The following is a 71554-nucleotide window of genomic DNA, read 5'->3' on the forward strand; positions in this document are numbered from 1 at the left end:
GTGTACATAATATAGAAAGTGAAAACATACTTCAACTTGCACACTGCCTGAACTTTACAGCTCGTATTTGAAAATATGTTGTAGATTTACGTTTCAAGTGTAGCTAATTGTATTAATTTATCATAATTTTAGTCTTGATTGTAATACTAACATTTGTTGGTGTCATCCACACTCTTCTTATCTTGTTTCTGTCATAATGTGCTTACATTTAATAGTAGTGTTCTTGTCCAACCCTCATCTCTTCAGCAGAGATTTGTTGTCACGGTCATTGCTTGTGGCTTCAGAATTTATTGAACATTTAAAATACTTTTAAATGCCCGCCCCACTTTTAATGGCCCCCCCACCTATCCCCAATTAAAGTTAAAGGGGTCACATAGTCCTTGTGAAACATGTTGCACGGCTGCCATGCAACAGGGCAAACTGTCCTTTGCCATGTTTCTGTAAATAAACTTGAGACAAAGGCTTTTATTGGCACATTTTCTTTATGGAATCTACCATAATTCATTTAGACACATTTACACACTGTTTTTCAGTCATGGTTCATATTTCTATGAGAAGGATTCTGATTTTGCTTTAATCTTGACACCAAACACCACAGATGGGCAGAAAAACACTGGATGTCCTGACTGGACCGTCGATGTTGTGCCTGTTGTAGGTGGAACTGCATGTGCTGTAGCTCAGTGTTCTTTTTGTAGCTCATATTCTGGTTTTGGTCAAACACACTCTGACTATTGCAGTAGTTTTTGGGCTGCAGTGAATGACCCACTTAGCTCTGTTTTGGCCCCTGGTTCTGGTCCTGCTCCTCTGGGACAGGAGACCAGCTGAGCCCTGCCAAACACCACCACCTCAGCCACTAATGCTGCCGCAGCTGCCCTGGGACATTCCTGAAGGCAACACAACACAAAGAAGGCCTTTGTCCTGAGACTCGGCCCATCTGAGCGGTAACACTGCTGCTCCTGGCCTTCAACAGCACTTTAAGTTCACACTGATGTCCAAATAAGATAAGAACTAGCTGAACTTGAGTTATGTTATGGCAATGCAAGAAGCAATAATTAAGGGGCAGTAATCTCCTCTAAGACAACGCAATCCATCACATTTTAATCAAATCAATTTTAAATGATCAGCTTTAGACTTTTAAAACAACAGGTCTAGACACATTTCTGTCAGTAAAAGCATGAGGTTTGAAGTGAAGCCTTTGGGGAATAAACTGGATTATGTTATATATTATGTTAACGTTTAAATGAAATATTTTCAACTGTGGTTCATTTTACGTCTCAACTGCTTGAATCCATCTTATAAAGAGCTTCCACAGTCACAAGCAGTGACCAAATGAGCTGCTGAGATAAATCAGACGACAAGAAAACCCTACCTTAAATTGCAAAAGAAAATGATAATCAAAGTGTCTATATTAGTCAGGAAAGACAATCCATCTCTGAACAGAAATGGGAGTCTATGGTACAATTTATCACCAATTTCCACCTCCATCCTCAGGCCTAAACCAAAGCAATGGAAACAATAGAATTAATCAGATTATAGTGATTACCTCTATTGGAGGAGTAGGATGACCCTTTACGTGCATGAACCATTATTCTAAATATGACTCAGGTTCACACCTAAGAGTAGTTCAATAGACTTAAAGAGCCTGTACCTCAGTTTTTTGCATGTAATACAATAAAATCTGTTTTGCCCAGTTCAGATATTTTGTAAAAGGTGTAAATGAGACCACAGCGATTTCTCTAAATATCTAAATATCCAGTGTTTTATTCTCTGCAAAGCAGGATGTGCACCGTTAGTATGCTAGTGTTTGGTAAAAAATATAATAATAAAAAAAAATTATCGCGTTGATCAATGTTTGTATCTTTACAACACTACTTTTAGCTTATCGTGGTGAATATTTAGGAAGGCATCAGGAATGTGAGCGATGCATGTTTGTGGACTGTTTCAAATGAACTAGTTCTGTTTTTCACTTTAAGATCAGGGGCAGATGCTCCTGGCTGTAAACGTGTGTTAGTTTGCATAGTTAGCTCCTCCCACCACTTCTCCACCAGAGGAACTAAAGAAGCCACTTGGATGAAAGTCTCACTCTTTAAATCTTTGTCTAATTGACAGTATTTATGTTTCTTTAGCTGTGAACCTGGATGACACAGGAACATTAGTGGTGACAATAGCAACAGACTGTTTTCAAAATGCAGCTGTTGATCAAAAGCCAGCAGACATAAATCACACTTCTGTACAATACAACAACATTAAACATGTTATTACAGTTAGACGAGCGCGCACAGGATGTTTGAGTGGAATATAGTCATGATGTGGTGTGTTTGTAGCGGCTGTGGCTTAAAGGGACGTCTGCTGCATCACATTATCACACATCACGCTTCCAATGAGAGCTCAGAGTTTGTTTACAGCCATAGCATTTGTGAAATAACGATGTACATTTGAAACACAATGTCACACGTGAGTGCGGATGATGCAGATGATATCAAATATAAGATGTGTCATTACAGATGTATTATGTTTACATAATTGTCTCGTATGTTTCTGCTTTCCAAATCAAGTTCTGGATTTTTACTTCCATTTGAGAAGTCACAGTTTCCTTGTCACGTCTAGATCAAGTGTTGTGTAACTGTATAATTAGTGTAGAAAATACAGTATGTCAAATCCAGGGGTGACTTAAACTTATTTATAATACACGCTGCTGGGATTGAATATATTTATTTTGGTAATTGTGCTATTTTGAGTAGATATTTAAACCTTTACTCGTACTTGTACTTGTAATTGAGTATAATTCTAACCATGCAATAGTAATTAGTTACATTTAAAATCATAAGACTTACAGAGTGCAGCCCAAGGCCCAACTTTCCCATTTGTCTCTTTATACCTTCTGCACTGCATCGCCTGCTCTGATTGGACAGAACTCAGAGACTGGATTGTAGTTTAAAACAACTTCATTCCGCTTTAAATTATTTAATAATATTTTTTTTTAAATGCTGCTGAAATAGTGAGACAGAAACCTCTAGTTATTTTTGTACCTTTGTGGTTGACCCGACATTCACAGGCAGAACATATTGTTAGAATATCATAATCAAAAAATGCAACCAAAAAAAGTGATTGTCAATATCAATATCACCCCTAAAATGAGTAAATGTTTCAGCAATGTAACTGTACCTTTACTTGAGCATAAATTAGAATGTCTTGACATACATTTATTGTCAATTATAGATGGTCAATTCTTGCATTATTCCACGATATTTTCAGAAATGTGCTAAAATGTCTTTGTTGAGGTTCAATTAGTGCACAAAACGTGAATGGACCCCAAAGATTAACCACAAAAGTACTTTATTACACAAACACTTACATTATTAAAGACAATTATGAATATTTCCCAAACAACAATTGCTTTATTACACATTTGTCACTATCAGCGCTCTTTACGCCACTGGTCAAATCTGATACTTGTTGATTGAATGTCCATAAAGAAGTGCTTCATGCTTCAAACTGCCATCTTTCTACATCCACTTCTTCCCGCGGATGTTATATATTTGTAACTGGGTTCACGGAGATGCGTATGTTCCCGTGTTTGAAGTGGACGATGAAGTCACAATCAGCTGAGGAAGTGTACAGCTGGACGCTGTGTCCCGTTGCCGTTGGCGTCTCTCTCTCTCTCTGTGTGTGTGTGTGTGTGTGTGTGAGGACCAGGACTGGGCAGTGACTCATATCGTCAGCTCTGCCCTACATCTCACATCTGAGCACAGTAACACGCCCACGTACTGTACAAGCGGACGGAAGATCGTGCTCATGTTCCAAACGGTGTGGGCTGGTAACGCGAGACATTACATTTGTCTTGTAGTTGAGAACGATATTGAAAACTTCTCCCAGTTTAAGCCGTCCAACTTCATTTGAATGTATTTGTTTTTAGTACGCTTCTAAAACCAATCCGTCCTCACTCGTCCTTTGTTTATGAAGATGTGGTGTTGTGGCTACAATACTCGTGAGAAAAAATGTAGTTCTGCTTTTAAATTACTTTCAAATACTACATTTAGCTGCATTAGTGTTGTCACAATACTAAAATATCAAACTTGATTTCGATACTTAAGTATAACCTGGATTCTCTATGATATTAATAATCAATTGCAATGCAGATTTGAATTTATAATAATGGTTCCTTTTATGTTCCCATGTGGTTTTATCGGAAAAAGATCAAGATCATTGAAAAACTGTTCAGGAAAGGTCCAATTTTGTCCTGTTGATGATATTTATTTAGTGTCAATACTTGACTAAATGAGTATCTAGTTGTGATATCAGCAGTATCAATTAGTGTCTGAGTTTTGATTGTTAAAGCTTTTGAAGACAGTGAGGAGAAGACTCTAAGCACCAGAAGAGTTGGTCTGAGGAGTTAAAGACGTGTTTGTTCCCTTTTTGAACGAACCTGGGGGTTTAAAGTTCAATTTACCAGGAACATCTTGTTTTTAATAAACGGTGTCCAGATGACTACATTTAAATATTGTTCTACAATGGAACACTCTTGGACGAATTAGGGATCACACCGACTAAAACAAGTCTAAAACTCACTAATAAGGACAAGAAAATGTTCACTCCACTCGACAAAACCTGGTTGAAACTCTTTTTTTTTTTTTTTACATTTTCTGGCCCAAAGGTGATATTGAACTGGGCCGAACAAGAGTAAAATGGAGAGAAAAGATACACATTTGATAAATGACCAGGAATCAAACCCACAACACCGAGGGGGCAACATCCAAACATGTGCAACACCTCAAACCACTGCACCACCAACAAGCGTCTCTCTCTGCAAACAACAGAAACTGCACTGCTCACAAACATGTTCTGAAATGCAATTGTTTGTGTATTGAATGAGCAGATTACATTTGGAACTATGTTTAAGATGTACAATCTGAACTTATAATACTTATTGCAAGATTATACCAAAGTCTGAAGTTATTTATGTAACATAATGTTCTCTGCTAATTGCTGATATTAATAATAATATTGTGGCAGACTTCTTGGCATGTTGGTATGTTGATTTACTATAAATACATGAATTAATTAAATACTCAATAACGGCTGACACTGGATTATGGCTGAATCTGTTGAGCTGAAAAAGTGAGTCATTAATTAATCAATTGTGTTTTGATATTAACAGAATTGGGAATATGAAGTTCCAATGTATTTTGTTACTCAACACAAGTAAAACATACATTTAATACACTTTTAAGACCCTTTTTTAGTATAGTATTATGAGCTTCTTGCCAATACCCAGGCTTAATTTGACCAGTTTTGGACTAAACCAGGTCTAACTTTTACCCATGGACATTATTTTTTGTCTGTGGAATAACATTGGCTTTTATAAATTAAACTAAATTAGAACAAAACCCTCTAAAGTACCACCAGAAGGGCCACATCCCACACTATAGGAAACACTTCATACACAGGGCAGGGTGCTCTGTTGGCAGGAGCAGGCAGGGTTTGCCTGACGAGCTGTGATTAAGTTCGAATGGAGGAGCAGAGGAAAGTAGGTCATTGGGCCAACGGGTCAGAGAAGCACAGTGACATCACACTTATACAAGCGCCGCATTACTCAACCTGCTGCGCGTGTGCGTGTGTGTGAATATTTTCAATGGATTAACTGGTTTAGTGTAGTGCAAGCCAAGTACCACGCACATATTTGTTCAGCACTATTAAACTAAAATTAGCAGAACTAAAGTAAGGACAAAGCAGAGAAACAAGAGCCGAAACCATAGTGGAAGATGAGACTGATCCAGGAGGAAAGTAGGGCCACAAGGGAAACTAAACCAGATCTAAAAGAAGATGAAACCACAGGGTGAAGCCGTGTCTAAAGTAAAGCTGCAAACAGGGAAATAGTTCTTATGGCAAAGCACTGAAAGTTAATGGCCTATTGACAAAATGTATTCCCTTGAATCCTTTTCTAAGTCTGACCAAAGCTTTTCTTTACATATTTTTGTACAGTTTCTGCAGTACAAGTACACATGTTTTTTTTATTACAGCATGTTATCATTAAGTATTTTTTAGGAACCATTGTAATGATGCCATGGCAGTAAATTAACTAAACTAAACCAGATCTAAGGCAAGATTAACACGATTCTTGCCAGAACTAAATCATGTCTAAACCTGTATTTTCATGTCATCTTTATGGACAAAAAAACACTGATCCACGTCTGCATTCATTTTGACTTTAGCCCCGCACACTCCCGGACAGACCGAGAGCAGTCAAGTCACATGCCGCTCGTCAATAATATCGTCCCACTTATAGTTCAAAGTGACATCCTGTCTCACCTTTGTCACTTGTCAAAAATAACAGTTGGCTTCAGTTTCCTTTACAAAGTACATGATTACCGTTTACGTTTGTAGATTGTCAACTATTTTTGGCCTTGAAAAAAGTAAAAAAAAAACATATACAAATAAATATTGACTTTTTGAACATTTGACTTGACAGAAACAAAATTTTCGTTTAATACTCTTGGAACCAGACATATTGTTTGCTACTTAATTAAAACTATTTATTATATTATTGCTTCATGACAAATCAAAATGGAACAAAGTCACACAGAAATCTTTCAAATGAGATTATAAAGGGACATTTCTGCACATTTTGAGTCACAGATTTAACATGTATGTGCTACGTAAACCTAAGGTAAACTAAAACATTTAAAGACACGTTTAGCACATTTCTATCTTGATTATCGGGGGACAATAAATGAACAGGTAAATATTCTCTTTTTGTTATTGCCTTTATGTTAAGAAGAACGTGTCAAAACTGGTCTTGACATAATGACTTCACAAATAAACCAGAACAAACCTCGTCTAAATAGAAGTAAAGCAGGTTTAAACCCGGAATAAAAGAAGAAAACCGGTCTGGACCAGGTCTTGCGTTGCTGTTATGTAGATAATGTTGTTATCTTCTAATTTCTCTTTGAAGTTAACTGACTGCCTCTGACTCGTGACCCAAATTCAGAAGCCCAAACGAGCTGTAATTAGCTCGGACTAAAAACGATCATGTCACTCTTCATATTCATGGTAATATGGTGAAGAATAAGAACTCAAACAGCAGCTTGCGTGCACTGAGTCAGTCGGACCAAGTGTGGCAGGGTTTAGTCCACCATCTGGAGCACAGTCACGGGCCTGAAACCTCCTGCAGAACTCCCATCATGCACCAGGAGCGTGATATTTTGTTTGTAGGATTAAGAAAGCCCACTGATGCTGGAGTCAATCGAACATGTGGAATCAAACATTAAATTGCTTTAATTTGCACTGCACATTTATTGGATTGAGGAAATGATTTGGAAATATATATATATTAATAGTTCCATTAACTTTTATAGTAATTCTTTGGCTCGCAAGTTACACAAATGAGCAGGTGTGGGACAGGTGTGAGATGAGATTTCATATGATTTAAACATATGATAAATACATTGTGCAGTTCAGTTAAAATGTTGGCCCTTTAAAAATATTTTAGCTGTTGTTTTTTGTCATTTTTTTTAACTAGGGCTTCACAAGACTCACAAATATGTAACCCTCTTTTGTCTGGGCAAAATGGAAACACATGGAAACTGATATCACAACATAACTTTCCTTGTGTGTGTGTAGTATGCACCATTGTCTAAACAAAACTACCAAAACTGTTGAACATATTACATACATACTACATATTCTTTAAATATTGTCCAGCCCCACAACCAAGCATCTTGTAGTATTGTTATTGTGTGTGAATAGAGGAAGTGTCACTATGTAGGAGGTGAACAACTGCTGCAGACACATTTTTACTGGTTTGTTCTTGTTCGTATCTCATGACTTTCTCACATTATTGTCTATCTTTGTGTCTTCTTTAGTTGCTCTGTGCCTGACCTACAAACAAAGTCGCTGTTTCTTCTTGGAGCTTTTGTAAAAGCCTTTAGCCTCTGATCAGAGACACATTTGGTGAGTCGGATCCAAAAGACGCAGCAGATTTCTCCTCCTCGCACTGGACTGGCTGTAGCAGGTCAGCGAGGTACGACAGTTGCACTATTTTAGCAGTACATTTTTGTGTCTTGTTACTTCTCACTGTAGTTATCATTTTTTTTAGGTGTCACAAATGTCTACCTCAAGATTAAAAGACCTCTCTCCAATTCTACGAGGGTGAAAAGGTTACAAAATGACCTCCAGCATTGACCAGTAAGTACCGCCGCTGTGCATCAAACATAATGCTTCACACGATGCAAAGCCTATTCACATGTCTCATTCCCATAGAGATGACAGTATCTTCGACTTAATGGAAGATGAAAAGGACAAAGCAAAACGGTATGTTTTCTGCACTTAAACTTGATACTTAATACTTCAAAAGTATCAAAAATCTGATACTGAAACCTTTTTTAAATTATCTGAAGCTTTTTAATCAGACAACACAAAGAAAGTACTCTTATTTTGTGTTCTGTGGTCTAAAAAAGAAACCTTTTTATCATAATTTTGTGGTATCAAAATTCGTATCGAAAATCAAGTCTATTTAAAAATAATAATAATTTAAAATCGAGTTTGAAGTTTTAACTAATCTGGCATTGATATTTTACCTTTTGCAGTTTAAAATACTATATTGACTGCTGTTTGACTCAACAGTGTTTCAAGGAATAAGTCGGAAAAGAAACGTCGAGACCAGTTCAATGACCTCATCAAGGAGCTGGGCAACATGCTGCCGGGGAACACCCGAAAGATGGACAAGTCCACCATTTTACAGAAGAGCATCGACTTTCTGCACAAACACAAAGGTTGGATCAGAGCTAGCGTCTGTCATAAATACATTATATTCAAATAGTCTCATCACCGGTAGTGTCCTTTTTTAGAGATTGCAGCACAGTCCGAGTCTACAGAGATCAGACAGGACTGGAAGCCTCTGTTTCTTAGTAATGAAGAGTTCACTCAGCTAATGTTGGAGGTGCGACCTTCACTCAAATCAAATGTTTGAAATATTAGGTTTGTTTTTTTGCAATAATAAAACACATATTTTTTGTTCAGGCATTAGATGGCTTTTTCCTGGTGATTATGACAGATGGGAATATTATCTATGTCTCTGAAAGTGTGACATCTCTACTGGAGCACTTACCTGTAAGTCAGCCGCTTACAACGTCATTACAACGTCATTACAATATTATTACAACGTCATTACTCACCATCATAAACACATCTGTCCACTGCTGTTTCAGTCTGACCTTGTGGATCAGAACCTGCTGAACTTCCTGCCCGCTGGCGAGCATTCAGAAGTGTACAAGACTCTGTCTTCTCACATCATGGAGGGAGAGATGCTGACGCCAGAGTACATGAAATGTAGGTGTGGCTTTTATGTGTTTGAAGACAATTTCATAATAACATTGTAACACATTCTACATCTGTTTTACAGCAAAGAATCAGCTAGAGTTTTGTTGCCACATGCTCAGAGGGACAATCGACCCCAAAGAGGCCCCAGTGTATGAATATGTCAAGTTCATTGGAAACTTTAAGTCCCTAAATAATGGTGAGCATCATCCTCATTGATTAATTGTTTTGTTTTTGTGATATATATACATTATATATCCACTTTATTTCCCTCAGTGCCTAACCGTAACCGCAACAGTTTTGATGGGATGCTCCAGCGATCGCTCCACTCGGCCTTTGAAGACAGGGTCTGTTTTGTTGCCACTGTGAGGCTGGCCAAACCACAGTTTATCAAGGTAATTCACTTCTCATTTATGTTACCCAGGGCAGTCCATTTCTGCTACAAATATGTTAATAATGTTGTCGGCTTCAGGAAATGTGCACAGTAGAAGAACCCAATGAGGAGTTTACCTCCAGACACAGTTTGGAGTGGAAGTTTCTCTTTTTAGACCACAGGTTAGTCAGAGTTTTCTCATGTATACTTATATTGCAGTTGTGTATTTAATATTGCAGTTAAAGACTGACATTTGTGTCTCGTTTGTCCAGAGCACCTCCCATCATTGGTTATCTGCCTTTTGAGGTACTTGGCACGTCAGGGTACGACTACTATCACGTAGACGATCTGGAGACACTGGCCAAGTGCCATGAACACTGTAAGTTCAGTTTAGTAGTATATATTGTATTAACTTATGTTTTGGTCTCATCTATGAATGTAAACTCTGTTTGTGACAGTAATGCAGTATGGGAAGGGAAAGTCCTGTTACTACAGGTTTCTAACCAAAGGCCAACAGTGGATTTGGCTCCAGACGCACTATTATATCACGTACCATCAGTGGAACTCCAGACCAGAGTTTATCGTCTGCACACACACGGTTGTGAGGTATGAATACAGCGGACACGCTTCATACTCAGGTTTCAAATCTCCAGCTCATTCAATTTCAATGTTTGTGTTTACAGTTACTCTGAAGTCCGAGCAGAGCAGCGCCGGGAGCTGGGAATAGAGGAACCTCCACCTGAGATCACTGCAGACAAGGTAACAACATTATACACTATCTATCTATCTATCTATCTATCTATCTATCTATCTATCTATCTATCTATATATATATATATATATATATATATATATATATATATATATATATATATATATATATATATATATTATATATTATATTATATTATATTAGTCCATAACTTGGTCTAATCAGAGTACTGTATTCTGAAAACGTAGAAGGTTGAGTTGCTTCAACAATTTGCTGTATGTCTTCCTGTCTCATTGCCATTTCATGCTTAATCTGTCTTGCCTAATAAAGCTTACAAAAATGCGCAGACTTCTGCAGGGATCAGTGTAAATATTTCATGGATGAAACAATAGTAAATTGACAAAGGAAACATTGCCCATCACAGTTTGTGGCATATGAGGCTGAACATAAAATTAGCATGAACTATGACTGAGGTCTGTATTTGGTATTGTTTAGAATAGGTTTATTTTCTCACTCTTATCCTCCTCTGCTGCAGTCCCAGGACTCCGGCTCGGAGTCTCAAATCAACACGACCAGTCTGAAAGACGTTCTGGAGCGGTTCGACCACAGCCGGACGCCCTCCATCTCGTCCCGGAGCTCCAGGAAGTCCTCGCACACGGCTCTCTCAGAACCCACCTGTGAGCACATTCACTCTGCTGCTGATCCTGGCATTTCAGTGTTATTTTGGACTCCAAACTCAAAAGATAAAAAGGATATGTTCTTAGCTTCTATTATTATATTAAGTCTTTGTGATTTGCTAATTAAAAACAGGACTAATATTTACTTTTGTTGCCCTTCTTTGTTACCTCCTGTGCTATTTCAACATGTTTTGGATGATGTTTCTTTGCCTCTGCTCAGCCTCTCAGATGAAGGTGCAGGGTGAGCGCGGCACACCGGCTCGCCAGTCCGTCTCGGCCGTGGAGATGACATCACAGCGCAGATCGTCTATCAGCAGCCAGGTCAGGCTCAGAGCAAAGGGATAACATTTCAGAATCAGACTGTTCAGGGTCAGTGGGGATTAAACCAGGGATAAAGCCTTTAAATGCTCTTCTTTTTCTGGCCTCCGTCCCCATTTTGTGCCCGCTGTCCGGTTCTCCCATCAGCAGTCCATGAGCTCACAGAACACAGGACAGAACATGGCGACGGCGATGATCTCACAGCAGCCCCCACAGCCTCAGCCACTACAGCTGCAGACCAGTGTGCAGGTAAGAGCCCCCACTTTCATTCTTTATCTTTAAATTGATATTGATTTTCTTTATTACTGGCTTTTACGTAGATCAGGCAAAAAATAGTTTTCTAAATTTTGCCTGGTTTTCAAAATACCAACTATGAACCACATTAGAGCAGTGTCTGTCAACCTTTTTGAGTTATGGCTCACAACCAACTAACATCACCAAAAGAAACTAAATTAAAAATGGTTTTAAATCAAATGTGGTAAATTATGTCCACTGTCTGCTTCTGGTTGTTTTTGGTACCGTTTTGGGATCAGATGTTTGCTCAGGGCTTTCCAAAATGCTACATTATTCTATTAAACTAGATGAGAATCCATTTAATCAAATAGGACATTTTCATAGACATCAATACATTAAGGGGCACTAGTGTTCTCCTGCACACTGGCTGAAAATCAAGAGGAAAGAGGAGAAATGTATTTGACAACAGGCATATTGCGATGGCGAGACAACTAGGTCAGATTAACCCATCCATGAAAGGAAAGATAAAGTAATAGTAATATGCGTTGTTAATCTGTGTATCTGCTGTTGGGAATCAGCATTCATATCGATCATACATACAAATACGACTCATGTTTGAATGTTTCACTAGAACTGCGTTTGCTTCGTCCGCAGTCAATGGTGCAGTTCTCAAACCAGTTGGACGCCATGCATCACCTGAAGGACCAGCTGGAGCAGAGGACGCGAATGATCGAGGTGAACATTCAGAGGCAGCAGGACGAGTTGAGACAAATCCAAGACGAGCTCCATCGAGTCCAGGGACAGAATCTGCAGGTCCGTGTCACGACATACAAACCAAGAGACGATTAACAATGTACTTAACGCTCCGTCATCATCTGGAACTGTTCTGTGTGTGCTATTTGTCACAGATGTTCATCCAGAAGGGAAGTGGAGGCCTCAGCTCTGTTCCGCTGTCCCAGAATGCCTTGCAGCAGGGAGGGGCTCTGAACATGCAGGTTCCTGTCTCCTCTGGCACGCTCCAGAACAACATACAGCAGCAGTTCTCAGTCCAGCCCCAAATGCAGCAACAAGCTTTATCACAGGTGTCAACAAACTTCATGTACCTACAAGTGCCGGTGTGTGGTGTTGTCCGTAACCAACAATTATTACACTTTATTATCTCAATGGATTGTATGTGTTTACTTGTGTATATGAATGTGTTTTTTTGTGCACCATCAGCTACTTTGAATAATATGTAAATTGTGTTCCAGCCTCAGCGCTCGTCCCTGCCGATGCCTCCTCAACAGAACTCTCTCTCCGCTCCACTCTACAACACGATGATGATTCCTCAGCAGAGTCCGGCTAACATGGTCCAGATCTCCACCAGCATGGGTCAGAACACGGGACAAACGGCTTCAGCTGTTACAACGTTCGCACAGGACCGGGCCACTCAAATGAGGTTCATACTTCAATTTACCGTTAAAGAACACATATTACGACTATTATGAGTCTTTTTTTTCCTGCTTAGTAAAACACACTGTTCAAAATGTTTCAGTTTGTGTCATAAACGGTTCTTTTGTGCAGTTTTTAAGTCCATAAATCATTGCCAGATTTGTGCAAAGCATCGATGCCGTCAAATCGAGTTCATTACAACAGCATTGCACGTCAGGGCAAGCTAGCTTTTGCTTATTCCCTCTGCCAGTAGATGGAGCGCAAACATCAATTCTTATGAGGGAACGCTTCATAGATAAAATGAATGGATGCTTTCATCACATACATTTTCTAAAGCTCTAATAGCATGTTTAAAGGCCAAAAACAATACCTAATATGTGTCCTTTAAATGCAATATGCTGCATCAGTGTGGAGACTGTATGGAGTATGGTTGGAGTTTAAGGCCGGCTGCACGCTAAAGGCTAAAACCCCTTAATTTTCTGGTCCATCTGTTTCATCAGATTTCCAGCGGCTCCACAGCTGCTGACAAAGCTGGTGGCGGGGCAGATGGCGTGCGGAGCAGTGATGGTGCCCACTACAATGTTCATGGGGCAGATGATGACGGCCTTCTCCCCTCAGCAGGGACAAGCCCAAACCATCAGCATCTCACAGCAGCCGGAGCAGGTTCAGCAGTCGCAAGTACAACCCATTCAACCGGGACAGGGCGCACTGGGGCCGCAGCAGGCGCAGTTCCTCCAGGTAAGAAAGTCTCAGGAAAAACACTATGTACGAGGTTGGAAATCACCAAACAATACTTTTCTTCCAGGCTCCTCGACTTCTTCATGGAAACCAGTCGACTCAATTGATCCTTCAGGCTTTCCCTCTGCAGCAGCAAAGCACTTTCAGCAGCTCGGGCCAACAGCAGCACCAACAGAAGCAGATACAGACTCAAAAACAGCAGGGCCCTCACCGAACTGACAACCGCTCGGACCGGGCCACCGCACAGCCTCAGTAGCACTCACCAGAAACCGATCCTGGAAGAAATGCCATGGACGTCCTCGTGGCTCGTGCTCTTAAGTCTGATTGGAGGTAGACTGAGGCCCACACAGTAGATTTATCCAGACTATAAGCTGTGGAGCTTGTATTAAAGACAGCGGTTCATTTCAAATATTTTTTACTGTTGTTGTTTTTCATGAGAAAATATTGGAACTATAAATATTTTTTAGAATGTGGTGTAAATGTATTGTACAATTCTTGCTGTGTATCATATAGTCTGTAAATATGTTGAAAAGAAACTAATATTTTATATATGATGCATGTAATGTCCTTTAGTCCTTTATCTTTATTCAAGTTTTTTCTAATGTTCTGTAAATGTTCCTTAAGCTCATTGGCTCATATTAAGATTTCCTTTCACCAGAGGATGAGGTGGTTCGTTGTGTCTGCGTAGCAGGCAGCAGTTTGTTTATTCCTTGGCCCATTTTTTAAAACATATTTTTATGACCTTAAACATAGTCTATTTTTGAACTCTATTATGCACTTAAATTTGCACAATTAAAAGCGTTAGAGATGAGAGTTAAACTAGAGCAGCAGAATTTAAACTGACACATAGTGTAAGCATACAGTAATATTCAGTGCTTATGTTATTGCAATTAACTAAAGAACAATTCACATAAAACATAACATATGTTTACACAGAAAATCTGGCCTAAAATAATTGTGTTTTATATTTACATTTGTACTATATCACCAGTCAACCAATCGACATTCACTGACTTCCTTCATCTAAATTCCCAGTAACCCAACAGTTTATGTTTTACAATTTCCAAGTAAGCTAAAATAGTATAAGCTATTTTGGACTCAGAATGCCTTATGGAGACCACCCAAAGACGAGTGAGAGGAGCCGTTGATTTTGTTTAGTATTGTTAATGTTTCTGCTCTGATGAAGGCCCCTGGACACAAAGAGGCTTCATTCATTTCAATCATTTTCTATCCAAGTGACTGGAGCCTATCCCAGTGACTTTGGGCCTTAGGCGGGGTCCTCCCTGGACAGGGGCCAGCTCTCGCAGGGTTAACAGAGACATAGACGAACATTCACTCACAAAGGGAAAATTGGCAACTCTAATTTTTCCTAACACATGCATGTCTTTGGACGGTGGGAGATCCCGGAGAGAACCCATGGTACCCATGGTAACATGGGGAGGATATGCAGACTCCACCCAGAGAGATCATGTGATGTTGGTCTGGCCTGGGAATCAAACTCACGATCTTCATAAAAAGAGGGCTTGTCCAAACTAAACCCCTCATTCTGTGGCCACTATTTATCTCATGGTTTATCGCTCTCTCCACTGTCAATCTTTCCTGTATACTTGAGTAATTACTTTAGCTATATTCAAAAGATTATTTTACCTTCTCCTGTCTGGGATACAAACCAAGGACAATATTGGTGGCAGTCTTTATCTACAAGTTCTAATGTGAAATCCTTTCCTGTTCTCCATCTCTAATACATTCAAATCAGTTCCAACTCGGATTCAGTTTTGTACCAAACAGTTTCATTTGTGCCAGAGGTGGGTAGTACCCACTAAATATATGTACTTCTCGGGGAGTTTTCAGACACATACTCTGTGTGGTCTTTCCTTTGAAAATATTGGCCCTTCAAACCACATTGATTTCAATATATTACACTTACTTTAATAATGCCTTTCCATTGAGTTAATTATATGGTACTCTTCCGAGTAAAATGTATGACTTTTTAATTATTTACCCATCTCTGGAATGTGCTTGTCAATAGTTGGAATAAAGTTTTTTCTTTTACATCTTCATGAAATGTCAAACTCTGGTTAAGCTTAATGGCTGTAGTGCATGTTTTTCTTTGCATTATCATAAATCATTTACTTGGTTGAAAGCTGCTATTCAGTGTAAATCGTTTTAAACTGAAGCTTTAACAAAATACAAGATATTTTCTGAATACCCATGCTCTGTGATTGTGTATTTAAAAATACCACTTACAAGTTGTATGTAAAACATGTTGCCTTGCAGTTATTTTTTTGAGTTTAAGCATAAATTAAAGCATGGCAAATATAAAAAACATTAGCTTTTTCTTGTTTCAAAATAAATTACTAAGTTGTTTTAAATGTTTAATTTCTCTGTGTTTGATTAACAGAAGGCCTTGGACAGGATTTCAGAAGGTTTTATTGATTTTAATTTTAATCAACCAGTATAACAATCAGTGATTTGAGAATTACTACTACACAGTAGGCACAGACTGTCAAATATTGACAACACGGCCATAAACTGATCCTTAAAAAAATATTTCACTTCTTACAATGAATGCTCCCCTTCCGTTTACAGTACTGTTCTCCAGAAGAAAAAGTCAATAAATAAAACCATCTTAAATACAGGTGGGACCAAAGCATTCGGCCGACTCAGATACAGAGGAAACCGACTTGTGCTGGGTCTGGATTGTAAAACATCTGTAACGTCAGGCAGGAACAACTCATTTAACTTTGCATTCAATTTGATTTATTTAACAAGCACTACGCATATTTTTAGGTGGAGGGTCCCAAACTTTTTTGTTCCTCCGGGAAATGTTTTGTGGGAGATGTTCCACAAAATGTCACAAGACTTAATCTCCATGGGGACAATCGGGCCACTCAAGTATTTTTAGGCAAAAAAACCGGAATAAATGAAATATAGATAATTCTATGTCAAACTGTGGAACATTTTAGGAAGAGAAGCATGAGACAGACCCTCCACCAGAAAAGTTACCAAGTGCAACTTTAATACTGGAAATGATTTACTAATGAACTGCCTGTATCATCACAATATTATAAACACGCTCTTAAAGATTCAGAATTACAAAATGTGTCATCTCGACATTTAATATGTAATCAATACAATGGAGTCTTAGTAGTGATTTCTGGCCTTTGGAAGTGACACTGCAGGTTAATTGTAATTTAATTTGTAGATATGGGCCATCATTGAGTCCCTAAACTTAGTATGTGGCGCTCCCCAGTGTCTGAAGAAGGAAGTTACAATATAATAATGTAAATGAACGTTACAATTAAACATTAAAATATAAAAAGAAAAGGGGTTTCTGCACCACAGCTAAAATATAAGCTTTAACCTAAATTTAAATTAAAATCAGAAAGGCAGGTACAAAGAGTTTAACTGTGGAGATGGAAAACAGCAATTAACAGTAACTAACCCAGCTCATGTTTCAAACAGTTGGAAATGACATTAGAGACCAACGGTCCCCCCACCATAGATTTTGGGACATTAAAGTATGTTTTTCATTCATTTTCACTGTATAACAATGGACTGGCCTGACTAATCAAGCGTTCTGGTACTGGTCTATATCTGAAATTTGAAAGATACAAGACAAGTATGAAATAAAAATGGTTATGGTCAATTGTTGTCCTATAGTGGAATACAATCTACAAACCAAGTCAAAAATATTAAGAACATGTCTCAATATAAGAGGTGGGTGGTCACCGTTGAGGCATTTCGAGCAACAATCCTGCTCTTAATTACTCCGAGAGAATCCTAATTCCTCTCAAACTGTAACTCAAGTCTGCTCATCAAAAGTTCCACCAGAGAAACAAAATAAGAAACACTTAATATAAATGTAAAGGTCCCTCTATGGTAAATTCCACTGAGTTACAGACATCTGCTCCTGATCTGTCGGACATTATGTAGGAAGAGGATTAAAACAGCACAGCAACGTACTCATATTGGACATTTATGTACAGACTAGTAAACCTGAAGTAGTTGGATCCGCTTAGAGTCCAGTGTCCGGCTTGATGAAAAGAGCAGAGAACGCAAAGGCCAGAAAGACGATTCCTCCAATGATGGTGACTGTGGACACAAGCATAATCATCATTTACCATCAGTGAGCTGAAAAACAAGAGTAGCAATTGCAAGTTTTCCTATAAAATTAAAAGAAATCGCTGCACTGTAATAAGACCACTGCAAACTGAAAATAGGTATTTGTCAGAAGTCTTGATAATTGTAACCCGCCTTAATGTTGAGATCATATTCCTTTATTTACAAGGCCAATTTACATTATTTCAGCAGTGGAAAAGTTCAATATTATAGCGTGGTATTGAGTGAACTTGCCTGTTCGAACTGAGATTTTCTGAGCGATCATTCTCCCTCCAATTACAGCCAGCCCAGTGCACAAACAGTGGCCTAATGTGCCGCCAACAGCCACGCCCAAGGGGTTCTGCGTGTCCAAAACCAAAAGAACGTCCATTATAGACGTGTGTGTAAAATAGATTCTGGACATCTTCAGTCAGTTAATGTAATATTGTGAGTAGATTGTTTTCATGTGATGTGTGACACTGACCTCCCGGGCAGCGAGAATGATAGTGGTCAGCTGGGAGCGATCACCCCACTCGGCCAGAAAGGTGAGGGTGAAGGCCTGGATGAAGATTGGGGAGATGATGTTTTGCCACGCTTTCTGAGGCAGCGTGGACCCCGCTCCAGCCTCAACGTCCGGGGCCCCGTTCACAAGTTTGGAGCGCTGAAGCTACTCGCAGGTAATGAGAAGTGGGTGTAGTGTTAGCATGTGTAATAGAAAATGACAGCTGGTAGTTTAATAAATTCCCTTAAGTATGTTAATAAAATCCATCTTTGCTCAAGCGCTTCAGCAATTTGAGTTTGTATTTCCTTTAGTTGATTCTATTTTATAAAGTGGTACTTGGAGTGAAGTCTGAGAACCACTGCTTTAAGCCATAAACACAATCAGTGAAATTGTTGACATGTAATTATCCTTAATTCCCGAGCAAACACCTAAACAGATTTAAAAAAACGTGTATTTTTTGTACTTGTGCTGTTCTCCAGAGGGAGATTTTGTTTTTCTGCTGACACGATCTACATAAACATGTTTCCACCGTTTTTCCCCACTCTTTTTCTGGTTGTTTGTTACTATTCTCCGACCCTTTCTGTTTATAACCTTTTTGAGAGTCATACTAGGCTATTTAACCCTGTGATTTTAAACCCGTCCATGAATTAACAAAAAGATCTAGATAATGTGCAATGGCTGAAGCCATTGCGAGTGTCTGCGTTCTTGTGTAAAAGTACATGTGTGTAAGAGTACTACATGTGTGTAAGTAGTACTGGTGGTACTACTTAAGATAAAAAGTCTGATTTAATTGACACATTACATTAAAGCCGCGCTAGCGGCGACGATGGCTCTCGCCTTCCCGCCCGTTCATGTTTTCTGCTGCGTTTTGCGGCATACGAATGACGCTCAGTAATTCACAGTTGATGATTACGTAGTTTGCAAATAGTTGTTTGTCCTGACAAATTGCAAGATCGTGCTGAACTCAATTCACTTTTGCAAATACTGAAAAAAGGTGTATAAATGTCAAAAGCAATAGCCCTAAGACGGTGAAAGCGAAATCGTAAAGAGGTAAAATTTGTTGAAATCAGTGAAAGTGTCAACATATAGTGTCTGCTTTATGACACAACACTCAACTAACTACTAATAAAAGAATAAAATGTACCAGTATTTCATTTCATGTTTGTACAGATCTTTACTACATGTATAGCAGGTTCCCCCCCCCACAGAATAAGGCAGGATATTTTGTTTGTGGAGAAAATGATGGTAATTCAAGTCTTAATGATTTGCCACTAGCGTCCATTCTATCCAATCAATTTTGTTTCGATTGGCATCTTGCAGCCGTAGAATCCATTTTAAACTAAATATCTTTGATTCCATTTATACTGTACCTCCTCATCCTTCTTCTTGATCTCTGCCTGGACCTCCTCCAGCTCCTCCTGACCTTCGTCTGGACTCATCTTGAGGCCCTCTCGCAGCATTCGGACACCGAAGATGGCAAACAGAGCCGTGGATACATAATAGGTGTAGATCCGAGGTATGATGGTGGTGGCATAGCCAAAAAGCACTGTTAAAACAACAATACTTAAGAAGAAGCTCCTGTTACCTCTGTCGAAATGGTTCACTCACCAGATAGACATGTCATAACAGCCAGAGCTAGCATGGCCCCAGTGAGCACAGTCAGACGGTTATAACGCATGGCCATGATGGCAGCGATAAAAAACGTCTTGTCTCCCAACTCAGAGACGATGATGACAGAGAGAGAAGCCACAAAGGCATGGATGAAGCCCAGGTTCCCCTTCTGTGTGTCATCTTCAGGATTTACAGGGACTAGGGGGCGAGTAGTTGCGACTTTCTGCAACAAATGACATGGAATAAAGTATTGTTGAGACATTAATCACACAGGTGTTAGCTCTCAAAGCATGAGCAAGCAGAAAATGTTATTTCACTAAATTGAAATGTAGTTAAATTAAATGTCATAAGTTTGATGGTTTAAGAGACCACGTTGGCAGCACATTACTAGGTACTTTCTTAATTGATCAAAAACTATGTGTTCAAGAAGTACTTCGTACTAATGAAACTATGAACAAAATCCTCATCCAGCTCGTCATATTGTATCATACTTATCACTAGTCTTCTCACATGTCCTGTTTAACCAAACTGGTACATTTTGTACCAAAACTGAGGGATTTTTATACCGTATACCCTAGAAAATTTAAATGAAAATATTTGGAGCACAAACAAGATGATTTTGATCTGATGTTTTAATAAGTGAATACCAACATGACACGACGACTCAAAATACATTATTTTAAATCCTAAAAATAAATAAATTAACAAATAAAGAAAATAACAAAAAAATTGTACATTTTTGACCAAAGAATGATTACAAAAAAGTGCCACTTTCACATTTCTTCAACAGACAGTTTATGGCAAATAATATCACTCTTAATGTGTCTTTTCTAATCTGACTTAAACAGTCACTTTCAAACCCGGAACACGATGTGATAAGGTCTGTTAGCATGTGTTAGCTTTGAGCGAAGCAGGGGCAACGATACCACGATTAACCCGTTCTCCTAAAAAGCTTTGCGATGACTCCAGTTCCACAATTACCTCTTGCAGTGGTTGTTCTTGACCTGGTTTGATCTCTTCTGGGATCGAAGCGACGCCGACCACAAGCAGTGACACCGAGAAGATAAACAAGAAGCACCTCGCGCTAGCCCGTCCATCTCCTCCAAGGACGGACATTGTTGCTCCCACACACGAGTCAAAGTGATTTCAAAGTAGAAATGGTGTAAGGAAACGCATAATGCACCAGATCATCTAAAACGCAGACTTTATTGCAGCATAATGCACTGTTATATGTGCACTTTGTAAATACACGTCACTGTTTAGCTGCCTGAGCTGCTCCGCTGTGAAGTGGAGCCGCACGAGCCGCGCGAGGAGCTCGATTGGTCCGGCTAACGTGACGTCACGTAAAGGCGTCTTCTTCTTCTTCGTCTTCGTCTTGTTTATTGGGAAATGACTCCATAGCGCCACAGATCCATGAGTGGCACTCGTCAAATCAGCTGCATTTACATGAACCAGTGATTTATAATTCCCACAAAAGTAAGAGAGAAAGAAATAAAGAAAGGCGTTGGACAGTTGGACACACAAGTTTTTTATTTTATTGAATTGCGCAATTTGTCTCACACAGAGAGAGACACAATAGTATACTATCATGTACTATCATATACTATATCATAGTAATAACTAATAAAATCAATAGCGGCAATAACCGCAGTAATAATAATAGTGGCCAAAAGCAGTCACTTTAATAGCTTTCTCCCCTGCTCTTCTCCCTGTACACAAACTGCTGCACCTCCAGCCACAATTCCGTAAAACAAATCAAGTTTGCGGACGACACCACCCTCATTGGGCTCATCTCGGGGATGAGTCAGTCTACAGGAGGAAAGTGGACCAGCTAGTGCAGTAACAACCTGGAGCTCAACACCCAGAAGACAGTGGAGATGATCGTGGACTTCAGGAAAGTCACAGCCCCCCCCCATCATCACAGACTCCCCCATCACCACTGTGGACTCCCTCCCTCCATACATTTCCCCATGTGTGGACAAATAAAGGCATATATTATCTTATCTTAAAACACGAAAGAAGAAGAAAGCATAAAACATCAAAGAAGAAGAAGAAAGCAGTATGTGTGACTGTGATAAGTCTAACTGACAAACTCTGCAATGTAAACTAACTTCAACTTGTCATTCCGGAAAAAAAACGACAAGACCGACAGTAATTCTAATTATATGGGGTCTGCGTCGTAGCGTGCAAAAAAAAAAAAAAAAAAGCGATTCCCTTGAATAATGACCACAGTGAAGCACTTTGAGAAGTTTATCAAGCTTGTGATGCACAATACAAACGTTTGGTCTTATTATTTTCAAAAAATAATAGGATCACATGGTCAGAAAAACTCTGCAATGAGTACTAATAGTACCGGTACTAATAAGGAAACTTTAACTTTAAAATGATCATGATCACTGATTGGTGAAAACACTGCATACGCTACAATTACTAGTTAAATTACTGTTATTGTAACTAGTAGTTCCATGTGCCATGATCATTACATGACAAAAACATGAATTCATTTTGGTGTTTTTCAGATTTGTAGTTTAAAGTTAAAGTTTCCTAATTAGTTTACATTGCAAACTCTGCAATCATTTAATGACGAAAACAGTGTAAATGCTACAATAAGTTCTAGTAGTTCTGGACAGTTGCCATGATCAATGAATGTCAAACACGTACACAAGTATACGTTCTAGAATGACTGCTCTTTCTCCCTCCCTCTGTTGACACTGTGAATTTGAGACTACCGATGCAAATTAGCCCATGGCAACAATCCGGCGTGTTTACAGCATGTGCATCCTGTACGTTCATTAACATACACCGTTCTGACCAAACAAACAAAATAATAATAGTAATACTTCAGTTAATAATTTACAGACATTTATATAGTTGCAATAGTCTATTCAATCTAAACATCTAAATATGTTAACCATTACTATATTGTATAATCAACTATATTCATTTTTTGAAACTGTATTAAAAGTATAACCAACTATATTCATTTTAGACTGTGTTCCACTTGGGTTAACTCCTTATACGCACAACACATAGTCTATTGTCCCATTTGAGACACTCACTGCTCCTTTTGAGACATTCTCTGATAAGGACGGACACCTTCCCAGAACAGCCGCAAACTTCAAGGCCACAGACGTGCGAAAGAGCTCATGGAAGAATACTGGAAGGAGGCGTCAACCGTCATATTCCGCCTAATATCTGAATGTTAGAAATATAACGCGGAGCAGGGATTTCGGCGCGTCCGGACCGCCCGTGTAAGACGCCACACATTCCATAGGGATATTTTAGGTTAGCGCTCCGTTTATCTGTATTAGTCTTGTAAATGGCAGGGATTAAAAATCTGATTGATTTTAACTTTCTGATTCTTGCCCCTTCTTGCAAATCTATGCCACACTTACAACACAAAAGGTATAAATGCTTTTCTTTGTCTTGGGTATGACTCAAATTTGCACTTGTAATGGTCATGACAGAGCTGTGCAGCGAGCGCTTGGTTGAAAAATACATAAAGAGAAACAAGCCACCATGTAAATAGTCCTCCAGAGGCCACCCACAGCGAGATGTAGATCAGAACCTCAGCAAAGTAATGTGGACAGGACACCAACTCAAACCCGCCTCCCGTGGGCATCTTATGAGCCATTGTCTCAACATTTCCTGTGGGATGACAAAGGACAGTTTACACCCTCTAATATTGTTGATACACTACATTAAACATCATTGCATTAGAACGTTAGATGAGATGTTGGAGATGTCAGACCTGATTCTCCAGTGCGTAGTTTTGCGAGCAGGGCCAAGGATCGATGCTGTAGCAATGACGCCAAAACAAAAAGTGCACATCCAGCTACGTGACACCAATTCACTTGTGTTAACAATCTGCTACTGTCTACAAAGTGAGATACAAAGAGAATAGGAATGTGACGAGACACATTTTCCAAGAGAACGAGACAAGACAATATTTTGGCATAATTTATCCTACAAAAATTGTGCGGATCCGTTCACAATTTTATTTTTTCCATTCATTCAATAGTTTTACCGTCAATGATGTAGCACTGCTTTTTGAAACTACAGCTTCTCAAGACCATTTTTGTCTGTGCCAAATGTAAATGTGGAAAAACTCATCTATTATTATCAACATGTGTGCACAATCTTGACTTTTTGTTTTAAAGACATACACAATAATGAAAATGTAGCAGTCTTGGAAATAAAAGGTAATCCCACCATAATCTTACCTCTTTTGAGTATATGATCAGAGCAAAGTGCAGTCAGCCCAAGCACCATGTAATACACCAGGCCAAATAGATACTGCACAACATGAATGACTCCATCCGAGAAGACACTGACAAAACAGCACTCGAGTAGTCTCCTGAAAGTGTGAACCCAAAGCAGGAAGAGCAGCAGCAGAGTGGTCATCTGTGGGACTGGACATGGCAAAGACGGCGCGAGTAAAGATGAATAACATTACATTAATGAGAGATAAACATAATATACAAAGTGAGGTGGGCAATATAAAGGAATTGAGATGATATTGTGAATGATGTTTTGAAGATATGCAACATTTGAATATGGAGTACATAGTTTAAGAGCGGATTAAAGGAATACAACATTATACAAACATTATCAATAAACTATCTAAATCTAACCTTTAAATAATGTTAAATGGTGATATTTCTGCACATTTGTGATTACTTTGACCAATATTTCACATACGTCTGATAATTAAACCAAAACAAATGTGTTAAAAGACATGTTTTAACACATTTCTGTTGAATTTACATCATATACTCTTATTTTTGTCAATATCGCGGATTCTTATTTACAAACACATACTGTAGAAAAAAAAAAAAAAAAAAAACATGTATATACTACGACGGAGTATAAGGGCCAACCAAAAAAAATGCGGGGCACTACGAGAATAAAGTAATTAATTAATGACTTTTTTCTCGTTAATTAACGAGATTTTTCTCGTTAAAAAAAAAGTCATTAAAACAACGAGAAAAATCTCATAATTTAAAGACAATATAAAGGCAGATAATGGTACAGTCCAGTAACAGCTCTGTTTTGTATGAACTGTGTTTAAAGCTATGACGTCGATCTGCACTGAGTCAAATGCATCTGTGGAGTCTTCATTACACAAACACGCCACCACCAGGACGCAAATGGCGCTTGGTTAAAAGAGAATACAAAAGCCCACAATAGATGTCAATCTTTATGATGCGGGCATTTTCCCCTGTAAAAATGACGTACTCGTGTATTGGGTGCTCGCGTGTGTTGGAGCTACGCTCATCCATATTGTATGGATGATGTATGGATGATGCGTGTGCGTAAAACATATCGCTTTTTGGCTGTGCCAAACACGATCCGGGCGTCAGGAGGAGCTGAGTGGAAGCGCAGACAGATGTTTTGTGTTCTGTGTGTTTTACTGAGTTTGTCCAAGGGATCACAAAAGGTTAGAATCCGGGCATAAAACTTAAGTGCACATAAAGAGCACGTGAGAAGAGTGACTGTGCTCGAAGTTCCCACATAGAGAAACAACACCATAGAAGAGCAGAACATGTGTGAATATAACACCGAGGCTGCTCCTCCTGTCTGCGGGCGACTGTGGCACGGAGCACGGCTGCTGTTTGAGCCCACGGTGCACTACGGGTACATCATGGAGAAAGTAAAGCGTTTATCCAACAGTTTGTGAATGATGCGTAACAGGAAAGGACCGCGGTGAAGTTAGTTTCACGTTGGACGTTGGACATTCGCCTCCGCAACTAGAGCGGGAGCTTCCTCTGAGTGTGCCCCGCCTGCAGTAGCTCGACACAGGGAGCTGCGCGCTGAAGTGCCGCTTGGTACGCCAGTTAGGGACCGTCTCTAAAGTACCGTTTGTTATCTTAAAAAATATAAACATATTTATAAAAAAAACAAAAAAAACAACAACATTGAGCATGAATCCAAGTTGCTAATCCTAGATGTCATAGTCCTTTTGGGCTAAAAAATTAACCCTTTGTAGATTTTTAAAGAATATTTTTAGTCAAAAAACAAGGATTCTTTTCAATAGCTCCTAAGTTAGCAAACCTAGATCGTAAATGCTAAGTGATTATAGTAGTTGTGCTCTCCAGGTATCACGCACACCTTTTACTTTTTCAAATTAACCCTTTGTAGATTTTAAAGGAATATTTTTCGTCAAAAATCAAGGATTCTTTTCAATAGCTCCTAAATCGGGTAACCTAGAAAGTCAACCCCAAGTTATTATAGTAAATTGAGTGTCCAGGTATCACGCACACCTTTTACTTTTTCAAATTGATCCTTTGTTGATTTTTAAGGAATATTTTTTGTCAAAAATCAAGGATTCTCTTCAATAGCTCCTAAGTCAGCTGACCTAGAAAGTCAAACCCAAGTGATTATAGTAGTTGTGGTCTCCAGGTATCACACACACCTTTTACTTTTTCAATTTAACCCTTTATAAATTTTTAAGGAATATTTTTCGTCAAAAAACAAGGATTCTTTTCAATAGCTCCTAAGTTAGCAAACCTAGATAGTAAAAGCTAAGTGATTATAGTAGTTGTGGTCTCCAGGTATCACGCACACCTTTTACTTTTTCAAATTAACCCTTTGTAGATTTTTAAGGAATATTTTTCGTCAAAAAACAAGGATTCTTTTCAATAGCTCCTAAGTTAGCAAACCTAGATAGTAAAAGTTAAGTGATTATAGTAGTTGTGGTCTCCAGGTATCACACACACCTTTTACTTTTTCAAATTAACCCTTTGTAGATTTTTAAGGAATATTTTTCGTCAAAAAACAAGGATTCTTTTCAATAGCTCCTAAGTCAGCTGACCTAGAAAGTCAAACCCAAGTGATTATAGTAGTTGTGGTCTCCAGGTATCACGCACACCTTTTACTTTTTCAAATTGATCCTTTGTTGATTTTTAAGGAATATTTTTTGTCAAAAATCAAGGATTCTCTTCAATAGCTCCAAAGTCAGCTGACCTAGAAAATCAAACCCAAGTGATTATAGTAGTTGTGGTCTCCAGGTATAACGCACACCTTTTACTTTTTCAATTTAACCCTTTATAGATTTTTAAGGAATATTTTTCGTCAAAAAACAAGGATTCTTTTCAATAGCTCCTAAGTTAGCAAACCTAGATAGTAAAAGCTAAGTGATTATAGTAGTTGTGGTCTCCAGGTATCACGCACACCTTTTACTTTTTCAAATTAACCCTTTGTAGATTTTTAAGGAATATTTTTCGTCAAAAAACAAGGATTCTTTTCAATAGCTCCTAAGTTAGCAAACCTAGATAGTAAAAGTTAAGTGATTATAGTAGTTGTGGTCTCCAGGTATCACACACACCTTTTACTTTTTCAAATTAACCCTTTGTAGATTTTTAAGGAATATTTTTCGTCAAAAAACAAGGATTCTTTTCAATAGCTCCTAAGTCAGCTGACCTAGAAAGTCAAACCCAAGTGATTATAGTAGTTGTGGTCTCCAGGTATCACGCACACCTTTTACTTTTTCAAATTGATCCTTTGTTGATTTTTAAGGAATATTTTTTGTCAAAAATCAAGGATTCTCTTCAATAGCTCCTAAGTCAGCTGACCTAGAAAATCAAACCCAAGTGATTATAGTAGTTGTGGTCTCCAGGTATAACGCACACCTTTTACTTTTTCAATTTAAACCCTTTATAGATTTTTAAGGAATATTTTTCGTCAAAAAACAAGGATTCTTTTCAATAGCTCCTAAGTTAGCAAACCTAGATAGTAAAAGCTAAATGATTATAGTAGTTGTGGTCTCCAGGTATCACGCACACCTTTTACTTTTTCAAATTAACCCTTTGTAGATTTTTAAGGAATATTTTTTGTCAAAAGAAAAGGATTCTTTTCAATAGCTCCTAAGTCAGCTGACCTAGAAAGTCAAACCCAAGTTATTATAGTAGATTGAGTCTCCAGGTAACACCTTTTACTTTTTCAATTGAACCCTTTTTGAATTTTAAGGAATGTTTTCTGCCAAAAATCAAGGATTATTTTAGCAGTTAGCAAACACCGTAGAGTTGCTGAACTGACTGGTAAACGGTCAAGGAAACGGCCTGTGCTACTGGACCCTGGACCACAGAATGTCAGCAGAGCTTTGAGGCCTTAAAAGCCAAGCTCACCACGGCCCCGGTACTTTGCCTACGCTGACTTCTCCCTCCCATTCATTCTGGAGGTTGGTGCAAGTCATGCTGGATTGGGGGCAGTGCTCTCCCAGGACCAGGAAGGGAAGGTGCGACCTCTTGCGTACGCCAGTCGAGGCCTGCGCCCGACTGGGCGCAACATGTCCAACTACAGCTCCATGAAGCTAGAGTTGTTGGCCCTTAAGTGGGCCCTGACTGAGAAATTCAGGGAGTAACTGCTAGGACACAAATGCGTGATCTATATGGACAACAATCCCCTGAGTCATCCCTCCTCAGACACACTGGGAGCTGTTGAGCAGCGCTGGGCCGCCCAGTTGGCCTCTTTTGATTTTGAATTAAAATATCGTTCAGGTAAGTGTAACCAAAATGCTGACACTTTGTCTCGCCAGCCTGGCACTTCCTTACAGGAAGTGGCACCGGGAACTTGGGGCACATGTCTGCCTGGGCAGTTAAAACAAGCCCTACAAGGAATGGTTACACAGGCAACACAGTCCCTTGTGACTTTTCTACCGCAAGTTGCCCCTGCTGACCTCCGCGAGCTTCAGCAGTCTGACCCCGCCATACAGGAGATCCTGACCTTTTGGCAACAAAATCGACAGCCCACTCGTGAAGAGCGACGAGCCCTCTCTTCGACTGCCCTCTTAGTGCTGGCCCAGTGGGACCGCCTGGTAGAGTTAGAGGGGCTGCTGTATCGGAAGGTGTTTCGTCCTGACGGTGGTGGGGCTGTGTATCAACTCCTTCTGCCTAAAGCCTTGGTCCAGAATGTCCTCACCCAGGTCCATCAGGAGCATGGACACCAAGGAATAGAGAGGACTCTGGCCTTGCTGTGTTCCCGGTGCTATTGGCCAGGTATGTCACGGGAGGTAGCCCAATGGTGCCAGGCTTGCGAGAGATGTCAGCATGCAAAGGACAACCAATCGGTTCCTCACGCCTTTATGGGCCACTTACTGGCTTCACAGCCAAACGAGATCCTTGCTATCGACTTTACCCTGTTAGAGCAGACCTCCACTGGTCTGGAAAACGTGCTGGTCATGACTGACGTTTTTAGCAAATACACACTTGTAGTTCCAACCCGCAACAAGCACGCTTCCACTGTGGCGCAAGTCCTGGTCACAGAGTGGTTTGCAAAGTTTGGTGTTCCGGCACGCATACACTCGGACCAGGGACGAAACTTTGAGAGCCCTCTCATCCAGCAGTTGTGTAAGCTGTATGAGATTACAAAGTCTCGGATATTGAACTATTGGCTATTGGCATGAGGCCATATTATCTGCCCCGGGAGTTCTCGCATGTGATTTTGATTGTAGTCTATGTGGCCCCGTCTGCCAATGCTGAATATGCTTGTGAAGCACTGCTCTCCTGCACTTGTAGGCTGCAATCACAGCATCCACAGGCTCTCTTCCTCATCTCTGGTGACTTTAACCACGCTTCTCCCTCTTCTGTTCTACCAACATACACCCAGTATGTCACCTGCCCCACCAGAAACAATAGAACATTGGACTTGTTTTTTGCCAACACCAAAGAGGCTTATTCTTCTTCCCCCCTCCCTCCCCTGGGCAGCTCGGACCACAACCTTGTACATCTGAGGCCTGTGTATGAACCCATCATGCGCAGGCAGCCTGTGGTGTCCGGTGTGGTGAGGATGTGGTCTGCTGAGAGCGAGGAGGCTCTGAGGGACTGTCTGGACTGAGCTTTACGGCCATGGGGAGGACATCAACACCATCAGAGAGTGCATCACGGACTACATCAACTTCTGTTTTGAGAACATTGTTCCCTCCCTGACGGTGCGGTGTTTTCCAAACAACAAGCCATGGATTACCCGTGAACTGAAGGCTCTGCTGAAGGAGAAGAAGAGAGCCTTCAGGTCAGGGAACAAGGAGGAGCTGAGGACTGTGCAGAAAAAGCTGAGGAGGAAGAGCAGGCAGGCTGAGGCCGGCTACAAGAGGAGGATGGAGGAGCAGCTGCAGCAGAAGAACATTCAGGGAGTGTGGAGAAGCCTGAAAACCATCTTGGGCTTCAAAATCTCCCCTGCCCAGACAGAGGGGGATCTATAGTGGGTGAATGATTTAAATGCTCACTTCTTGAGATTTGATTGGTCACCCGCCCCTCCCCCTGCACAGCTGCATGCTCCCTCTTCCACAGCTGGACAATGCCCTGGATCCGTTCCTCTTCATTTCTCCGCCCCGGACCATCAGCTCCGGGGCGGAGCTGTTACGACCACCCGGCTCAACGGCAGCCAAACAAAGAGGGGAGTCCACACAGCACTCACAATAATTAATAGTATATTTTTATTATAAATAATCAGGCCCTGCAAAAGAAACTAATGTATCTGTGTAGATGGCAACTAAATAAGTGTAGTGTGATATGTATCGTTGCCATGAAAATGTGCAAAAATAAACAGAATTAAACTGTGCTGCCACACAGTACAGCAACCAGTCTTGGGGCGTGGCGAGAGAGAGAGAGACTGCTCCCACCAGCCTCCCTTATATCCAGGCTGGCTCCACTCAAGCCAAATGATCCTAAGGTGTGTTAGGAGGGACCTGCAGTGGAGAGAATCACCTGGCAACGAGGAGAGGGTGCTGACTCCCACTGCCCAGGGAGCTGACACCCCTACAGAATCCCTAGGTTCGTAACAGTGGGTGAAAAGAGCACCAGACGCGTCTTCAGGTGGCTTTCAACGGGGCAAGAGAAAGATTGCGTCTGGCGTCCTCACGCAGAAAGGCAAATCATGACCAACGGGTCATAGATGTGCCATTTAAGGAAGGCCAGCTGGTGCTACTTCGCGATTACAGTGCTAGGGGTTGTCGGAAGACCCAAGACCTGTGGGGTCCTCAACCTATGTTGTCCTGCAAGCCCCAAGGGAAGATGGTGTGGTGTACACGGTGGCTCCTGTGGATCAACAAACCAAGGTAAAAAGGGTCCACCGATCCCCGTTGAAGGCCCTGCTTTGCAGTGACTCCCCTGCCACTGTCCCTGGTGTGAATCCTCCGGATGCACCTGTAGCACCAATCGTAGAAGATGAACAGTCATTTGAGGATGATTTGTTTTTACAGCCGCCGGTGCGGCAGCCAACAGTTGTGCCCCAAAACTCCTCCCACGTCCCATTACACGTGCCGAGTGCTCAAGAACCATTAGTTGCTCTCCCCACCGTGGTCACTGACCAGGCTCCGCCAGTAATTGACGCTGTGGCCAATCCTGGCTTCAGCGAGGCATCTGTACGCCGGTCCACTCGCACGACCGCTGGCCAATACCTAAATCCCCACCGTATTCCAAGGTCCCTAGTTGAACAACCATCCGGCCAAGGTGCTCCTGTGTCATCCTCCAGGCTGACACAAGTAGTTTTTAGGCCTTGGTGTTAAGTTGTGTTTCATCGTCGGGGCGACGATGCATTTCGGGGGGGGTGGAATGTGGCAATATGGGCTGTAGAGGCCTGTGCTGAGGGTACACTTACCTGCCGCTCCGTGGCGCTCAGCTGGCAGACACTTTAAGCGCGCCCTCCTCATCCGCCTCTCGTTTCACCCACACGCTCTTCCGGGCCTTGGTTGTTGGCCACTCCGTCCTCCATTCCAGGTAATGACAATCCCACGGCTTCGATTCATTTCACAAATTCATGAATTAAATTCTTCCGGTAGTGCCGCTGCAGTGCCACAGGCACCCATAATGCGGTCCGGGGCTCTGGCAAATCACCTAGCAGGTAATGAACTCCCAATTCTCCTCAGTCATTCAGTTTCAACGCTCCTAAATCCCGGTTTGCCCCAGATACACCGGTCAAGTACACCCGTTTGGCTTTTAACGCCTTGTCCATGACCACGTGCCGCAGATTGCGGCGAAGGCGCTGTTGTGCGGCAACAGCTGGCCAACGTTGCATGCGCTGGTCCACTCAGTTTGGATGCAGCCTGTGGTGTGGAGCGATCCCATTGAGCAGCTAAGGAAGTATCGTGTGCTACTCTGTCAACCATGCCCGGTATGTGCCGAGAATTTATTTTGATCAGTTTCGATTGAACGTAGTAATTCCACTGGTAATATTGCAAGTCTCCTGTGGTGGTCCGCAGCGGCTTGGGCACGCCCCCCTCTGCTGTTTAGTTCCTTCTTGGCTTCTTTTTGTTTTGTTCCTGCTCTGTTCTGATCCTGTATTGTGCCTATTTTGCCGTCCCGTTTTGTTCCTGTTTTGTCCCTATCTTGTTCTTATTTCGCCTACTATTATAATAACTTGGGTTTGACTTTCTAGGTCAGCTGATTTAGAAGCTATTGAAAAGAATCCTTGTTTTTTGACGAAAAATATTCCTTAAAAATCTACAAAGGGTTAATTTGAAAAAGTAAAAGGTGTGCGTGATACCTGGAGACCAAAACTACTATAATCACTTGGGTTTGACTTTCTAGGTCAGCTGACTTAGGAGCTATTGAAAAGAATCCTTGTTTTTTGACGAAAAATATTCCTTAAAAATCTATAAAGGGTTAATTTGAAAAAGTAAAAGGTGTGCGTGATACCTGGAGACAGACTACTATAATCACTTAGCATTTAGTATCTAGGTTTGCTAACTTAGGAGCTATTGAAAAGAATTCTTGTTTTTTGACGAAAAATATTCCTTAAAAATCTACAAAGGGTTAATTTGAAAAAGTAAAAGGTGTGCGTGATACCTGGAGACCACAACTACTATAATCACTTGGGTTTGACTTTCTAGGTTTGCTGACTTAGGAGCTATTGAAAAGAATTTTTGTTTTTTGACGAAAAATATTCCTTAAAAATCTATAAAGGGTTTTTAAATTGAAAAAGTAAAAGGTGTGCGTGATACCTGGAGACCACAACTACTATAATCACTTGGGTTTGACTTTCTAGGTCAGCTGACTTAGGAGCTATTGAAAAGAATCCTTGTTTTTTGACGAAAAATATTCCTTAAAAATCAACAAAGGGTTAAATTGAAAAAGTAAAAGGTGTGCGTGATACCTGGAGACCAAAACTACTATAATCACTTGGGTTTGACTTTCTAGGTCAGCTGACTTAGGAGCTATTGAAAAGAATCCTTGTTTTTTGACGAAAAATATTCCTTAAAAATCTATAAAGGGTTAATTTGAAAAAGTAAAAGGTGTGCGTGATACCTGGAGACCACAACTACTATAATCACTTTGGTTTGACTTTCTAGGTTTGCTGACTTAGGAGCTATTGAAAAGAATCCTTGTTTTTTGAAGAAAAATATTCCTTAAAAATCTATAAAGGGTTAATTTGAAAAAGTAAAAGGTGTGCGTGATACTTGGATACCACAACTACTATAATCACTTAGCGTTTACTATCTAGGTTTGCCAACTTAGGAGCTATTGAAAAGAATCCTTGTTTTTTGACGAAAAATATTCCTTAAAAATCTATAAAGGGTTAATTTGAAAAAGTAAAAGGTGTGCGTGATACTTGGATACCACAACTACTATAATCACTTAGCGTTTACTATCTAGGTTTGCCAACTTAGGAGCTATTGAAAAGAATCCTTGTTTTTTGACGAAAAATATTCCTTAAAAATCTATAAAGGGTTAAATTGAAAAAGTAAGGAGCTATTGAAAAAGTAAAAGGTGTGCGTGATACCTGGAGACCACAACTACTATAATCACTTAGCGTTTAGTATCTAGGTTTGCTAACTTAGGAGCTATTGAAAAGAATCCTTGATTTTTGACGAAAAATATTCCTTAAAAATCTACAAAGAGTTAATTTGAAAAAGTAAAAGGTGTGCGTGATACCTGGAGACCACAACTACTATAATCACTTAGTGTTTAGTATCTAGGTTTGCTAACTTAGGAGCTATTGAAAAGAATCCTTGTTTTTTGACGAAAAATATTCCTTAAAAATCTATAAAGGGTTAATTTGAAAAAGTAAAAGGTGTGCGTGATACTTGGATACCACAACTACTATAATCACTTAGCGTTTACTATCTAGGTTTGCCAACTTAGGAGCTATTGAAAAGAATCCTTGTTTTTTGACGAAAAATATTCCTTAAAAATCTATAAAGGGTTAAATTGAAAAAGTAAGGAGCTATTGAAAAAGTAAAAGGTGTGCGTGATACCTGGAGACCACAACTACTATAATCACTTAGCGTTTAGTATCTAGGTTTGCTAACTTAGGAGCTATTGAAAAGAATCCTTGATTTTTGACGAAAAATATTCCTTAAAAATCTACAAAGAGTTAATTTGAAAAAGTAAAAGGTGTGCGTGATACCTGGAGACCACAACTACTATAATCACTTAGTGTTTAGTATCTAGGTTTGCTAACTTAGGAGCTATTGAAAAGAATCCTTGATTTTTGATGAAAAATATTCCTTAAAAATCTATAAAGGGTTAATTTGAAAAAGTAAAAGGTGTGCGTGATACCTGGAGACTCAAACTATTATAATCACTTAGCGTTTACTATCTAGGCTAGCTGACTTAGGAGCTATTGATAAGAATCCTTGATTTTTTGACTAAAAATATTCTTTAAAAATCTACAAAGGGTTAATTTTTCAGCCCAAAAGGACTATTGCATCTAATATTAGCAACTTGGATTCATGCCCAATATTGTTGTTTTTTTTAAATATAAATACGTTTGATATTTTTTAAGACAACACATTTTTAAACAAACGGTACTTTAGAGTTGGTCCCTAACTGGCGTACCAAGCGGCACTTCAGCGCGCAGCTCCCCGCGTCGAGCTACTGCAGGCGGCGCACACTCAGAGGAAGCTCCCGCTCTACTTGCGGAGGCGAATGTCCAACGTCCAACGTGAAACTAACTTCACCGCGGTCAGGAAAGGTGCTGCTAAACGCAGTGTCTTGTCTTGTAATAAACACAGACGTAAGACATCGTTTTAAAGGCCAGGAAACACTTTAACATCTATTTCAGGCTTTTATGTAGTTCTAAACTGTCAGCTCATCCAAGCCCGTTCTTGTGCGTCCTGACCGTGGGGCTGAAAGTGAACTGATCATGTCACTTTGAATCGGCCCCTAAACTACGACTTTTTTCTCGTTAATTAAGGAGTTTTTTTTCTCATTAATTAATGACTTTTTTCCCTCGTTATTTAATGACTTTTTTCTCGTTATTTAATGACTTTTTTCTCGTTATTTAATGAGTTTATTGTCGTTAATTTAAGACTTTTTTCTCATTAATTAACGTATTTTTCTCATTAATTATTACTTTATTCTCGTAGTGCAGCGCATTTTTTTGTTTCTTGGTTGGCCCTTTTACTCCGTCGTAATATACAAGATTCAATTAAAAAAGTAAAGCATAAAGAAAATGACAACATATAAAGTGAAGTTAAAGAGCTCACCATCTCTTTCTGCATCGGTGCTGCGCGTTCCACCAGTTAAAAAGAACAATGACCAGGTTAAACATGATGGAAGTGGATGACGCTGAAAGAGGCTGGTCGCGTAAAAGAAGAGCAGAAAACCAGTCCAACAAACAGACACCGCGTAAAAGTGCCAGAACCATCTGCAAAGACAGGACAAGAGGACGCTTCTTTTAATAGACTTGTGCTGGAGGAAAGAAGAAGTTTGGGTCAGTGAGACTCCATACCTTTTAGGCACGTCAAACACTCGCAGCCAATCATCGCGTTTGAGGTTCTGCTTTGTCTTGCCGTAGCGAATAACGTCTTGAAATATGACAACACCAAATGATTTTTCGTAGTTTCTTGGTAAACGTGATAAGGCTTTATATAAACCAAAAGCTACAATAAAACAGGATGCAAGAAATGCCCATAGTACATCTATGCTACTGAAATGAACCGGTTTGCTCCAAAACATTTTCAGTCGCATGAGATGAGGGCATTGTTATGAGCAACGCAAAAAAAAGACCGTCTAGAAACAAGCTAAGACAAATGTTCCGGGCTGCTTATTAACATAGGCAGCCGCATTATAGAGTATTGATAAATTGGGTGGGTTAAGAATATTTAATTTGTGCTCTTTCACTATGAATGTACAATAGGCTACATGATTAGTTATTTGAAAATATGTTTAGAATGTTTGATCTATTCATTTTGCTATTTGTGTAAAAAAACACTAGGTGGCAGCCATTAACCAATCCCAGGAGGGTAACAAGTTCTGTAGACGGTTTTATGATTAATTATACTGAACATTTGCTGCAGAACAATGCAGCTTGTTGTATTTTTCAATCATTTTATAGACATTTTTCATAATTTGCTGTAGTCAGGCAATGTACCATTTATTATAGTGCTTATAAATTAATTGTATAGGCCTTTATGGATTTAGGATTACAGTGTTCATTCTGATTCATGGTCGTATTAAGAGCCTTTAACTCTCATGAATGCTTTTTTTTTCTGACTCAAAGGTAAAGATGAGTGTTTGAGTGAGGTGCAGGAGCTGAGGCCTTTGAGGCTGCAGATTCCAGGATGCCTTTTGGAGCAGCTCAGTATCCTGTCTGAGGAAGTGTGTGCTGCTTCCTCTTCCCTCCCTTCCCATTCCTTTGTGTCTTCTTCTCTTATATATTGTGCCAAGGTCTGACAACAACATTATAGACCCCTGACACATAACTAAAGACTGATTTGTTGATTCATTTACAAGATTTCAACATACTGTAGGTGATGCATAATATTTAAAGGAAAGACCACCCTCCGAATTCTGCTTCTGCCGGTCAACATTTTACATGCATTTAATGTAGTGTTTCTCTGTCCATCATACATCTGGTAGAACTTGAAATCTACTTGTATTAATTTTCTATTTGTACAAATTCTGTCAGTCACAACTTGGTCCTCTGCTCTAATATCAAATATCACAGCAACATTTTGTTAAAAGGGATTTTGTATAAGTTTGTGAAACAAATATTGTAAGAATTCATCTAGCAGCTTGCTGGTCAGGTTAATTTGTTTTGCTCCATTCGAAGAACATTTGTGTTTTGTCATGGAGAGTTTGCCAGAACCCAACTTAACTAGCAGAAACAGTACATGTAGCATGATAGAGGATGTTGAGCTCTTTTTCTGTTACTCCTTCCATTCTGTGCTGTTCTTATCAGGCTTTTATCGAGGGCCCTGTGTGTTCTTCTATTATTTGGTTTAACAACTTCTCCGTCAAATACAACAAATGTCTTAATTACATTGTTAAAATCTGTTTTAAAAAAATCACTGAATGGCAGCGGAGAGACTCAGCTTTCTTCAGTATAATGCATCAAATTGTACAAAAAGTCAGTATGATTCTTAGTTCACAGAGCTTTCTTGCTGAGATCTGCTGAGATCTGTCAGATCTGTATTGAATGTTTTTTGTTTTTTACTAATTGAACTAATTGCTCCAGTGGGATTGAGAAAATTGTCAGAATTCCTCAGTCCAACTTTTTATTGTTCTTTTACTATCACATCTTGAATGTTCCTTTAGCTCCAAAAGGCGCCAAACTTGGACAAACCCATATCACAGCATCGAGTTGATGATTATCTAATATTTGTGTTTCAAAGTATATCAGTAAAAATAAGATCAAACAATAATAACAATAATGTATCGCTGCACATTTTTGGAAAAGTCATCACTCATCACTCATCAAGGTGTGAATATTGGGTTCTAAATGAAACAATGAATAAAAGTGGAAAATCTTTAATTTCCATTCATAGCATTGTGTCTGATGCTTACTGCCCTCCAGGAAGTGTTAATGTGACAGATAACTGACAGAGAATCCCTGTAGAAGTGACCAGGTCAGGAAACATGTGGACATGAATGTACTGTACCACCCAATGGAATGAAACAATCTTTTCCAGTCCTGGAGAATGTGACGTGTATAAATTACAGTTTGTCAATCACATGAAAATAGACTCAAATCTAACACAGACTGTACAGGGAGAGTAACATTATAAGGCTACAAAACTATTATGTACAGTAAATGGCTCCGACTACGATTATGTTCAGTGCAGCACATGGACAAAAGGCAGGTAAAGGGACTTCGTTGAATTGTAGAGAATTCACATTTTGTGATAAAACCCATTGACTTGGAAACATGTGTAAAATAGACTTTTCTTCTTGTAATAGCTTATAAAACGACAAGGGACTTAACACATTTACAAAACTATCCAATCCTGTAGAGGAAAATATAGTTACCCAATTAAAAAACGATGAGAAAGTAGGCATGTGTGCCCCTTGCATGCACATGGGCCAATCCCTGGATTAGCCAATTAGCATATGTGAAAAAGAACAGTATTTCATCCCAGTATTTGGCAGATTTTGTAAGCTATAAAATTAGATTCAGATAAACAACCTTATTATGTTTGTTCAGCCTAAAACTCTGTATCCATGTTGATGTCTGAGTTTGCAGGTTTGGTCCACTCCAGGCCGGGCCCTATGGCCCCTCCTCTGCACGCACTGTGCCCCTCTCAGCCGGATGGGACAGGGGACACACATCACTGGACACTGCACATGAAGGACCTCTATTGGACCGCTACCAACTTACCAACATCATTCTCGTGATTGATTAAAAACTCATCAGCTGTCAATGGGTTTGCTAAAGAGCGTGTGTCTTTGATAAACACATCCATGTTTTTAATGTATTTGTGGTGTTGGATAATGGCGTCAGCAAAGTTGATTTGTCTGCTGTTTGGAATTATTGCACAAACGAGTAACGTCTCAGGTAAGGAAATCCATGCTTTGTTTCCCGGCCTCAATTGTGAATTTAGGTTACAAATGATCACTATTGTCCTCAGTAGCTTACTTAATTGAACTTGGTCTCATATCCTGCTTTCGGTTGGTTTATTAATTTTATCAATACTGTTGAAAAAAATATAATGTGGACTCTATAACTTTGTGAATGTAAGATGGTCAAGTTCCAAGATCAAATAGTATTCTCATAGGAAATATCCAAAAGGTGCAAGGTAATAAATGTTAAACATTATCATTTCTGTAATATGTACTAGACCAATCATATAGTGATTTGAAACCCAACAATATCATAATTAGGTTAACTAATACAACACAGGCTCGATCCCAATGCTAATTGATTTCCTAAACGTGGATATGATTAATCTGGACATTATTAACCACCACCACCACTCAAAATAAAATCTATACAGTTTTAAAAGGATTTCAAAATGGACACTGATTTATAACAGTTGAGGTCAGGCCAACTTGTTTGGCTCCCTGTACAATGCTTAGGGCCTCTCGGGGAGGAGGTGGAAACAGGAACCCCACCTAAGGCCACACAGTCCTGGGCTATTGAGTCCAGACCGAGGCCTATCTGCCCCGGCTTCCTGTTTTGACACAACTCCGCCATTTTCTACACTGTTGGAAAAATGGTCCTGGTACAAAACAAAAATTCTCAGCCCCATATCTAATCTCTTGGTTTTGTTTTGATCCCGTTCTTATGACTTTACGTCAATTTCGGACTTTCAATTCGATGTTATTTATACATTCAGGGGTTGGACCATTATTCCATCCATCAAAAGAGAACCAAACAAACCAGAACTAACAAAAGATCAAAGCAAAGCCAGCAAAAGTTTTAAGACTGACAAAATATCCATGGGACTATATTTATTTATTTATTATTTTGTGTGTTATTCACCTTATAATTGAGTCTGCTGACTCTCGTATACTCTCGTTGGTTGTTTCAGCTCTCGATCTTCGGTTTATGCCTGATCCACCAACGCTGAACATCTATGGCGTCCACAGAATGAACAAAACCGAAAACCTGGAGCTCATCTGCAGGTACCTTCACTTTTGTGCAATCATATTATTATTTTTCTCTGATCTTTTATAGTTTTATGATAAATTCAATCTTGTATGACACTTATTGGAGTAACACATCACATAAAAGGTTTGGAGATTGTCTGTATTCAGTATTCATTGACAACAAAATGGCAATGTTATAATGACACAGATATCAGATTTGACTAATCTGATTTCACGTTTAGTCATTTTTCCATAAAAAAATATCTCTGGGGTTCTTTAATGATTTTCAGATGCCAATTTTCAGTAATCCATCCTATAAAGTGCTAAAATGTACCTGTAAACGCCTTAGTTCTTCATCTTAAATTCCTTTAGTCAGCTCTTTTTTTTCTTTTACAGCTTTTTGATAGTTTTCATAGACTATGTACTTGATCATTTAGAATATCTATAATTTAGACTTCTTTTAATTGGTGCTGTAATCATCTTTTGGTCGATGTTGTGTTCAGGGGTCGTCAGTACCTGAAGTGGAGGTTTCCTAACATGGGCAGCCGGCTCTCCATCAGTGACTGCAGTGGATCCGGACTCTTCTGCTCCTCTGTGCTCATCACAAACGCCACAGCAAACGAAACAGGCTCCTACCAGTGCTCCTACAAGGACATGAAAGCTGAGGAGGGAAAGACATCTGCATCGCTTTATGTTTTTGTACATGGTTAGTTGAAATATGCTCTGTATTCACCATCAGCCGAAATATCTGTACTTTGTGACAATACAAGTACTCCTGTGTAATCCAATCCTTATCATCCAAATAAATGGAGTAGTAGAAGCCATTGGCCTTTCGATGAAAACCAAAGTGGACTTAAGATAATGCACATTACATTGTCACTAAAATATGAAAAATATATTGTTTTACATTTAACTCCAATTAAGCAAAGTCATTTGTAAAATTGAGTGAGATGCCATGAATTTGTGATGCTGAGGCTGACATACCTTTTCAGATTACAAGACGCCGTTCGTGCCCTCTGAAAAGGACTACGAGGTGGTGTTTATTCATGAAGGAGTGAAAGGGGTCATCCCCTGCAGAGGCTCTGTGGAGAACCTCAATGTTACTCTTCATAGTGTAAGAAAAGATGATATTTTTACTAATTTACACAAGATTTTTACAATTTGTACATACTTTATGAATATGATAGGAAATAGCTATGAATTTGCCTGATTTTTGTAACTATGAGTCCAACCTAATCCATAATGGTATATATGGTATATAAGCGTATATACGTTATATACGCTGTGTTCATTTATTTTATTAACTCTTGGAAATCAGACCTAAGGAAACATTACTACGTCTTTAATTGTTTTCATGACATTAAGAGGAATTCCAGGAATTTAGATACATTGGTTTGTTTGTTTCTAAGACAAAGTATCAGTAGTAGTAGTCAACAAGAGGAATTGGTTATAAAAAAATATGGCATAAACAACTCACTACCAAACCTGCCATCATACTGCTAATACTAACAACTACTCTAGGGGCATTTGCTTGTTCAAAATATTAACTTTTCGTTGTGTCTGAAGCTGACAAACAAGGCGCTTTATCCGGATGAGAAAGACTCGCTGTGGGACGCCCAGAAGGGCTTCACTGTTCCCAGTCATCTCGTCAGCTACGCCGGCGTCGTCTTCTGCCAAACACGCCTCGACAACGAGACCTTTAAATCTCCTTTTTACATTGTGGCAGTTGTAGGTAAGTTCAACATGTATTATTTTACACAAACGTAGCCTTTTTTAATTAGTGATACACTGTCACTGTAATAATAAAACCCTTTGCAAAATCCACATCAGAAAAAGCTAACAAAGCCACAAAATGGACACATATGGACTGTTCAAATAAAGATTTAATTGAGTTATCTTGTGTCAAATTTGAAAGTTCTTGTATTAGCTAAGATATATATATGAATTGTTTAGATCATGGCTGGAAAAAGTACACTCTTAAGTACTATGTTTCACCAAATCACCAAAGCAAGTTCCTATGTTTGTGAATTCTGTTCATCGATAATGGCAATAAACCTTTTTCTGATTCTGATTCAAAATAACACAATATCATTTAGTCAGTATTCAAAACACCCAGCAGGCATTCCAGCGATCCATTTTCAGTATTAAAACTCATATAAAAACATAGATCTCAATCCATGTAGCACCCATTATTGCATACATTGTCACTGCAATGTTGTAGCATAGCAACATGTTTTATTCAACTTTAGTTTGCCTTATGAAACAATAGAAGATGTTGAGTGTGTGGACTCTTGGTGGAACAATGGCTGGTCCTGTGACCACTGTCTCCTCCCTCTTGTTTCCTCAGGATATAAGATCTATAATCTGACCCTGAGTCCAGCCCAGGTCCGGCTGTCTGTGGGTGAGCGCCTGGTCCTGAACTGCTCCGCCAGCACCGAGCTCAACGTGGGCATGGCGTTCAACTGGACCCACTCTGGACACGCTCTGGTCCGTGCCAAAAAATAGGACCTGCTTTACTCTATTGATCCTCTTGTCTTAACTTATTGGCATTCTTCTCTGCACTTGAGACGGGCTTGTTTAAAGAGGGAATGACGGTGTGTTCCCGATGTCGGGAACACACCGACATCGGTCATCATGAAGAAAAAGCACAGAGTTATAGGCAGAGAATGGCTGCCACATGTCTGTCACTCAGTCCCAGGGCATATGTGTGACGATGATATTAATAAATGATGTAACTGGTTGTGAAGCACTTTGGATGCCTTCAGAAGTCTTTTTATAAATCCCTAGTTTGATATATTTCTTCCTTTTTTTGGTAGACGTCTGAAAATGCGTCTAAAGTGATCCACACGACTCCTCACAAGAAGAAGCTGTGGAATTCTCTGGAGCTGTCGAACACTCTGACGGTGGAGAACGTGAGTGTGGAGCACAGCGGGGATTACACCTGCTGGGCCTCTAGCGGCCGCATGGAGAAGATGGCTACTGCGACACTCAAAGTCTACGGTAAGAAAACACATGATCTTCTTCCATAAAGAAAAGGAGTTGGAAAGGCTGAGGAGGCTGATGATTCTGCAGCTCGTGATGGGGAGAAATGAATTTACAATGACACATTATGTTAGTGTCTGATCAATGGAATAGCATAATCTTGTAATATTTATCTTTCTGAAATAAATGTTGACTTATCAATGAAAACTATGACCGTATCAATGAACGTGTGGGCATATAGTAAATGTATGATGTTAGTGCTGTACATGTCCCCACTTGATTTCCATTCTCCCATAGAGAGTAACTGACTGAGTAACGTTGTACCCATTCAGCAAAATATGTATTAATGTGTCAAGTTGGCGTTCCTTTCGCCCGCTCACAGCTGAGGGAAGAAAGCCTTTGTTCACTCCTTTTGCTTGGAGAAAGACTGGAAATTACAGAGTTCCTGTCCGTAAATGCCTTTAAAATGAAGTTGATAGCATTGGAGACGGCAGCAAATATGTGCAAATGTTGTTTCTTTAGTTATTTTAATATTAATGTTTGATTTAACTGTATAAACGTTGCTGCCTCTTGGCCAGGGCTTCCTTGTAAAAGAGGTTTCTAATCTCAATGGGACTCTCCTGGTTAAATAAAGGTTACATAAATAAATAATAAATTCCACACCAAGACGTAAACTAAATAGTGTGATAGGACCAGTTGCTTATAATTACACTTACACTTATTTATCTTGTATTTTGATTCACATGTCAAACCATAAAACACTGTATTTGCAGAGAAACCTTTCATTGACATGAAGGGGCTGTGGACAAGTGTTTGGGAGGTGAACGTTGGTGACAAGACGCCCATTGTTATCCCCGTTAAATACGCTGCCTATCCTGAACCCAACTTTAAATGGTATGACAAAATAGAAGCTTTGTACTTATTTACCCAGAGTAGCCTCTAAAACGACATTTGTGAATCGTTGTTCAGGCTGAAAAATGGACACCCACTGAAGGAAGACTACAGGATCAAACAGAAAAGTGATGCTTTGGTCATCCGTGAAGTCAAAGAGGTGGATGCTGGGAACTACACCATGATCCTGACCAACAAGATTACAAAAGAGGAACAGAGACGGGCCTTTCAGCTCATGGTCAATGGTACACAGTAGGATTTACGCCTTTACATTTTAGTTTCATGTTTGTTGTATACACAACTTAAAAAGTCCATATCGAAGTCTCGATGCCGCCTCAATTATTACACAACAGCCACTTCACTCACTCATCATTCACTCTCTAATATTCATTTACGGTGGGGGTATCCCTTGGTTTTAAGTTGCCTGTTTGAACCGTCCCACAGTGCCTCCTCACATCATTGAGAAGGAGGTGGCCATCGACACAGACGTTTACCCGTTTGGCAGCAGTCCCACTCTTTGGTGCACGGTCCGGGGTGTTCCGACTCCGGCTCAGGTCCAGTGGCAGTGGATGCCCCAGGAAGACTGTCCCGGTGCATTCTCGTAAGTCACTACGTCAGTTGTCTTTTTCAATGTCAAGTCAATGAGTCAGTTGTCACGTTTTTTGTGTATAATATATTGCAATTGGAGTATATTTTAGGGTGTTATTTATTTACAGTTATACAAATTACATCATAGTGACCTTTCACCATTGATTGTCTGAGCAACAATGCCTCATGTATTTTTGGTTCCAGAACATTAGAATCTAACTTGACCAAAAAAACAGTTAAAATCTTCCAGTTCCCTGTACATACACACATAGTCTCATATTATTGTCAATAGCTTGTTGACTTGGGAGAGTAACTGCTTTCGTGATGTTAACCAAAACAATTGAGGAGCTCACAATAGCTAGATTCAGATCAGCGGATGCAGTTCATTCAACGCTCAAAGTCAGTTTTTAGAAACATTGCGTATTCAGAGTGTTTCTGTTGTAAACAAATAAAGTACTACTAGGAATACAGACCTATGGACAAAACTAGAAGTATTCAAGTAAAAGGTCGGAAATAGGGACTCCAACCTTTTAAATATAGTCAATGCCTGTGACTGTTATGAATCCAGCTGTAATTTGAAAAAAGTATAAGCGTGGAAAATTATGTAAAAATGTATATACAGTACATCCGGAAAGTATTTCCACTTTTTCCACCTTTTGTTGTTAGAGCCTTATTCCAAAATGGATTCAATTCATTATTTGCCTCAACATTTTACAAACAATACCCCATAATGACAATGTTAAAGAAGGTTGTTTGAATTCTTGTGCAATCATATTTAAAAAGTGCATTCTACAGAACAGAATATGAGGCTGTGCTTCCAGAAAACTCGGAATGAGTGAAGTCAGTATATTTGGTCAGTGCCTTTAAATGGGAAGTACCGTAATATCAATAAATATATAAAACATGCATTGATCAGATAGATAAGTTATTTGAATTGACATCCAAATCTATAATTTTGTAGTGGCTTATTCACAACCTTTACTAAATACATTTATAACTACTAAAATATAAGAGAAATATACAAAAATGTAATTTCATGAGATCATACAGAATCCTTTATGCAACAGCCAAATGGCGATGACACAACTGGACTGAAATGTACTCACCGCAAACACAGTTGTAGAAATGTTGACACATATTTGGACAAGTGAGACTGAAGACCTGGGCCGGGATCCTTATCTCCTCCCGGCACATCTGAGAACTTCCTCTGTCCTCCAGCCTGTTTCCTGTTGTTACATGGCACTGGAGAAAAAAAAAGCTTTGTCTTGCTAAATCAGTCTCTTTATCAAATATTAGGATTGCTTCAGATACGGGCTGAACGTGGCTCTCACCTTCTTGCAGCAGTGACCGGAATGTACTGTCTGCAGTTTGCATGTTCTCCCTGTGTTTGTGTGTTTCCGCAGAGGACTCCAAAATCATACACTGTAGAACAATCGGCCACAAATACAGTACCATAACCTCCGACTTCTTACTCAATTACCTAGATTTAGATTCCTACTTATGCAGAGTAGCAGAAAGTCACATTTTGTGTTTAATATCTGCAGTTCAAGACTGATGAAGTCTGGAGTCAAACTGGAGTTTTGCAACAGGTGGAGAGATATCAGGAACAACACTGGATACAACAAACTAGAGCAAATTTCCACCAACACTGACCCTGCAAACAAGGTACAATCCTCCTTAAATAACATTGAACTATTTCAATTGTATCTGGCATATACTGTGTGCATTAAAAACAAATAACAATACCACTTGCTCTAGAAAATTATGAGCTCTCTGAAGATAAAGAAAGCAGAGGTGCCTGCGCTGTACAGATGTGTGGCTGCAAACAAAGCAGGAGAAGATTCTCGCATCATCTTCTTCCATGTGACACGTAAGAACAGTGACGTTTTGTTTCGCTGGTTCATCTCTTTATTTCCACTTCTCTTTGTAACACTGAACGGCATAATACACACATATCATTGGAGGTCCCGTGGGCGCAGATCACGGTGCCCCAGGGCCACATTGGGTACAGAGTTTCAGCCCCTGGAAAAGCAATATACAAGACAGGAGCAAAGCTAATTTATGTATTATCTATTTATTGTTAATTTTATAATAATTCTGTCTTTCTGCAGGTGGTCTTGAGTTGAGTGTGTCTCCTCCTGATGAGCTCTTGGAGGAGGACGACGTACTGCTGCGTTGTAAAGCAGATAGACTGATCTACGGGAACTTGGCCTGGTTCAGGGTCCACAACATTTCGGTCTCAGACCCGGTGGCCTCAGCACAGCCCTGTCGCTCCCTGGTCCTGCAGAAGACCCTGTCTCACAACGTCCTGTCTCACACTCGGGACAGCAACATGAGCCTGGAGCTGCTCCTGCCTCAGGCTTCTGCTCAGGACCAGGGGGTTTACGCCTGTCAGGTGCAGAACAACAAGACCGGGGAGAAGACCTGCTTGCTACGACGCATCACACTCAAAGGTATCAATACATGTTTACCAGGAACTTAGGGATGAACAGCGATGTACATAATGGATAGACTTTGGTGCGTATTCCACGACAGGTACAAACGAATACATTTGTTTTAGAAAACTTTATCTAAACCTACAGATTAAAGGAGAGGAGGAGCTAAATCCACCTTAAATGGGCTTTTAATCTTGTTAAAACAGTGCTTCCGCATCATTAGTTTACTCAAAGTTGGCTCTTGATTGGTTCCTACATGTTTGAATAATCCTGTATTGTCCTGTAACTGAGGCTTGAGGACACAGAAAATTCCTGTTTTCACCTACCCCCTGTCCTCGCCCACATCCCTGTTCTTAAAAAGACCAGGGTGATACATGTAGAGTTCTATCATGTCACATAGTCACTTTTCAACAATGAAACATGTAAATGACACTCTGCTGCTTGTTACGATATCATCATCACTTCTGCAGTTTTGAATAGGAACCCAATGGAACCGTTTCTATTTATAAAGGGTTTTAAATCAGTATTGCTGTTTACGAAGAAAATGCAATATTATGGTCAACTCTAAGTACTTGCAAAATCATCATTCATCATTTAAGAGATGATTGATTGCGACACAAAGGTAGCAAAAGCTAGTTTAAAATACTAGTTAGAGATCGCTTCTGTTTATAGTATTTACTACAGCCTCTTGGACAATCATCCCAGTTCAACTTTCTTCACACCTGATTGTGTTTTATTACCATCAGGAAAAGCAAATAAAGTAGCGTTCCCAACAGCAGGGTGAGAAAATGAAAGACACAGGAAATATATGAATCAGAATTTAAATTAGTCATAAACATTGGCCCAGCTTTTTCAGAAACATTTTTGCACCTACTATTCTGACTAAAATGTGTCCACAATTTATTCATAGCTCGTACATAATAGTAATAGCTTGTGTTTTGACATGTGCTCCAGGTCTTGAGCCGGCGAGGATCCTCAATAACTTGACTGACCAGAGGGTTAACGTGAGTACGACCGTCATGTTCATCTGTGACGCCGCTGGGACTCCGAAACCAACTGTGATCTGGACCAAGAACAACCACACTGTTGTAGAGGGATCTGGTGAGGACTGTTTTTGTGTGTGAATTTCAAGACCTTTGGGAAACTCCTTTATTAATGTGTGTTTCGTTTTAGGTGTCATTCTGAGCCAAAATAACAATATTTTGACAATCCAGCGTGTGAAGAAAGAGGACAGCGGTCTGTACACCTGCAATGCCTGTAACAGCAGAGGGTGTGACATCGCACAAGCATTTCTGAGCACTGAAGGTTTGTCCAGTCATGTTGAAACTACTGTCTGTGGCTGCAGAATAGCCGAGACAGTTCATACTGTGATTATATCGGTGTAATTGTGTACAGTTGAGCTAAAAATACTGACAATATTTCAATTCTAACATCAAGGCTTGATAGATGCATTCAGAAATAATTGCACGTTGTATTTTTAATATCAAATTAAAGATAAAGCAACCTTTTCTTTCCGTTTGGGAGGAAGTTTTCACAGTTTGATGCACATCCTCCAGAGAGTTTCTAAATCCTGAACAATGAGGAGACTCTGGGACAAAGGCCTGCCCTCGTCTGTCCCAAACAAACGCATCACGACCAGGGCTACGTGACACAATGCACTGCCAGACACTGATGCTAAAGGCTATCTGTGCTAACCTGGACTGGAACGACCTTTTAACCTCTGTGTTAGCTTACCTGTAGCTGAACGTTTAATATCCAACTAATCTCCTTTTCTGGATGTGGCTAAAACTATGAATCATTGCTGAATGCATTTAAAAAAATATATACATTTATATTTCAGGTGTGGAGGAGAAGACCAACGTGGAGCTGATCGTTCCTATTGGTTCGGTGGTCATCGCCATGTTCTTTTGGTTACTAATCGTCTTCGTCATTCGCGGCAGAAAACGCGTAAGCATTTCCTCACTGTGCCATACTTCTCCTTCCTTGGACTTTCCCTCCAGTTAATAATGAGTTAAAACAACAGCCAAAACACAACAGCATATTTGAGCGTGGGAAGACTTGATTGAAAGTGACTGGTTTGGCTGGAGTACGTCAAGTCTTTTGTGACCCAGAACAACGAGGCTCTGTTCTCTCACAAGTCATTTACCATTAGGCAACTGGGCCTCTTTCATTGGAGGGGCACCAAAACACTCAAATCATTCCACAATATAATGAAATCAGGCAAAACTAATGTCGCACTTACACTGTTACACTGTACATACATTATTTATTGCAATTTTAATCATGCTTTTTGATTTACTTTGATGTGTTGTGTTTAGTCCACTGGTGGAGATCTGAAAACAGGTTATCTCTCTATGATCCTGGATGCAGAGGACATGCCCATGGACGAGCAGTGTGAAAGACTCACGTATGATGCCAGCAAGTGGGAGTTTCCTCGAGAAAGACTCAAATTAGGTAAATTACTCACAGTATTTTAATCCAAGCCACATTGAGCTGTGTGATACCTGAAATGTTTGTATTGATCACTGCTGATCAATACTGTACCATGATATTGATACCGATATCTGCTCTCCTTGACTCTCACCACCGGCTGCAGTGCACAGTTTGGGACAGGCACTTTTGTGTTATAGTCTGAAAGTTATCTTCAGTTTAATGTTTAATCCCTGTAAGCGTGTATTCCATTAAATCCATTCGAGCACTGGACAGCGGCGCATCAGCGGCTCAGGAAGCAAATAATGAATACAAAACCAAATTAGTATGTAATGCCAAGACTCATTTTTTACCAATTTATCAATCTGCACAGCCCTGATATTTACATAGAACTTGTATTATTATTATTTTTAATGTCTCTAGGTAATAATGATGATTTATTATTGCATTGTGCTTAGACACTGGTGCCCTAACAGTATTCCATTGAATACTAGCGTGATGTAACATTTTACTGTGTGTCTGTGTGTGTGTGTGTGTGTCTGTGTGTGTCTGTGTGTGTCTGTGTGTGTCTGTGTGTGTGTGACTGTGTGTGTGTGTGTCTGTGTGTGTCTGTGTGTGACTGTGTGTGTCTGTGTGTGTCTGTGTGTGTCTGTGTGTGTCTGTGTGTGTGTGACTGTGTGTGTGTGTCTGTGTGTGTCTGTGTGTGTCTGTGTGTGTCTGTGTGTGACTGTGTGTGTCTGTGTGTGTCTGTGTGTGTCTGTGTGTGTCTGTGTGTGTGTGTGACTGTGTGTGTCTGTGTGTGTCTGTGTGTGTGTGACTGTGTGTGTCTGTGTGTGTGTGTCTGTGTGTGTCTGTGTGTGTCTGTGTGTGTCTGTGTGTGTGTGTGTGTGACTGTGTGTGTGTGTGTGTGTGTGACTGTGTGTGTCTGTGTGTGTCTGTGTGTGTCTGTGTGTGTGTGTGTGTGACTGTGTGTGTGTGTGTCTGTGTGTCTGTGTGTGACTGTGTGTGTCTGTGTGTGTCTGTGTGTGTCTGTGTGTGTGTGTCTGTGTGTGTCTGTGTGTGTGTGTCTGTGTGTGACTGTGTGTGTCTGTGTGTGTCTGTGTGTGACTGTGTGTGTCTGTGTGTGTGTGTCTGTGTGTGTCTGTGTGTGTCTGTGTGTGTCTGTGTGTGTGTGTGTGTGACTGTGTGTGTGTGTGTCTGTATGTGTCTGTGTGTGACTGTGTGTGTCTGTGTGTGTCTGTGTGTGTCTGTGTGTGTGTGTCTGTGTGTGTGTGTGTGTGTGTGTGTCTGTGTGTGTGTGTCTGTGTGTGTGTGTCTGTGTGTGTGTGTGTGTCTGTGTGTGTGTGACTGTGTGTGTGTGTCTGTGTGTGTCTGTGTGTGTGTGATTGTGTGTGTCTGTGTGTCTGTGTGTGTGTGACTGTGTGTGTCTGTGTGTGTGTGTCTGTGTGTGTGTGACTGTGTGTGTCTGTGTGTGTGTGTCTGTGTGTGTGTGTGTGTGTGTGTGTGTGTGTGACTGTGTGTGTCTGTGTGTGTCTGTGTGTGTGTGTGACTGTGTGTGTCTGTGTGTCTGTGTGTGTCCTCAGGAGAACCTCTGGGACGAGGTGCGTTCGGTCAGGTCGTTGAAGCAGCCGCCTTTGGGATCGAAAAGGCAACAACCTGCACAACTGTTGCAGTGAAGATGCTCAAAGGTTTGTGTTTCACTCATAGACATTTCACACAACACTAAATATCACTTTTTATCACACAGGTTTTTTAAATTGTCATCTCTAATCAACAGAGGGCGCCACTGGGAGTGAGTATCGAGCTCTGATGTCTGAACTGAAGATCCTCATTCACATTGGACACCATCTGAATGTGGTGAACCTGCTTGGGGCCTGCACTAAACCTGGAGGTGAGTCATGTAGACACTATCGTATAAAGTCTTTTTGTAGGAACAATGACTCTCATCTCAAAGAGTCTTTGTCTGTACCTGTCTGATGGTTCTGTTGCACAGGGCCTCTGATGGTGATTGTGGAGTACTGTAAACATGGAAATATCTCCAGTTATCTGAAGAGTAAGAGAGGAGAGTACAGCCCCTACAGAGTAAGTAACTCACTATTCATAGTATGAACTGTTTACTAAAGGCCGGCTTGTCACAAACAGCGGTGTTTCTTCTGCTCACCAGTGGTGTAGGAGTTTAATGTGTTGCACATTTGTTACCGTCTTTGTTACGTTTCTTGCGTTCGCCTCTGGCCATGACCACTTTCTCTCCCCACTTTAGGACACACTTCACCTGTCCAATACAGCTACTGGGCCAGAAAATATATATATATATATATATATATATATATATATATATATATATATATATATATATATATATATATATATATATATATATATATATATATATATATATATATATATATATATATATATATAGTTACTCTACTGGAAGTTCCAGAATATGTTTATTGTCTGAAATGTTGTCTGTTTTACTGTAATGTAGCACCCAAACTAGTTCATCAAGTTTATTTTTTATTATCCGGGTTATTACTCTTTACTTTATTAATTTTTAGCATATATGATGCATCTAATAGTTTTTTAGTAATGGTACACTTACTACTTACTTACTTACTTTGGCTTCTTTACACACCTCAAATCCAGGCAGAGTTGGCTCTTTGCTGATATTTTAATTAAATGTGACTTGTTTGTTACTTCCTGGTCGTTTAAACACTGTGTACAGATATTTAAATACACATATATATGCTGGTCCACAGAGGAAGCGTGTGGACAGCCAGCGTTGGGCTCGTTCAGAGGAGGACATGACCGAAGGAGACCTAGGTTTGGGGAAGATCGCTCAGTTAGACATCTGCACTGGAACCGCCGTGTGCAACGCAGGAGACCGGGCCTCCAACAACACCATGAACTCTCCTGAGGGTATGTTTTGTTTTGTCTTGATACAAAGACGACTTTTATCCATCCCAACAATGCCTCATGTAACCACAGAGAGCTCAGATGATGACCACCTGACCATGGAGGATCTGATAAGATACAGTTTCCAAGTGGCCAAAGGCATGGAGTTTCTGTCCTCACGAAAGGTATGGGCCTCTTTATTCCAAGGACGATAACAAAGTTTGATGTAAAATACATTACTGCAGAAAAAGCTTGATAATCCCTTCAAACCCTTAACTTAATTCACTTAACTGTATCCTAAATAAAACATAATCTGCAATAAATATACATTACTGTTAAATATAATTTCAATATCTGTAATAAGTCATAGATGTATGTTCATTATAGTCATACGACCAGAACCAGAAGAAGCTGCCGGATCCAGATGGGCCTGTGTGTCCATCAGAGTTCACTCAGGGGTCACGCTGGGAGACACTGCAGCAGCACGGTCCACACGCTGGACAAAGCACGGTCCACACGCTGGGCAGGGCACGGTCCACACGCTGGGCAGGGCACGGTCCACACGCTGGGCAGGGCACGGTCCACATGCTGGGCAGGGCACGGTCCACACGCTGGACAAAGCACGGTCCACACGCTGGGCAGGGCACGGTCCACACGCTGGGCAGGGCACGGTCCACACGCTGGGCAGGGCACGGTCCACATGCTGGGCAGGGCACGGTCCACACGCTGGACAAAGCACGGTCCACACGCTGGGCAGGGCACGGTCCACACGCTGGGCAGGGCACGGTCCACACGCTGGGCAGGGCACGGTCCACACGCTGGGCAGGGCACGGTCCACACGCTGGGCAGGGCACGGTCCACACGCTGGGCAGGGCACGGTCCACACGCTGAACAAAGCACGGTCCACACGCTGGGCAGGGCACGGTCCACACGCTGGGCAGGGCACGGTCCACACGCTGGGCAGGGCACGGTCCACACGCTGGGCAGGGCACGGTCCACACGCTGGGCAGGGCACGGTCCACACGCTGAACAAAGCACGGTCCACACGCTGGGCAGAGCACGGTCCACACGCTGGGCAGAGCACGGTCCACACGCTGGGCAGGGCACGGTCCACACGCTGGGCAGGGCACGGTCCACACGCTGGGAAGGGCACGGTCCACACGCTGGGCAGGGCACGGTCCACACGCTGGACAAAGCACGGTCCACACGCTGGGCAGGGCACGGTCCACACGCTGGGCAGGGCACGGTCCACACGCTGGACAAAGCACGGTCCACACGCTGGACAAAGCACGGTCCACACGCTGGGCAGGGCACGGTCCGGACCACACGCTGGGCAGGGCACGGTCCACACGCTGGGCAGGGCACGGTCCACATGCTGGGCAGCAGCTCTGCCACGGTCACTCTCTAAGGCTAAAGAAGCACTGGATCAGGTTCAGTGCTCTGAGGAACTCCTCAGATAAAAAGGGCTGTTCCACTGGTTCTCCAGTGAGGCTGGTCTGATGAGACTGTCTAGACTTGAAAAGTTGCAAAAAGGGCCTTTGATTGAGTTTGCATGATGCAGTTTTAATCAATTAAATTACAAATGTAATAAATTTCATTATTAAATCAATGAACGACTGAATGACATTTCTACAACACTGATAAAAGAAATAGCATTGGACGTTCTGTTTTCTTCAGAAACTTTTCTTTTTTAAAGAATTATCCACAGTTGGCCAACTGGAGTTAAAAAAGTTCAAGAAATTGCACACATTGGGTGTCGAGTATTGGTAGTTGTGACACTTATTAAGAGCGACAAACCGGTAATTTAATAATAATCATTTACATCAACATTTTATTTAGATGTTACACAATCAGCTTAACCTTAAAATTTAGAATCACACTTTAAAAATGAATGAACTTAAATGCTCATTAATGCTTTTCAAAATCCCCTGGGAGCCGCATCAGTTGGAGGAACAGAACCACAGGTTGCAGACCCCTAAACACACAACACAAGCCTCAGGTGGTTTTGTTCTGCAACAAACCAATATGTTCCTACATTACTTACAGTCATTGCAGAATAGTCAAAGTTCTTTCTAATTGTTTCATTTTGATACACTAATTTGTATACTGATGTATGCATATACTTTTAATGTACTAATGCACTACTGTAAATAACTCATGCTCATTTTGTTGTTGAAATGTCTTCAGTTAGAACTGTTGAATTAATTCCTTCAGAGATTGAAGAACTATTGTATGTTTGCTTTAGTGCATCCATCGAGATCTTGCAGCCCGAAACATTCTGCTCTCAGAGAACAACGTGGTGAAGATCTGTGACTTTGGCCTGGCTCGAGATGTCTACAAAGACCCAGACTATGTTCGCAAGGGGGACGTAAGTTCAATGAAAGTCAACTCAACATGATCCGTTCAAACTGTAAAATCTGCATCTAAAATGTGCATCTTTGACTTCAGGCACGTCTACCTCTGAAGTGGATGGCCCCCGAGACCATATTTGACCGCGTTTACACCACGCAAAGTGATGTCTGGTCATTTGGAGTTCTTCTCTGGGAGATCTTTTCCCTGGGTACGACTATCCATCACAGTTTTGTACCAATTCAACACAGAATAGCAAATAACATATGTATCATGCCTTTTAGGAGCGTCGCCTTATCCCGGAGTGTGCATCGATGAGTCCTTCTGTAGAAGACTTAAAGAGGGCACAAGGATGAGACCTCCAGAGTATGCGACGACAGAAATGTGAGAAGCAAAGCAACATTTGGACACACAACGACACGCTTTGCAACACATATAAATCATCCATCACAGTGCGGCTAAAATCTGGCTCAAATTGTTTCCAACATTTTTCCTCCTTCCTCCAAAACCCTTTTTACATCAATTCTGATTCCTCACCCATGAAGAAGATAACCAGTTTTTCACATATTCATTGTCATTATGCTCTATGCACAGTTTATATCTTGGCAGTATATCTCTGCAGATACCAGACCATGTTGGACTGCTGGCTGGACTGCCCCAGAGATCGGCCCACATTTGCTGAGCTGGTGGAGCATTTGGGAAATCTGCTTCAAGCCAGTGCACATCAGGTCAGTCGACATAATAACATCGTAAACTTCACGAGACCTCATGATCTGCCAGTCGCTCTCTTTCAGTGCGTTATTGTCGCCTGCACTTTGAAAGACACATGTTCACACCCATTGGCTGAGCGCTGCCAAGTCATTGTGGAGAATTCAAATGAAGTTCAAGCTGTAACCGTTCTATTGACTTTACAAGAACATTGTGTTGAGAAATAAGAGGCTTAGAAATAATCAAGTCTGTCAGAACTGACTTTATAATGTCATGTTATTTAGGATTCTATTATATCAGGTAAATGACAGCATAGTTTAGTTTTAATAGGGCTGGGCCAAAATGGCAGATACATTCAATTTATTTTTTCTTTCAATGTTTATTTACTGACCTAACCTAATACTGATGTGCAATTCCGTCATATGTGCAATTACTGTCGTGATCACATGCAATGGTATTTATGTATTTATTTATTTATTTATTTGTCTATGGGAGTTTTTATTTATAGGAGATCTTCTACTGAAAGTGTTTTTCAGACTTCCTATAAGTGATCTGTTCTTCTGTATCTACCTCTGTATCTTCCTGCGTTGCACCAATGAAATTTCCCCATGTGGGACAGTAAAGGATTATACTATCTTATCTTATCTTATTTCCAAACCATTCGTTTTCCCTGACAGACGATTGGCTGTAGACATCTTGATCAAAAAGCCTGAGGCACTTCATCCTCACATCGATTGAAATTTGCTCACGCAGCTTTAGTACGACTTGCTCTATTTCTCTTTCACTGGTTTGGTCTTCTCTGTGGTCACTGCAGGATGGGAAAGACTACATTCCAGTGACAGAGAGCTGTCCCGTGACCTCTGACCCCAGGAGCCTGTACAGGTCACCTCAGAGCGGGGAGGCACTGGCCACACACCACTACGACCACCCTCTGTCTATAGGGTCAGTGCATATGTGCAAAGTCGTTGTGTTTCTGGCGCTATACGTGAGTTCCGTCTGGTGATTTGACTGTCCCGTGTGTGCAGCGTGTCCCAGGAGAGTGAGAGGTGCGTCCCGAAGACGTTTGAGGACATCCCGGTGGAGCACAGCAGTGTCATGGTACATTGTTCAGCCAATGATAACACAGTAGGCCACAGCAACATACAGTATTGCAAAAATATTCAACTCCTAGTCCTTTGTTTTTCCATTTAACTAGAAATGTAATAACTCACTGTAAATTTAAACAGAAATGATGGATGAATTGAATAAGTTACGAGACATTTGATGTAGGCATAAATGACCTATTACAGGAAGGACATTTAGACTGCAGCTTGGTCTTCTCACCTGAGGAAGTGAAAAGTCTGGATCCTCAGCTTCGCAGCACACCAAACCTCAGGTCTGTCCCTCATATCACAATAACATGACATTCTACACGTTATTCTAAATGTTTTAACTCCCGAATTGCTTTGCGTCTCCAGTCATCTGCTGCGCTGTAAGAGTAAAGAATCCCTGGGCTCTGAATCGTCCAATCAGACGAGTGGGTATCAGTCGGGTTACCACTCTGACGACGCCGAGATGCCCATCTACGCCAACGAGGAGGTCATCCTGAAACACCAGAAAATGAAGAAGCCTCCGCGTCCCAGAGCGATGGAGAAATACCAGCCAGAAATCCGCTACAGCACCCCGCCCGTCTGACCTATGACCCCGCTCGTGTACATACTGTATGTTTATGTGTGGAGACGTCACAGGTTGTGGGATTTTCACTCTGATACTTCAAACGTTCAGTGTTATGCCTTTTTGGTCCTTTTTGGAAGATTTGTTAGAAAATGTCCTCAACGGTTTGCTGTGTTCTAATGCATGAGTGTTTTCTGTTTTGTTTTCTTAGTTTCTCTATTTTGGATTCCCTGTTTTATTGAAAATTGTGTATTTCAGTGAACTAAGGTCAAAGGACACATGAATCTATTCAGTTAAATTAAATAGAGAAACAATTATCATTTGAATTTATGATAAGCACCAACTTTTGTATTAAAACACTATGAGATCTTGCTCCTGAGGGACTCGTGAATGTCGAATGAGGAGTTGAAGCTCTTTGGACGCCTGAGGAATGTGATCATGTTTACACAGAGTGTTGGGTCTGTGGAGCACCCTCTTCCTGACGCACAGCCCACCCTCTTCCTGACGCACAGCCCACCCTCTTCCTGACGCACAGCCCACCCTCTTCCTGACGCACAGCCCACCCTCTTCCTGACGCACAGCCCACCCTCTTCCTGACGCACAGCCCACCCTCTTCCTGACGCACAGCCCACCCTCTTCCTGACGCACAGCCCACCCTCTTCCTGACGCACAGCCCACCCTCTTCCTGACGCACAGCCCACCCTCTTCCTGACGCACAGGAAACCACATCTGCAAATTTTAGATAAATCTTTTTTTTTTTTTCTCCTTTGTTTCTCTTGTCGACACTTAAAGATGAATTATATCTCTTTAAAATCACAATTGTACAGTTTCAGACTTAGTATATTATTAGTATATTAGGAGTGTATTTACTAAACTTTAATCAATGTAACTAGTTTTCTAAATAAAGTAACATACTGTTTGTTGATAGAAGGGTCTTTTTGTGATGTTTCTGAAACAATTCCAACTTCTATTATTAATTATTATGTGTCATCTTGTTAGTGAGTTTAGTTTGTTTCCTTGTGTTGGACCAAAATAAAACATCCTCAGATCTGACAACTCACAATACTATATATACTATATATACTATATATACAGTACAGTACAACAATACTATATATACTATATATACAGTGCAGTACAACAATACTATATATACTATATACAGTACAACAATACTATATATACTATATATACAGTGCAGTACAACAATACTATATATACTATATACAGTACAACAATACTATATATACAGTACAGTACAACAATACTATATATACTATATATACAGTGCAGTACAACAATACTATATATACTATATGCAGTACAACAATACTATATATACTATATATACAGTGCAGTACAACAATACTATATATACTATATACAGTACAACAATACTATATATACTATATATACTATATATACAGTACAGTACAACAATACTATATATACTATATATACAGTGCAGTACAACAATACTATATATACTATATACAGTACAACAATACTATATATACTATATATACAGTGCAGTACAACAATACTATATATACTATATACAGTACAACAATACTATATATACTATATATACAGTGCAGTACAACAATACTATATAAACTATATACAGTACAACAATACTATATATACTATATATACAGTGCAGTACAACAATATTATATATACTATATACAGTACAACAATACTATATATACTATATACAGTACAACAATACTATATATACTATATATACAGTACAGTACAACAATACTATATATAATATATATACAGTACAGTACAACAATACTATATATACTATATACAGTACAACAATACTATATATACTATATATACAGTACAGTACAACAATACTATATATAATATATATATACAGTACAGTACAACAATACTATATATACTATATACAGTACAACAATACTATATATACAATATCTGAAAAATCTATCTCAAAATTCAAAGAAATAATAGAGCCAATATTCAGTGACATGTCATGTGATCCTGCTGAGAACAGTTTTAGTCCCAGTTTAAGTGATCAATGTGTCGACTTGACCATGAATTCTCTGAAGTCTGCTCTTGACGTTGTCGCGCCGTTAAAACAGAAGGTCATTAGGCCAAAGCGCGCCTCCCCATGGTACAACCAAGAACTGCGTTCACATAAACAAAGAGTTAGAAAGTTAGAGGGATTATTTCGTCGCTCTCACACCGAAGAATCCCTAAAAGCATGGAAAAGTTGCCTGCTGTCCTATAAGCAGGCTCTGCGTAAGGCCCAAACCAGATATTATTCAAATCTAATAGAAGTCAACAAAAGTAACACTAAATTCCTTTTCAGCACTGTAGCTAGGCTAACAAACTGTCACAGTGCAGTAGAGCCCTCAATCCCAGCTACACTTAGCTCTGATGATTTCCTCCTATTTTTTAATAATAAAATAAAAACAATCAGAGATAAATTAGATGAAATTACCCCCGCTATTAGCCCTGAACTAGCCCAAGCTGTAAATCTAACGTCCCATATAAATCCACCTGTAAACCTAGAAAGGTTCACAGCTGTTGATCAAGCAGAGATAACTTCAGCCATTATGTCCTCTAAAAGCTCAACTTGTGTCCTAGACCCCATTCCAAGCAGACTCCTCAAAGACATTCTTCCCCTAATTATAGACCCTATTCTTAATATAATAAATACTTCACTCGAAAGTGGCTATGTTCCACAGTCCTTCAAACATGCAGTCATTAAACCTCTTCTGAAAAAGCCTAATCTAGATCCCGACCTATTGGTAAACTACAGACCTATTTCAAATCTTCCCTTCGTCTCTAAAATCCTTGAAAAAGTTGTAGTAAAACAGCTTTGTCGCCACCTGCAGGACAATAACTTATTTGAAGTTTTCCAGTCAGGGTTCAGAGCCCACCACAGCACTGAAACTGCACTAGTTAAAGTCACAAATGATTTGTTATTAGCCGCTGACGATGGACTGGTCTCAATCCTGGTTCTGTTGGACCTCAGCGCAGCGTTTGACACCATCGACCACAACATTCTACTGCAGAGGTTAGAATGTGATGTAGGTGTTGGAGGAACAGCCCTCAGCTGGTTTAAATCCTATCTATCTGATAGGTTCCAATTTGTTAATGTAAACCAGAGCTCCTCACCAAGCTCTAAAGTAATTCACGGTGTGCCACAGGGTTCGGTACTCGGTCCAATTCTGTTTACTCTTTATATGCTGCCATTAGGCAACATTATCAGAAAGCATGACATTAACTTCCACTGCTATGCAGACGACACTCAGCTGTATTTATCAATGAAACCTGATCAGAGCGATCAAGTAGACAGACTTAGTACTTGTGTGAAGGAGATAAAAACCTGGATGACACTAAACTACCTGCTTCTTAACCCTGAAAAAACCGAGGTCATTGTGCTTGGCCCTAAGCATCTACGAGACGCTCTATCTGAGCAGATAGTCACACTGGACAATGTCAGTGTAGCCTCCAGTTCTACTGTAAGAAACCTTGGAGTCTTATTTGACCAGGAGCTCTCATTTAAAGCCCATATAAATCAAGCTTGTAAAACAGCCTATTTCCATTTGCGCAACATCGCCAAAATCAGAAGAATCCTGCCTAAAAGTGATGCCGAAAAACTTATCCATGCATTTGTAACGACTAGATTAGACCACTGTAACTCCCTGCTTGCAGCGTGTCCTAAAAGCTCCATAAAAAGCTTTCAACTGGTTCAAAATGCAGCAGCAAGATTACTAACAGGAACAAAAAGAAGAGAGCACATTACGCCAGTGCTGAAGTCTCTTCACTGGCTCCCCGTCGAGTCCAGAATCAAATTCAAAATTCTACTCTTGACCTACAAAGCCATAAATGACATGGCCCCATCCTACCTCAAAGATGCTATAGAACCATATCATCCAAACAGAGCTCTTCGCTCTCAGAATGCCGGCCTTCTGGTGGTGCCAAGAGTCTCTAAAAGTACTGTAGGAGGTAGAGCGTTTAGCTACCAAGCTCCTGTGTTATGGAATCAGCTCCCGACCCATGTTAAATATGCTGACACAGTCTCTTCATTTAAGTCCAGGCTTAAAACGTTCCTCTTTGAAATCGCTTATGGTCAGAGTAGTTAGGAACAAAAAGATAAACCCACAGCTTCAGCTACGCTGCCCTAGGAGTAACTGTGCTGGGGGAAGTATGACAGCTTGAGCACTATCCTCTTCTTCTGACTACTTATGCTATCAAACAATATTTATTTTTTAATTCCACTTGCAAACTGTTCACCGCCTTCTTTTTCTTTCTCTCACTCCTGAGGACCTGTGGACCCAGATGTCCCTCTCCTGGTGAAGTGGTCCCTGCCCCATGTGGACGGTCCCTCATCTGCCTGAAGAGTGGCTCCAGTTCGCCTCAGTCGGTCCCTCATCTGCCTGAAGAGTGGGTCCAGCTCGCCTCCGACGGTGCCTCATCTACCTGAAGAGTGGGTCCAGCTCGCCTCCCACGGTCCCTCATCTGCCTGAGGAGTGGGTCCAGTTCGCCTCCGACGGTCCCTCTTCTGCCTGAAGAGTGGGTCCTGCTCGACTCCGACGGTCCCTCATCTGCCTGAAGAGTGGGTCCTGCTCGACTCCGACGGTCCCTCATCTGCCTGAAGAGTGGGTCCAGTTCGCCTCAGTCGGTCCCTCATCTGCCTGAAGAGTGGGTCCAGCTCCAGTCTCCTCGTGTCCGTCTGTCCGTCTGTGAGAGTCGGATCTCTCCTTCACTGGAACTCCTCCAGGTTTCTACGCTTTTTTCCCAAAGAGGTTTTTTTTGTAGTTTTTCCTGGCCGAGAAGGAGAGTCTAAGGACAGAGGACCCTGGGACATCGTCCCTCGCCACCACAGACATTGTCTGACTCCATCGCCACCACAGACATTGTTGATTCATTTCTCCCTGTGGCCCTCAGAGGCAACTGTTGTTGTGATTTTGGGCCTTACAAAAATAAATTGATTTGATTTGATTTGATATATATACAGTACAGTACAACAATACTATATATACTATATATACAGTACAGTACAACAATACTATATATACTATATACAGTACAACAATACTATATATACTGTATATACAGTGCAGTACAACAATACTATATATACTATATATACAGTACAGTACAACAATACTATATATACTATATACAGTACAACAATACTATATATACTATATATACAGTACAGTACAACAATACTATATATAATATATATATACAGTACAGTACAACAATACTATATATACTATATACAGTACAACAATACTATATATACTATATATACAGTACAGTACAACAATATTATATATACTATATATACAGTACAGTACAACAATACTATATATACTATATACAGTACAACAATACTATATATACTGTATATACAGTGCAGTACAACAATACTATATATACTATATATACAGTACAGTACAACAATACTATATACAGTACAACAATACTATATATACTATATATACAGTACAGTACAACAATACTATATATACTATATATACAGTGCAGTACAACAATACTATATATACTATATATACAGTACAACAATACTATATATACTATATATACAGTACAGTACAACAATACTATATATACTATATATTCAGTACAGTACAACAATACTATATATACTATATACAGTACAACAATACTATATATACTATATACAGTACAGTACAACAATACTATATATACTATATACAGTACAACAATACTATATATACTATATATACAGTACAGTACAACAATACTATATATACTATATACAGTACAACAATACTATATATACAGTGCAGTACAACAATACTATATATACTATATATACAGTACAGTACAACAATACTATATATACTATATACAGTACAACAATACTATATATACTATATATACAGTACAGTACAACAATACTATATATAATATATATACAGTACAGTACAACAATACTATATATACTATATATACAGTGCAGTACAACAATAGACAGAGAAAGTCGTGGTTTCTGTGGTTTCTGTATCGATGGATCAATGGTTAAATCAGTGGATGATTCTCAGATTCTCAGACTAAGTTTCAGAATGAAGGTGGAAGAATGCAGTATTAAACATATGTTTGGAGTAAAAGTTTTCAGTGTTTATAATAATAAATGTATAGGCAACGATTTAGAATTTCCAAGGTAGAAATTAACTTCACAAAAAGTATTATTTCTAGTAAATGTTAAAATAGTAAAAGAAAAAACTACTTTGGGATCAAGATTTCTTTAAGTATTTTTCGGGGGAAAATCTGAATTTAGATTTCTTCAAATGTGAATCTATAATCTATAATCTATATAATTTATAATCTCACATTGAATAATCAAGGCTCTCTTCAAAACCTTTTAAAAGGGTTTATTGGCAACATTAAAACATCCCTTGAAAAGTGGAGCCTTATTCCATATTTAATTTGAAAGAATTGAAACTGGATTATTGGGAAATGAATTGAAATGGAGATAAGTTTGTTATCTTAAGTTCGGGAGCAGGACCACGCCCCTTCCTGCGGCTTACACTACTTAATCATCCAGATCACACACACCTGTGTTCGTGATTTTCGTGCACACGCTCCACGGCGGCGGCGGCGGCGGGAGCCTCGCTCGAAAACACACTCGTTCCCGACCTTTCTATGGATCAACTCGACCTCGTTCCTTTCGATGCATCGGCCCAGCACAGGCGAGCCACACCGGGCCATCCTCCACTGGTGTCCCACTAGGACCGGTCCGGTCCCATCAGCCGTTCTCACAGGCTCAGCTCTCGCTCACGGCCAGGCTCCGGCGTCCCACCTCGCATCACTTCTGCTAGTCCGGTATTGAGATCACCGTGCGTCCTGTGCCCTCGTCCCAGCGCTCCGGTCTTTCCAGCGCCCGGGTCATCCCAGCGCTCATCCCGCGGCCTCGCTCGTTAAGCGCCCACCGCACGCGCTCGTCATTTCTCTCTACATTGACCGTCCGCGTGGACGCGGCAGGTCTCCAGACCACGGCACCGTCATCAAATCATGATGTTTTAAACTTCTTTTGCGCTCACAATTCCCGTTAACTCTTGTTCCACTGCGGAGCGCGCTTTGCCCCGCCCACTTTCGCGGGCAGGAGCGGCTCCTCCAGGTAAAGTATCCTCACCCTCGTCTCCTTTCTCCTCCGTCGTTTCCTTCCTCCTCCGTTGTCTCCTTCCTTCCGCACCGAGCTGCCCATCACTCAAGCCTTGGAGCCAGACTATCTCACCTCTTTCAAGTAATTAATTCACCTTACTCGCTCACCCCTCCCGCATCGCTCAAAATAACAATAAATAAATACATACAACGTACGTATGTTTATTACAAAATAATAATGAAAACGTATATTTAAAAAAAAAAAAAAAAAAAAAAAAAAAACTTACCCTATCATCTCTCCCACCTCCGCTCCTTCCCCATCGTTAATCTTCTGGCACCGTGTCGCCAAGTTACATAGTTTTATCGCGTTGCCACGTTCCGGCAGGTTCTGAGTTTTATCCTCCGACACTGCGTTGCCAGGTTCTGCGTTTTATCCTCTAGCACTGCGTTGCCAGGTTCCTGCGGTTTATCCTCTGGCACTGCGTTGCCAGGTTCCTGCGGTTTATCCTCTGGCACTGCGTTGCCAGGTTCTGCGTTTTTATCCTCTGGCACTGCGTCGCCAGGTTCCTGCGTTTTATCCTCTGGCACTGCGTTGCCAGGTTCCTGCGTTTTATCCTCTAGCACTGCGTTGCCAGGTTCTGCGTTTTATCCTCTAGCACTGCGTTGCCAGGTTCTGCGTTTTATCCTCTAGCACTGCGTTGCCAGGTTCCTGCGGTTTATCCTCTGGCACTGCGTTGCCAGGTTCTGCGTTTTTATCCTCTGGCACTGCGTCGCCAGGTTCCTGCGTTTTATCCTCTGGCACTGCGTTGCCAGGTTCCTGCGTTTTATCCTCTAGCACTGCGTTGCCAGGTTCTGCGTTTTATCCTCTAGCACTCGTTGCCAGGTTCCTGCGGTTTATCCTCTGGCACTGCGTTGCCAGGTTCTGCGTTTGTATCCTCTGGCACTGCGTCGCCAGGTTCCTGCTTTTTATCCTCTGGCTAAGTCGCCAGGTTCCTGCGTTTTATCCTCTGGCTCTGCGATGCCAGGTTCTAGCGGTTTATCCTCTGGCACTGCGTCGCCAGGTTCCTGCGTTTTATCCTCTGGCACTGCGTCGCCAGGTTCCTGCGTTTTATCCTCTGGCACTGCGTCGCCAGGTTCCTGCGTTTTATCCTCTGGCACTGCGTCGCCAGGTTCCTGCGTTTTATCCTCTGGCTACGTCACCAGGTTCCTGCGGTTTATCCTCTGGCTTGGCGTGCCAGGTTCCAGCATTTTATCCTCGAGCACTGCGTTGCCAAGTTCTAGTGTTTTATCCTCAAGCTCTGCGTTGCCAGGTTCTAGCATTTCATCCCGTTACCGCGTTTCGGCCTGACTCAAAGTTGCCAGCTTATAGCTTCGGTTACAGTCTTTACCAGGTTCTAACGTTTCCATCCTTGGGCACCGCGTTGCCACGTTCCCGCATTTTATCCTCGGGCACCGTGTTGCCACGTTCCCGCATTTTATCCTCGGGCACCGTGTTGCCACGTTCCCGCATTTTATCCTCGGGCACCGTGTTGCCACGTTCCCGCATTTTATCCTCGGGCACCGTGTTGCCACGTTCCCGCATTTTATCCTCGGGCGTTCCGTCATTTTATCCTCTGGCGTTCTGGCATCTTATCCTCTGGCACCGCATTGCCACGTTCCGGCATTTTATCCTCAGGCACCACGTTGCCACGTTACGGCATTAAATCCTCGGGCACTGCGTTGCCACGTTCCGGCATTTTATCCTCAAGCACCACGTTGCCACGTTACGGCATTAAATCCTCGGGCACTGCGTTGCCACGTTACGGCATTTTATCCTCTGGCACCGCGTTGTCACGTTCCGGCATTTTATCCTCGGGCACCGCGTTGCCACGTTCCGGCATTTTATCCTCGGGCGTTCCGGCATTTCATCCTCTGGCACCGCGTTGCCAGGTTCCGGCATTTCATCCTCGGGCACCGCTTCGCCAGGTTCCGGCGTTTTATCCTCTGGCTTTACGTCGCCAGGTTCCAGCGTTTCATCTCTGGCTTTACGTCGCCAGGTTCCAGCGTTTCATCTCTGGCTTTACGTCGCCAGGTTCTAGCGTTTCATCTCTGGCTTTACGTCGCCAGGTTCTAGCGTTTTATCCTCTGGCTTTACGTCGCCAGGTTCCAGCCTCATTCCTTTTCCTCCCGTCCTTTACCCTCGCTCTCTTTCTCCCCCTTCCTCCTTCTCCCTCCCTCTCGCCGGGTTCATGCCAGGCCCCGCTCTTATCCAGCGAAAGGTTACAATTTTCTCTTCCTGGATCACTAGGCCTCACTTTTTCTCATTTATTTCTAAATTAAACCAAATCCGAACAAGTGTCTCTTCTTCATGCCCCCTCTTTCATGCTCGCTCTCTACCCCCTCATGCTCTCTCCCCCAGGCACCGGGATGCCAGATCTCCTCCTCGTCCTTCCCCTAACCATGAACTCTACCTTTACTAAATATTTCTCCCTCAGGCACCGGGATGCCAGATCTCCTTTTCGCCCTTCCCCCTAACAATGAACACTACCTTTTACTAAACATCTCTACCTCATTCCCTCTCTTATGCTCCCCCTGACACCGGGATGCCATGTCTTTCTATTCCCTCCATTTCCAAACCCCTCCCCTTCGGCACCGGGATGCCAGATCTCCCCCCCCCCCCCCCCCCCCCCAGGTCGACTTTCTTTCTCCCCTTCTCCCCTCGGCACTGGGATGCCAGGTCTACTTTCTTTCCCCCTTCGGCACCGGGATGCCAGGTCTACTTTCTTTTCCCCCTTCTCTCCTCGGCACCAGGTCTACTTTCTTTTCCCCCTTCTCTCCTCGGCACCGGGATGCCAGGTCTACTTTCTTTCCCCCCTCAGCACCGGGATGCCAGGTCTACTTTCTTTCCCCCCTCGGCACCGGGATGCCAGGTCTACTTTCTTTCCCCCCTCGGCACCGGGATGCCAGGTCTACTTTCTTTCCCCCCTCGGCACCGGGATGCCAGGTCGACTGTCTTTCTCCCCTCGGCACCGGGATGCCAGGTCTACTTTCTTTCCCCCCTCGGCACCGGGATGCCAGGTCTACTTTCTTTCCCCCCTCGGCACTGGGATGCCAGGTCAACTTTATTTCCCCCCTCGGCACCGGGATGCCAGGTCTACTTTATTTCCCCCCTCGGCACCGGGATGCCAGGTCAACTTTCTTTCCCCCCTCGGCACCGGGATGCCAGGTCAACTTTCTTTCCCCCCTCGGCACCGGGATGCCAGGTCAACTTTCTTTCCCCCCTCGGCACCGGGATGCCAGGTCAACTTTCTTTCCCCCCTCGGCACCGGGATGCCAGGTCAACTTTCTTTCCCCCCTCGGCACCGGGATGCCAGGTCAACTTTCTTTCCCCCCTCGGCACCGGGATGCCAGGTCAACTTTCTGGTCAACCCCCCCCCCCCCCCCCCTTTTCCCCCCGGCACCGGGATGCCATGTCTCCTCCTTCCGTGAGGTTCATGCAGCCTCTTCGCGCTTCCCTCATGCAGCCTCTTCGCGCTTCCCTCATGCAGCCTCTTCGCGCTTCCCTCATGCAGCCTCTTCGCTCTTCCCTCATGCAGCCTCTTCGCTCTTCCCTCATGCAGCCTCTTCGCTCTTCCCTCATGCAGCCTCTTCGCTCTTCCCTCATGCAGCCTCTTCGCTCTTCCCTCATGCAGCCTCTTCGCTCTTCCCTCATGCAGCCTCTTCGCTCTTCCCTCATGCAGCCTCTTCGCTCTTCCCTCACGCAGCCTCTTCCCCCTTCGGGCACTGGGAGGCTGGTCCGCCATGTTTTGGAGTCCTCCAAACAGCAGCTGGTTATATCAACTTTACCATGCCGATCATTCCCTTGGGACAAGCCCTGCATCTCCCACCTCCCGACCCTAACGTCTTCGGTTCATCACTCCAAAGTGTCGTCATTCTCATCCAGTCCATCAAGTTCCTGCTGCACTTTGATACACCGTTCTATCAGCCGGTTTGGGGGTTCTTTAAGACCAATGCTATAAGGATTGCTGTCTTCCTGTCGGGCCATTCATGTTTATGGCCGTCCAGTCCGATGACCCTGTATCATCAACAAATACATTCAGAACATTTACCACCGAGGTGGAACATCATCGACCCCAGTTCCTCCAACCTCAGCTACCACGTTTCACACATAAGCTCTGCTTCAGGTGCTTCAGTCCTCCTAGACCATCCAGCTCCGTTAACGTTCCTTCCATCATTGCTTCGTTCTACCCTCACCACGTTTAACCTTAATACTTCCCATTCACCTTCGACTACCAGTCACATTGCAAGTACTCAAGCCTACCCAAGGCGCGTTCCCCTGCTCAGAGGCTGTCTTGTCCACAATAGTTCTCCTCACCCCGGCATCAAGGACCTCCAACCAACGCTTAAGTCTTCCCCTAAAACAGCAGGATTACTGTGGTAACACGATCTATTCCGAGCCCCTTTGCAATCCGTCCAGACCTTGTGCACTGGTCGTCAAGTGGCACTTCCCAGCAGGACTCAGGATCTGGTTCATCCTTTACTTAAAGTCGTTCCACGCCTGGTCCCCACATTTCCTACCAAACTTTTCCCACATTGGCGCTGCCACATCTGCCTCCAGTTAAGGCGTCGTTGACCGCCTCATTATATCGTGGAGCACTGGTTCTCCATGACTTTCCAGGTCTACACACACCATTACCTCCTCGTCCTCCATTCTGCCAATCCGCACTGCCTCGTTAAGCTTCTTTTGGGGGTATCGAGGCCCGGGAGCCTTCAGCCCTCATCGCAAGAAGACCCAAAACGGCATCAACTTCGTACATTCGTGTTGTTCATGTTTCTCCCCTGCCAATAAACACCTTGCATCGTATCTGGGGTTGTGGTCCTTGCTAGTGAATTCAATTGAAACTATGAGCCATGATTTGGTCGAGGTTTTTATACCTTTTCTAGATTGTTCCAATTTCAATCCCCAACCAATTATTTTCCATTGAATGATCATGAACTTTTGTTTTGTGTTTTCTGTGCCTATACTATCAAAGTGCAGTATTCTGAATCATTTTGATGATGACAGTGAAAAAACATTGCACAATATACAATTTAACCACAAATCATTTTATATTCAAGACTTTTCAAACCTAATAAAGATGTGATTTTACACTAACAGTTGGTCAGTTGGTGTATTTGTTGAATATGTTATAGAACAAGGTTAAACCAAACTGTTTGAAAACACATCTTCTGTTAGTGTTTCATTCAACTTTATTCAGTGATGTGCGGTGAGATCCATGGCAATCTGAAACTCAGAATATTAACATTTATTATATTCTATAATTACGTTTTTTTTTTACTGACGGTCACGTCACTGGTTAAACCTCTTCTACCAAAAACGGTGCGTTTCTGTTGTGGATTTGTATAACCACCAGGGGGCAGTAAGAGTTCAAGAATGAGCTCAATGAACCATTCAATCTCTCTCAAACGCTCTTCTCTTAACACTAATGTATTTGTCCTACACCAATCAATCAATCAATCAATCAATTCATCAAACAAACAAACAAACAGTGTCAATACAACATTATTTATCCCTGAAAGGTGGTGCCTCAGCTGCCCTGGGACAGCCTGATCGAAGCAGGACTGACTTGCCTCTTTGGCCCCTGCTGCAAAACATAGAGGCCCCTGTCCTCTCAGGAGGCTACTACAGTGTTTCCACAGCATCGTTGAAGGGCCCTTCCAGTCTCTGTAGGAGCAGTTCATCCACAGACGTTGGTGTAGAGGAAGGTGAAATATGCTTTAAACAAAACAGCTTTCACTCAAACAGAACTGTCACATTTCCGTGACAGTTTTGGCCTGTGCGTGTAACATACATGATGATACATGTCCTCGTCATCAGTACATTTTTTGGCCTCAAATAAAGGCCCCTGTCTGAGTTTCCCTGCTATTGTCCATGACTTTGTTGCATTATCAGCTTCAGAATGGGATTTGAACACAAGTACTCCAACCACGCCTTCTTTTGCCTTTATTTTTGCATTTTGAATATTGCTCAATCACGTCAGATACAATGTCAATATGCCATTATGGACATTCCTGGAGCATTTACAATTTGGCAATCTTTCTGTAGGGTAAAGGTGTCATGATCCTTTATATTCTTTCCCTTAACATCTGTTCCCTGTCTGCATTTATCACTCACCTGGAGGAGTTACCAGTCAACACTGTTCATCATCTCACCTCTGATTCCTCTGCACTCAAGCGCTGCCTATAAACCTGTTCAAACCGCCACGCCCACCATCTTCAGTCATTTCCCCTGTCTGCACTTACTTGTTACTATCGTGTTAAACTTTTGCTGTGTTGGCTTCTGCTTTTGGGTCCTTGCATAACATTAGGCAAATGATTTATGTCAGTGAAGCCCTGACTTTTATTTTGATACAACATTTTGATAAGATCGAAAGCCAAAAATACTAACATTTCAATATTGTTGAGCATTTGTACAGATAAAACACAGATCAGCTGCAAGTGCGGATCACAATACTCACGTCTCCGATACTTTGAGTCTTGTCACCGTTTTTATCTCTCTGAGTTCAGATGGGTGTGATTGACAGATTGGCAGATTAGTCAAATCGGGGACATGCAAGGAACATTTATTTTACATTTCTTATTATATGCTCGCAAATCTGTCAACATTTAACAACAAATAAAATCTCGACATTTAACATTAAATGAGCGTGTAGTGGAAAATCCAATTCATTATGTGTCAGTTAATTTGAGTGTGATTAAAGGAAAAGAAATACGCAATTAATACTATTACTTTGGGAGTTAAATAATGCACATGAATGAAACAATCCAGTAACTTGGGTCAAAAGCTGCTGCCCGACTCCAACACTTCTGTGTGAAGACAAAAATGATCTGATTTGTGACTTTATCTTAGAAATGTGTGATCTACTGAACGTTACAAGTGCACATGGCTTTACTGTGATACTCATAAGAGCAATGGATTAAACAGATGACCTGAGACAACAACAACTCTTACTGTGTAGCTCTATTAAACGCTGCTAAAGAGTGAGCTCTGCTATTTATTATCTGTGACCCATGAATGCAAACATGTCGGAATACCAACTTCTCATCTCGGAAACTCTAGAACCCAAAAAACACATAAACAAATGAGCCTTGAATGTCTGCAACTTTGAGGATTCATGATTTGTTTTTTCTCTCACATCAATCTGTCTTATTCAACCGTGCACCTTCCCTAATTAAAACAACATTTCATATCTCACATCACAAAAGCCTTTAGCAAAAGTGACATTTTGAGTTTTTGATTGACAGTGATCCTTCACCGTGCTGTTCTCACATTCCTGTTGAAAAGGTCCTGCACCGGAACCCACGTCCTGAAGCGGTACAGCATTCATTAATGTCAAAACAAGTTACTTCCTCGCTCTTTTGCTTCACTTCATCTCAAACACATAAAAAACACTGACAAGTGAAAACTAAAAGACTCAAGGGTTAAAACAGCTGTGCTAATAGGGATTTTCTCCAGCTCTCTATTGTTGTTCCAAGAAGAGGTGCTACTGATTTATGCTGTTCACTGTCAGACAGAAGCCTTATCTCAGGCTCCTGTCACCGCCGTGTAAAGGCCTCGTATCTAAATGTGTCAGTCAAGATCAACTCATCCGATAGACAAATTATATCAGTGGCATTTAGTGGAAAGGTGTCAACACACAACAGTGTGTATACAGTCCTGGAAACAGCAGAATACTAA

At 41.2% G+C, this 71554-nt stretch overlaps 4 protein-coding genes across 8 annotated transcripts; 2 read left to right on the forward strand and 2 right to left on the reverse strand.

Annotated features, from left to right (window-relative positions):
• Positions 1-7864: 7864 nt before the first annotated feature.
• On the forward strand, positions 7865-14272 carry clocka (clock circadian regulator a). Of its 4 annotated transcripts, none has more exons than XM_072438352.1 (21): positions 7865-8020; positions 8096-8184; positions 8260-8310; positions 8623-8771; positions 8847-8938; positions 9019-9108; positions 9207-9327; positions 9401-9514; positions 9592-9710; positions 9788-9870; positions 9961-10067; positions 10147-10294; positions 10372-10447; positions 10936-11077; positions 11298-11398; positions 11543-11644; positions 12284-12442; positions 12538-12744; positions 12880-13067; positions 13561-13798; positions 13866-14272. In XM_072438352.1, exons 2-21 carry the CDS (start codon positions 8165-8167, stop codon positions 14052-14054), a joined length of 2496 nt encoding a protein of 831 aa, XP_072294453.1. In that variant the 5' UTR covers positions 7865-8020; positions 8096-8164; the 3' UTR covers positions 14055-14272. The 4 variants fall into 4 exon arrangements, with proteins under 4 accessions (XP_072294453.1, XP_072294456.1, XP_072294455.1 ...); XM_072438355.1 differs by having other exon boundaries at positions 12538-12711; XM_072438354.1 differs by having other exon boundaries at positions 11546-11644.
• Positions 14273-16210: 1938 nt separating this feature from the next.
• Positions 16211-21319, reverse strand: tmem165 (transmembrane protein 165). The gene is made up of 6 exons (XM_072438568.1): positions 20994-21319; positions 20010-20235; positions 19772-19947; positions 18384-18566; positions 18155-18260; positions 16211-17893 (listed from the first exon to the last, which is right to left on the reverse strand). Exons 1-6 carry the CDS (start codon positions 21126-21128, stop codon positions 17817-17819), a joined length of 903 nt encoding a protein of 300 aa, XP_072294669.1. The 5' UTR covers positions 21129-21319; the 3' UTR covers positions 16211-17816.
• A 1688-nt stretch (positions 21320-23007) lies between these two features.
• On the reverse strand, positions 23008-35967 carry srd5a3 (steroid 5 alpha-reductase 3). Its single transcript, XM_072439320.1, has 5 exons — positions 35682-35967; positions 35437-35597; positions 24236-24424; positions 23764-23889; positions 23008-23660 (listed from the first exon to the last, which is right to left on the reverse strand). Exons 1-5 carry the CDS (start codon positions 35918-35920, stop codon positions 23404-23406), a joined length of 972 nt encoding a protein of 323 aa, XP_072295421.1. The 5' UTR covers positions 35921-35967; the 3' UTR covers positions 23008-23403.
• Positions 35968-38503: 2536 nt separating this feature from the next.
• On the forward strand, positions 38504-57048 carry kdr (kinase insert domain receptor (a type III receptor tyrosine kinase)). 2 transcript variants are annotated; one of them, XM_072438326.1, is made up of 30 exons: positions 38504-38726; positions 39703-39796; positions 40264-40466; positions 40753-40874; positions 41327-41492; positions 42108-42247; positions 42577-42760; positions 43516-43636; positions 43712-43878; positions 44078-44234; positions 45766-45886; positions 45980-46091; positions 46333-46674; positions 47611-47757; positions 47830-47961; positions 48497-48603; positions 48975-49110; positions 50670-50774; positions 50864-50977; positions 51080-51168; positions 51846-52005; positions 52075-52166; positions 54227-54349; positions 54430-54541; positions 54615-54714; positions 54953-55058; positions 55853-55980; positions 56064-56136; positions 56328-56413; positions 56496-57048. In XM_072438326.1, exons 1-30 carry the CDS (start codon positions 38633-38635, stop codon positions 56710-56712), a joined length of 4050 nt encoding a protein of 1349 aa, XP_072294427.1. In that variant the 5' UTR covers positions 38504-38632; the 3' UTR covers positions 56713-57048. The 2 variants fall into 2 exon arrangements, with proteins under 2 accessions (XP_072294427.1, XP_072294426.1); XM_072438325.1 differs by having other exon boundaries at positions 51846-52166.
• Positions 57049-71554: the final 14506 nt, after the last annotated feature.

This window comes from Eucyclogobius newberryi, unplaced genomic scaffold (assembly GCF_026437365.1).
Source record: "Eucyclogobius newberryi isolate DKJ021-1_F unplaced genomic scaffold, fEucNew1.0.hap1 SCAF_9, whole genome shotgun sequence".
In the NCBI taxonomy this organism is placed as follows: domain Eukaryota; kingdom Metazoa; phylum Chordata; class Actinopteri; order Gobiiformes; family Gobiidae; genus Eucyclogobius; species Eucyclogobius newberryi.

Coding starts and splice junctions, on each gene's coding strand:
- clocka (XM_072438352.1), top strand. CDS start 8,165: ATGACCTCCAGCATTGACCA. Junction 9,711..9,787: donor CCAAACCACAGTTTATCAAG/GTAATTCACTTC, acceptor TGTCGGCTTCAG/GAAATGTGCACAGTAGAAGA. Junction 13,799..13,865: donor AGCAGGCGCAGTTCCTCCAG/GTAAGAAAGTCT, acceptor CTTTTCTTCCAG/GCTCCTCGACTTCTTCATGG.
- srd5a3 (XM_072439320.1), bottom strand. CDS start 35,920: ATGCGACTGAAAATGTTTTGGAGCAAACCGGTTCATTTCAGTAGCATA. Junction 24,425..35,436: donor CACCGATGCAGAAAGAGATG/GTGAGCTCTTTA, acceptor TGCCATGTCCAG/TCCCACAGATGACCACTCTG. Junction 23,661..23,763: donor ACTACGCACTGGAGAATCAG/GTCTGACATCTC, acceptor GTCATCCCACAG/GAAATGTTGAGACAATGGCT.
- tmem165 (XM_072438568.1), bottom strand. CDS start 21,128: ATGTCCGTCCTTGGAGGAGATGGACGGGCTAGCGCGAGGTGCTTCTTG. Junction 19,948..20,009: donor TGTTATGACATGTCTATCTG/GTGAGTGAACCA, acceptor TTGTTTTAACAG/TGCTTTTTGGCTATGCCACC. Junction 17,894..18,154: donor GAAAATCTCAGTTCGAACAG/GCAAGTTCACTC, acceptor TTGTGTCCACAG/TCACCATCATTGGAGGAATC.
- kdr (XM_072438325.1), top strand. CDS start 38,633: ATGTTTTTAATGTATTTGTGGTGTTGGATAATGGCGTCAGCAAAGTTG. Junction 41,493..42,107: donor TTACATTGTGGCAGTTGTAG/GTAAGTTCAACA, acceptor TTGTTTCCTCAG/GATATAAGATCTATAATCTG. Junction 54,350..54,429: donor ACTATGTTCGCAAGGGGGAC/GTAAGTTCAATG, acceptor CTTTGACTTCAG/GCACGTCTACCTCTGAAGTG.